Source organism: Mytilus galloprovincialis, chromosome 2, assembly GCF_965363235.1.
Source record: "Mytilus galloprovincialis chromosome 2, xbMytGall1.hap1.1, whole genome shotgun sequence".
NCBI lineage: Eukaryota > Metazoa > Mollusca > Bivalvia > Mytilida > Mytilidae > Mytilus > Mytilus galloprovincialis.
The window spans coordinates 49,816,633-49,888,721 of NC_134839.1; the positions used below are offsets into that span (position 1 = coordinate 49,816,633).

At 32.7% G+C, this 72,089-nt stretch overlaps 2 protein-coding genes and 2 long non-coding RNA genes across 5 annotated transcripts in view; 1 reads left to right on the forward strand and 3 right to left on the reverse strand.

The window, feature by feature from the left end:
- Nucleotides 1-16,813: 16,813 nt before the first annotated feature.
- On the forward strand, nucleotides 16,814-34,616 carry LOC143062053 (monocarboxylate transporter 12-like). Its single transcript, XM_076233901.1, has 7 exons — nucleotides 16,814-17,050; nucleotides 17,918-18,298; nucleotides 19,093-19,209; nucleotides 22,413-22,556; nucleotides 23,220-23,484; nucleotides 24,289-24,944; nucleotides 34,477-34,616. Exons 2-7 carry the CDS (start codon nucleotides 17,974-17,976, stop codon nucleotides 34,614-34,616), a joined length of 1,647 nt encoding a protein of 548 aa, XP_076090016.1. The 5' UTR covers nucleotides 16,814-17,050; nucleotides 17,918-17,973.
- Nucleotides 34,617-49,443: 14,827 nt separating this feature from the next.
- LOC143062275 (uncharacterized) lies at nucleotides 49,444-57,048 on the reverse strand. Its single transcript, XR_012974654.1, has 4 exons — nucleotides 55,795-57,048; nucleotides 55,033-55,136; nucleotides 52,010-52,201; nucleotides 49,444-50,531 (listed from the first exon to the last, which is right to left on the reverse strand). It is a non-coding gene; the product is annotated as an uncharacterized LOC143062275 (long non-coding RNA).
- A 73-nt stretch (nucleotides 57,049-57,121) lies between these two features.
- On the reverse strand, nucleotides 57,122-61,289 carry LOC143062276 (uncharacterized). The gene is made up of 3 exons (XR_012974655.1): nucleotides 60,946-61,289; nucleotides 59,588-59,779; nucleotides 57,122-57,975 (listed from the first exon to the last, which is right to left on the reverse strand). It is a non-coding gene; the product is annotated as an uncharacterized LOC143062276 (long non-coding RNA).
- A 9,056-nt stretch (nucleotides 61,290-70,345) lies between these two features.
- The window catches only part of LOC143063773 (vitelline membrane outer layer protein 1 homolog), a 9,709-nt gene continuing 7,965 nt past the window's right edge, over nucleotides 70,346-72,089 (reverse strand). For both annotated transcript variants that reach the window (XM_076236146.1, XM_076236147.1), the window contains one exon: nucleotides 70,346-71,343. In XM_076236146.1, coding sequence (XP_076092261.1) covers nucleotides 71,098-71,343 — 246 coding nt within the window. In that variant the 3' untranslated portion in view covers nucleotides 70,346-71,097. The remainder of the gene's footprint in view (nucleotides 71,344-72,089) is intronic.

A 72,089-nucleotide genomic window follows, 5' to 3' on the forward strand; every position in this document is an offset into this window, starting at 1 on the left:
ATTAAAAACGCTCCGATTATAGCTTAAATATGACACATTTTATAGGTAAAGAACCACCAATTCAGGCCCTGTCGGAAAGAACATAAAGGTATATTGATTTTTTCAATACTAGTCAGGATAAGGTACAATTTTGACATGAAATAACTGTCCCTTTATTTAAACTTAAGACAAAGTAGCCATTAATGCTTGAAACTGCAGAATTTAGCATAGAAAGCAATGGGGCTATGCATTAGTGGTTTTATATCTATTAAATCTGCCAAAAATTATCACTTGTCAGATGACAAAAATGAAAGTGGCTGCATCCGTGCTCATCCTCAACCTTTATATATGTTATGTATTATAATCAAACACAAATTACATTTCAATATTAAGAATGAACACGAATGCATCCACTTTCATTTAAGACGGGAAATGTCTAAAAATCTAACTAAACTGCTAAAATTTTGAAGATTTTGAAAATTTTAGCATGACTTTATGATGTTAGTACCCGATATATGTGCATTGTATTGTCTAAAACAACACATTTGTATGTAACAGAAGCATTCAACTTTCCGATAAATAACAAAAAGTTAACATTTTATCAATTTTGTAAAACAGCTATATTTTGGGACCAAAAAAGGATCTTACAGGACGTACTCCTTCCCCCTTTGTTAGCCTTTGGACAAGCTTTATCAACCATGTAACCTCATGTTTCCAAAATATTCTATAGAAACCCCAAATAAAAAAAAAATGATGCTTTGAAATTCCCAAGATACATGTTTATGTTTATGACCCAAAAATGTTATGCTACAATAAAATGATGGATTAATTTCCTACAACTGTAAAGCTCAAGGGACCATTTTTTCAACCTAATAAGTAGTATTTTCGTATGCAAGCGGATGTGACGTACCATGATTTGGTTGTATTACATATATTTAATGGCTTCTAGAGGGAAAAATAATGTGGAGCTTCATGGGGTAAAGCTATACACAAAGACAAAAGTTAAGCACCCCCACGTTTTTTTCCAATTGACAAATATTACGATAAGGGACATGGGATCGTTGGACAATTGGGTCCTTAATTAGTAATGCAGTCTGTAAGGAAATGACATTAGCTTTAAGAAATACACAAGTTGCAAAAAAATGACAATTTAATGAATAGATTGTCACAAAACCACAGGTTCAGTTTAAACACTTTAACGTGTCCATTTTAAGTACGGACCTTCTGCGTTCGTTATGCATGATACTAATGTCATTTCACTTAGAACACGTCCATTATAAGTCTGTTAACGTTACCCATAGTTCAATATTCAATATCGGGTAAAACCACCACGTGATTGGATCCAGGTATCCACCCTGCGACTCATCCATCCAGTAAGTCGTCGGATTTCCTGCTGTGATATTTGCCGCCATTCTCGGTACAGGTGGTTCGGTTGCCTGTACCTGACGGCATGACGTGTTCCAAATATGCTCTATGGGATTTAAATCCGAGCTCATGACAGGAAATGGAAGAGCAGTTACTGCTTCGCCTTGCAGAAATGTAGCAACCGCCCTTGAACGATGCGGCCTAGCGTTGTCTTTCATAAGAACAGGTATTGCAGGTAATGGGTGGTTATCAAAATGAGGTACAACTACTGGCCAAAGAACGTCTCTGGCGTATTGATCACCACTAAGGTTTCCCCGTAGAGTGACCAAGTATAATTTGCAGTCAAATAATAAATCCCAATACCATCACAGAGCCTCGACCGTAATCTTCTCAATCTTCCATCTGTTACATTCAGAAGAAACCGGCTCTTGTCTGAACAATGGATCTTGCACCAAATCTTCAAGTTCCAACCACGACGAGCGAAGCACCATAGCAAACGCAGTTGTTAATATCGGTCAGTTAACATTGGACGTCTTAAGCTTATTACCCATCTTGACTTTAGTCCTGATTTTAACCGGTTCCTCACGGATGATAGCTGTCTATGAATTAACCATTCTCTTTTAACAATGTTTAAGAACAGGACTCGTTGCGAATTACATTCGTCTAAATATGCATTGCAGTGCCCTGTCTTCACGATGCGATGTTACCAATTAGTTTGGCAAGTCTTTAACGATTAGTTTGGATGTGTTTCCGCACAATCCTGCTGACTACAGTATAATGGTAGCCCATCTGACATCCAATGCGATAGCTTATATAACCCTGATGACCACCTGTCGATAATCTACCTTCTTTGGGCCTCTGATATTCGTCTTCGTACCATCTTCACAGGGTGTGAATAAAATGTTCAAATCGCCGGACTTACATACTCAAATTTGAAGCACGTGGAAACTGCATTTTATAATTTGAATGGGATGCATTGTTCACGTGTATGATACGTCAATATCTTAATAACCGGTCAAACCTGTATGGTCACATCTTCTGAAGGAACATTGATCTTGTTAAAATCTATGTTTATATTCAAATTGGCATTTTGTTAACAGTTAATTCATAATTATAAACATATCAATGATAACTCAAGTCAACACAGAAGTGCTAACTACTGGGCTGGTGATACCCTCGGGGAAATAAATATCTACCAGCAGTGGCATCGACTCAGTGGTTGCAATTGAACGCATCATAGATACCAGGATTTAAATTTTATATTTACGCCAGACGACGTCTACAATAAACTCATCAGTGAATGTCATGTGAAGGGCAAACAGGCGCATCGTTTGCACAAGGCTTCAGAAGGTGCTATGTTTAATTATGTCGAAAGGAACTAAAATTTAATGAAGAACAAATTCAACTCAACTGTCAGACAAGAACGTGAAAACCTTAAAAAAAACATATCAGAGTCAGCAAAGACTAATTTTGAATTTCATGTCATATAAAGTCATAATTTCCCCATCCGAATAACATGATAAAAGAGATTGTAAAATGTGTAATGTAAGTACTGATAAAGAGAATGTTGAATACTGATTTTTTTCCAAGGGTATGTCGAAAAGAAAACGACGAAGATGAAAGAACTTTAGTGCGAAGGCCAGCTGGTATACAACCTAAAGTTCTATACACTTACAGAATTAATAGACAGTCTACTTTTTATTATTTCAACAGTTTATTCATATCAGAGGTGTTGTACCAGAATAAAACAATATTAGCAAAGAGTACTGCATTGTTAAAAAGTTATGATAGTTAAACTACATACAGACCAGTTTACTTTATCAATGACAATGCAAGCGCCACAACCTTAAAGACGGTATAAGTACCCTCGTCCACGTGCGGGCATTGTCTGATAAAAAGAAATGTATACTAGGCAAAAAAAGAAACGTTACATTGGTTTTTAATTTGAATATATCACATATATTAATTTCAAATATTTTCATGATTAAAACTGGTAACCTGAATGATTTATCTATCAAATTTACTCATTTATAAAAATATCGGAAATGACGTGACGTCATTTTCTGATTTCAAACAAATAACCATTTTTTCAAAAATTTACCTGTATAGAGTTTGAATCGAGTTGTCCTTTTTGTTATTTATTGTGTCGAACACGATTGTTAACAAAAGGTCGCATTAAAAAATTGAAAAAGTTACACGTCTACGCCAAAATGAGAGAGAACAAGCTATTGGGATGTTGGCAGCAGGAATGACTCAAGTGCAGGTTGCAAATCATTTTAATGTCTCTAGAATGACTATTGCAAGGCTTACAGATACTGGCACAACAAATGATCGCCCCCGTAGTGGCAGGCCACGTGAAACGACGTTACGTCAAGACAGACACATCCGCATCATTCATCTCCGGACTCAATTTGTAAACGCGTCACAAACTGCACGACAAACCCACGAAAGATATAACAACATAATATCTGCTCAAACAGTTCGTAACCGATTGCGTCAAGTTGGTCTAAGAGCTCGTCCATTGAAGGGACCTATCCTTACGCATCATCACAGGATGGACAATGGACACGGGTACGGATTCGATGGAATAGGCAAACATGGAAACAGGTTCTTTTTACCGATGAATCTAAATTCAACTTGAAATTTAGCGACGGCAGAGCCAGGGTCTACCGGAGACCCAATATACGATTTTCTGATGCGTACGTGCAAGAAACAGATCGGTTTGGTGGTGGCGGAATTACCTACCAGGAACGCACCGAGCTCAAAATCATCGCTGGTATCCTAAATGCAACAAGGTATAGGGACGAAATTCTGGATCCAGTTGTTCTCCCGTTTCTCCGAAGACATCGTTTTAACCACGTTTTCCAGCAGGACAACGCCCGTTGTCACGTGGCACACATTTCGATGACCTTTTTAGAGAATAACCATATTCGTGTGTTGCCTTGGCCAACAATGTCTCCAGATTTATCACCAATTGAACATCTTTGGGACGAACTTGGACGACGTATCAGAAATAGCCAAAATCCACCGGAAACGCTAGCCCAGCTCCGAACAGCACTTTTCAGGGAATGGAACAACATCCCTCAAGATTTTATTCGAAGTCTTATTGATTCTATGCGTAGGAGGTGTCAGGCGGTCACAAATGCAAGAGGTGGTCATAAAAGGTATTGACATGTTAACCCGAATTCTGTACTCGTCCTGTTTAAATTTTCCGAAAATGTGCAATATTGTTTTCAATAAAAAAAAACCTTGTTATTGTTCTCTTCAAAATTATGTTAGCTAACTATTCCATTAAATTTTTGTTATCAATTTTTTGTTATAAAAAAATTAAATGATCTAAAAAGCATGTAACGTTTCTTTTTTTTCCCTAGTATATATAAAAAAAGAAACATTACTTTGCTTTTTAAGTAAATATATTAATTTGTAATATTTTCAAGATTAAAACTAATGACCTGAATAATTTATTTATGATCGTTTAATAATTTCTTTAAAATTCGAAGATAACGTTACGCCATTTTCCGATTTCAAACAAATACGCATTTTTTAATCATTTACCTTTATAGAGATGGAATTCCGTTGTCCTTTTGATCATTAAAAGTGTCGAGCACTACTGTCGCATTAAAAAATTGAAATCGTTACACGTAAGACAATACTACGTCTACGTCATAGTGAGAGAGAACGATCTATTGGGATTTTAGCAGTAAAAATGACTCTATTGCAGGTTCCAAATCATCTCAATGTCTCTAGAATGACTATTGAAAGGCGCTTTAGACTCGTCTTAGAGATACTGGTACGACATATTTACGTCCCCGAGGTTGCAGACCAAGTGAAACGAAGTTACTTTAAGATGAGCACATCCACATTATCCATCACCGGAATCGATTTGAACAAACTCATGGAAAAAACAAAAATAGGCTATATGTCCAAACAGTTTGTAACCGACTTCATCTAGTCAGCCTCAGAGTTCGACGTTCGTTGAAGTGACCTATCCTTACGCAGCATCGAAGGATGTTGCGAGTTAAATGGATAGGGTATAGATTCGATGAAATAGACTAACATGGAGACAAATACTTTTTACCGATGACTGGAAATTCAACTGGACATTTATCGACGGCAGAGCCATGGTCTTTCGCAGGTGCAAGGCACGATTTTCTGATGCGTGCGTACAGGAAACAGATTGGCTTTAGGGTGGCGAATTTATGGTTTTGGACGGAATAACCTACCAGGAACGAACCGATCTGACAATTATTGAAGGAAACCTAAATGCAAAAAGGTATAGGAACGAAATTCTGGCTCCACTCGTTCTCCCGTTTCTCCGAAGGCATCGTCAAACTACGTTTTTCAGCAGAACAACGCCCGTTGTGAACACATTTTAATGAGTTTTTGGAGAATAATTGCATTCGAGTTTTGCCGTGGCCAGTAATGTCTTCAGATTATCGACAATGGGACATCTTTGGGACGAACTTGGACGACTCATCAGAAAGAGCACAAATCCATCGTAAACGATCGCCCAACTCGAATACTTGTAGCACTTTTCAGGGAATATAACAACACAAAGGGTCATTCAATGATAAAGAGGGATGATCAAGGATAGTTTCTTCAGATACTGGAACATGAATGACAACAATATCACCATCCTGAAAGCTTCGTGGGCCAGTTCGGATGCTGTAATGAAATGTTGGTTCATTAAAAAGCATGTGTGAAACCTCGTGCGACCAGATTTAAACGGATATAAAATGGATGAAGATAGAATATGATGCAGCAATCAAAGAACATGAGAAAAAGTAATGGACAAACTGGACAAGTATAACCACAAACTTAAACATGCAGAACCATTGATTTGTTAACTTCACGAACATAAAACGGCAGAGATCCAGGTCATGAATGTTTGGTAAGCAAAACAAGAAGAACAAGAAACTGAAATTAAATAGATTTACGAAGTAAGATGTATTGAGACAAACTAGAGTAGATATCGAAACCTTAAATATTGAGGGTAATACGTTGCATCATACTCATACCTCTCGTAAATACCACACACGTGGCGTTTACTATGTGCCGCACTCAATGTAATGTCACGCCACTTTGACATCTTTCTATGACTAATACATTTATCACATAGTTAAGAAGTCCTTTTTTTCTATTTTAAGAAAGGAAAAGTAATACAAAGCTGAAAGCCATTTGTTCCGGAAATAAACGAGCACTTACAAGACTTTGGAAGAATTTTGGATACATAACTGGATAGTTCGATATAGAAATTGAGGAAGTCACAGGTATTTTAGATTCCGTGTCACAGAAAAGTGATGTTTAGATAGGTCTTAATGATAAAATTGCAGAACCTTGCTCGGATGAAAAGGTGGTGGAAGAGATTCAGCAAACAGATCAGTATATGTTCGTTAAGATTAAGAAATCCGTCGAATTAGTTTTTTTTATTCAATCCTCACAATCATCTAGTCATAATTTACCCGTCAATACTACCGTTTTTCAAGCTTGCCTCTAATACACCCATACCTATCATAATTTCACCTACAGATAATACTGTACTGACTCCTCTAAATAGCACCCACACGCCAATTCAATTGATGCACGTCGACATCTCTTGTTCAATAGAATGCAGCATAGATTCATACTAGTTACCCTGCTTTATCAGAGAAAACCGCTGAACCATTGGTTACTAGTAGTAACCTTAACATTCTCATAACCTTTACAGTCTTCGAGAATCATCAAGAATATAGACCTTCTAGAGAGGTTAGTTTAAACATAGTTATTTTAAGTGGATTTGTAAACAAGTTATTGTAACTTAAATTAATCATACCCCTCTCTTCTTTTATTGTGCAAGTGCTGCCTTGTAGCGGCATTAGCCTGCTATATTTCGGAAGTTACCAGGTTGTCTTTTACGTGCAAGTGGTATGGCTCTCTTTTAACACGTGGTCAGCCGTTTATCCTTCCGACAGACTATCGTCGTTCCTGAAGACAATACTCGCAAATGGTGTCAAGGAAGAGCCGAAAATTTGGTCATTGAAATTCTCCCAAAAACAGAGATGGAACCATGAACCTTTGTGTTTGAAATTAGAGGTTGTGACTCCATGTCTAATTGTTTGAAATAAATCGAATCGCAAGAAATAAATTACTGAGATTACCTTTCCATTCCTCAAAGAGATCATTTACATCACCCCGATTATACGATTATCGATGCGATACGAGGTATTCAGAAGTTCGGGAATCCTGTATTTCCTCATTGTTGAAATCTTTGGACTTGGTAATCACGCGGAACTGACCCTGCTGTATAGTAATTTTGTCTGCATACAAGTTACACTACACCTTATTTTCTTTCATATTTCTCATGACTTGCGGCCACAGGTCTTAAGTCGATCTCTGTTTGGTGGTGTTTTTGTTGGTTAACGAGATCATCTAAAGTACTAATCACGCATGTGCGCATATATTTGGCTTTAAAGTATTTGATTATCTTCCCCATCATGGTATGGTCTTAGTGGTCGAGAAAAACTCGGGTTTCCTCCATTCGTGCGGGATCGATAGAGTAGACATCAACGTCGTGTTTAATGCATAGTACTTTGATCTCTTTGTTGTTGAATTCGGTAACCTTTTCCGTCCATAGTTTTATGAAAATGCTTGACTTGAACATGGTATAAAAAACAACATGGATCGTCACAACCTCTTGGTCTTTGGCGGCACTTAGTCATATTGGCGATTAAAACATAAATGATGCGAAGAATAAACGTGAATTCTTTATTCTGTTGAAATAGAACTGTAATCAAAGTTTCACTCAAACGAACAACGATCAAGCATCGTTTCTCGAATTTACGTCGAAATGTTTTATCCGTTCAACAAACATTTCTATTGAGACGCTCAGACCGATTTGTACTTTTGTGAAGATGAGGTTTCAAACGATGTCGCGTTCCATCTTCTTTCTCATTGTTGCATTTTATATAGTGCACAGTTAACAATCCATGTTCCTTTAACTCACATAGTTGCGAGTAGCTGTATTCTTATGTTGAGCATCGACTACTCATTTGCAAGGCTTGGGTGACAAATCACAAAAAAATTGGTATACACAGCTTCCGTTGGCACATCCACTGGTGGTACTTATAAAGTGGAATATCCTCGATCCATCCCCTGCGTCGTCGTCCCTCGCTAGTCGTAAATTGGAAACAGCTGAAGTCTTTGTATATTTATTTACACTCCAGACTGCCATAAGCAATAAGCCGACGCTGTTAAAAAATGACTCCTCCGGTCATGTGTTTATGTTACGAAAGTTTGGAAAATCTCTTCACCGACCTATCTATTTACTCCTGCAAAACGCACTGGGGAAGAGGTTCTTACAAATAACTACTTGGCTAACAAGGTTTAGTGGCGATCTAAAAGAGTCTTTTAACCAGTTGTTGTAAACATAGAAATACAAGCATTTCTTATTTATAACTAAACACCATCTTTGTAAAAATAATTAACCTTCATTATTTTTATCTAGAAGCCCTGGAATAGAGCGACTATCCTATTTTTTTGCCATTTTTTTCAAATTTTTAGCTCTAGTTTCAGATTTTTGAACATAGCGCCCTTCAATACCTGGCGCAAAAGACGCGCCTGTTTCTCCTCTACAAGACCTATATAGTCATACCCCGTGACACCCCTCATTATTTTTCTCTAGAAGCCCTGGAATAGGCCGACACCCCTGTTTTTTGCCTTTTTTCAAACTTTGAGCTCTAGTTTCAGATTTTTGAACATAGCGCCCTTTGATACCTTGCGCAAAAGACGCGCCTGTTTCTCCTCTAGAAGACCTATATAGTCATACCCCGTGACACCCCTCATTATTTTTCTCTAGAAGCCCTGGAATAGGCCGACCCCCCTGTTTTTTACCTTTTTTTCAAATTTTGAGCTCTAGTTTCAGATTTTTGAACATAGCGCCCTTCGATACCTTGTGCAAAAGAAGCGCCTGTTTCTCCTCTTCAAGACCTGTATAGTCATACCCCGTGACACCCCTCATTATTTTTCTCTAGAAGCCCTGGAATAGGCCGACCCCCCTGTTTTTTACCATTTTTTTTCTTCAAATTTTGATCTCTAGTTTCAGATTTTTTAACATAGCGCCCTTCGATACCTTGCGCAAAAAAAGCGCCGCCTGTTTCTCCTCTACAAGACCTATATAGTCATACCCCGTGACACCCCTCATTATTTTTCTCTAGAAGCCCTGGAATAGGCCGACCCCCCTGTTTTTTACCATTTTTTTTTCAAATTTTGAGTTCTAGTTTCAGATTTTTGAACATAGCGCCCTTCGATACCTTGTGCAAAAGAAGCGCCTGTTTCTCCTCTACAAGACCTATATAGTCATACCCCGTGACACCCCTCATTATTTTTCTCTAGAAGCCCTGGCAAAGGCCGACCCCCCTGTTTTTTACCATTTTTTTTCAAATTTTAAGTTCTAGTTTCAGATTTTTGAACATGGCGCCCTTCGATACCTTGTGCAAAAGAAGCGCCTGTTTCTCCTCTACAAGACCTATATAGTCATACCCCGTGACACCCCTCATTATTTTTCTCTAGAAGCCCTGGAATAGGCCGACCCCCCTGTTTTTTACCATTTTTTTTCAAATTTTGAGCTCTAGTTTCAGATTTTTGAACATAGCGCCCTTCGATACCTTGCGCAAAAGAAGCGCCTGTTTCTCCTCTACAAGACCTATATAGTCATACCCCGTGACACCCCTCATTATTTTTCTCTAGAAGCCCTGGAATAGGGCGACCCCCCTGTTTTTACCATTTTTTTTCAAATTTCGAGTTCTAGTTTCAGATTTTTGAACATAGCGCCCTTCGATACCTTGTGCAAAAGAAGCGCCTGTTTCTCCTCTACAAGACCTATATAGTCATACCCCGTGACACCCCTCATTATTTTTCTCTAGAAGCCCTGGAATAGGCCGACCCCCCTGTTATTTATAATTTTTTTCAAATTTTGAGCTCTAGTTTCAGATTTTTGAACATAGCGCCCTTCGATACCTTGCACAAAAGAAGCGCCTGTTTCTCCTCTACAAGACCTATATAGTCATACCCCGTGACACCCCTCATTATTTTTCTCTAGGAGCCCTGGAATAGGGCAACCCCCTTTTCTTCAAATGTGTATGTTAGTTTAATTAAACAAAGACATCACAGGTGCGATATTTTACAGGGTAGGACTACTTTTACATACGTTCTAAATTGAAGTGGGTGTATTGGTGACCCTACACCTACAAATAATCCGTTGAAAGATGCAGATTTACTCTGGTACTGAATATTAGCCTTGAAAGAGATGTGACTTGTTTAATCAATAAATGGTATAAAAACCATTTCAAAATTGAGTTGAAATTGCAATATTTGGACTGATTTTCTGCCTTTTTGAATATTTTTTGATTTAACGACCGTTGCTGTCTTATTCATTTTTTTAGTTTCTCGATATATCGCCTTATTGTTCGCTGGCTTATTGTTCGCTAGCTATTGTTCGCTAGCTTCTGCCTGGTCCGTGATACGACCTTACTGCGATCTACACGATCGCACTACGATCATCAAAATTTGCATTTTTTTCACAGATCGTAGTGCGATCGTGGCCTAGTGGGACTGGGGTATTAGCTGATGAAAATTTGTAAATACATGCGTATCGAAATGATAAAAGGATAATATTTAGATATACTGTTTAAAGTAAACTATCATTATATATTCTGTTTTAAATGCAGTTTCAAAATTGAGTTTAAAAAATCAATATCTAAATTTAAAAAAAAACTATATTGACGTCATTTGACCAATGAAGAATGAACAGCTGAATCATTGTATGACGCAGTATCAATATTTTTAGATTATAGGAAAATAGTCTTGTATTCAGCGATATACCAAATTCAGATCGATAATTAAATCCAATAGAATGTATAGCTATTTATATAACAGGCGATGTGAAGAAGAAGAACGAAAGTTAGATATAGAACAGCAGGGGTCTACTTAACTACTTACATTTAGAAATATTATGTAATATTGTCAGCATTCTTCATTTTCTGTGATACTTTTGTCGTCCTGAGTATGCATGAAATATTTGCCACTTGACGTTAAGCAACCCAACAATCAATCAATCAATGTGTGTCTCATATGTCTGTCTGGTATATATCATTGGACTTAAAAAAAACAATTTTATAATTTTGAAAGCTTTATATTTCAGAGGGTAGCAAAAAATACAACAAATAAAGTACATTCATCGACAATGAAACACATATTTTGTTTTTATTTAATATTTCAAAACTGATATGTTATACAAAAAATAAAATATTCGAAAGTGCAACTCGTTAACATACTTTATTTATGAAAACCGACCCTTCTCATTTACGCATTATGTGTTGTACGCACTATTATATATATGAGGAATCAATACACAATTTATTTGCAGGCGCAATTATGTTTAATCATCATGCTTATACTTACATTTCGCTCGTACTTATTTGTTTTAAAGAAGGCAAACAAGAGTTAACAGGAATTCATTTAAAACTGATTGAGAATATGAGAATTACAGGGATATAAGCAGTATACATCAATAAGACGAAATTCCTAACACACGAATAACCAAATGACATATCTAAAGCATTAGTCTACAGTCTTCAGGTAACCTAATTCCATTGATGTCAAACATTGGAAAAGTTGAATTTTTATCAAAGCATGCAACATATATATCATGCTTATACTTACATTTCGCTCGTACTTATTTGTTTTAAAGAAGGCAAACAAATAAATAAATGAAGAGTTAACAGGAATTCATTTAAAACTGATTGAGAATATGCGAATTACAGGGATATAAGCAGTATACATCAATAAGACGAAATATATATATATTTAAAAAGGCGCATGACAATTACAGCATGATAAATAAAACAAATCAAATAAAAAAAACCACAAAATATACAATATACAAATATATCAGATGCTAATACTGAAATTAAAATACAACAATAACGCCTACCATAAAAATGGTCAATACGGAACAACAACTGTCGTCTGAAAATTACGTGCAACAGGTACAAACCATAAGTTGGAGGAGAATTAAGACAACAGAGGAGAACGAGATGCACCCGACCATTTATGTGTTCTAGTTGAACCAGCTATTACACTTCACTTTTTTCAAAATTCCATTTGTGTAGAAATTGACGACCAGAAAAAAACGAATAAAATACCATACATTGTTCTTTTTTTAAGGAATTCTAGATGGTATTAATTTGCAAGTATTAGAGGCATCTGAAGACAGATTGACAAACAAGTTTACTCCAAGACTTCCGGTGTCCATCTCAATCTGAAGAACAAATTGAGGAACATGAGTTTCAAGCTCCTAATTTTTCATTTAAAGAGAAATCCAAGGGTACCTATTGTATAGAAATTTGCAGAATATAAACAATTTGTGAAAGTATGGTAATAGACACCTCTCTCTTTCAAAGTGTTGCGGGAGAGGGAGTCTGCAATATGTGAGGGATGTATGAATACACAATCACGTCCAATCACAAATGCAAGATAACTCAAAGCATTGTCATGGTTTTAAAAGAAACATAGCAACATCAAAATGAGAGGACGTCCTTTGATGATTTGTTCCAAGACAAAAAAATCTACATTACCTACAGACCCTTTCTTTTCAATTGCAGTTTTTTCAATCCTTACATTTAGGTTGACTGATTTTGGAGACATAAGAAATCTCATTGATCAATTTGTAGAACGGATATATTTGTCGACATTTTGTCCCTTGTGGATAGTCGCTGATAGTTGTATTATTGGCAATAATATCCCATGTTCTTAGTATTAAATAATAGATGTCATTGTTGAAGTTGTTCTCATCTTAGATATAACAGCAACATTTGCTGATGTATGTTAAGGATACCAATGGTATAGAAATTTAAAAAATATCAATTTAATGGAAATATGTTAACAGGGACCTCTCCCCATCAAGCGTTAGACTCATGTTGTGGAGAGAGAGGGAGAGAGAGGAGTCCGTTTTAAGTGCTGGATGTATACATACACATCCACGTCCGTCAGAACGAACATATAACATTATTTAATGTAATACAATACACATTGACATACATTCCAATTTATAGATCTATTTCTGCTTTAAAAGTTCAGTATATAGTAAATCGGTAAATGTATTGTACACTCTAATTTTAAATTGCCCTATCTACATGCATACATAGAATATATCCTCTGTATTATGAATTATAATACGACCCAAATAATAGAAGTTGAGAAACAGTAACGGATTTAATCAATGGAACAGAAGAACTGTTTACATTGCGTCTTTATTTTACAAATAATTGCTTTCTATATCAAGGTTAAATTGAAAACATGCAAAACCAGAATGTCATGCTTCGGTTCTCTGTCTGGTGCCAATTCGAGGAACAATCTTAGTCGGAGTAGTGCATAGGAGATATGTTGTAATGTCCACTGCTGATTCAAGAACATTTTGTAAGTAGATGTGACACATCATAACATTGATATCTGGACTTTGACTTTGGCCTGCTCTGCTGAATAAATAAGTATGCGAGCACATTCGCAGTCTGATTAGGAACGTTTAGTTCGAGGCATGCGTGTACATATAAACCGAAGTACATGCATGTGCTTCCATATATCGTTACAAACACGACGAACGTCTCTTTAGAAGATTTCGAAGACGATCTGCTACATCGATAGACATCTTTATTCGCAAAAAAAACCAAATTTGATCTTCAATCTTTAATCGGCGAATGCACTACCATTTTGGAAGATTCAAAACCGTGTAGTACATATTTTCTCTACTGTCCTATGTGAATATCAATTTGAGTACTCTAGTTCTTCTGAACACCAGACTTATCCAAAATGCATGAACAATGGGCAGCAAACGACCGTTGTGGTATTGGAGAGTTGCAACTTTTGCAGTCCATTTTATCTGCAGATAAAATAGTCCCATATATTGAATTAAAATTTGGAGCTCACTTTTTTTTTTTAGAATTTTCTTGTTGCTTTTAGATTGAAAGCCAGCATTTGTTTTGATACTGGTTTTTACTTATTTTTCTTTTTACTTTTTAAGGAGCATTTGGTATTCCTTTTTAGGGTTTTTACCTGTTGCACGTAATTTTCAGACGACAGTTGTTGTTCCGTATTGACCATTTTTATGGTAGGCTTTATTGTTGTATTTTAATTTCAGTATTTGCATCTGATATATTTGTATATTGTATATTTTGTGTTTTTTTTTATTTGATTTTTTTTTATTTCTCATGCTGTAATTGCCAAGCGCCTTATATATATATATATAATTCTTAAAATTCAAGAGTCTATCTTAAAATGAGGGTACTTTTTATATGGCCTTCCAAATACCGTTTCGATCCCTAACATCACTGAAGAGACATTTATTGTCGAAATCCGGATCTGGTGTACTAAAAAAATATCATCGTTTCCACAAGTTATTTTTTTTTCTGTTTAGTATTAAATATTAAGATCCATTTTGTTACATCTTGTGATCAATTTTATTTGGCAATCGCCAATGGCAGTCAACAGGGTTAAAGAACTTCAGTTGTTCGACCTGTTAGTCAAATGCGTTTTGTTTAAATATACTTTTTCACTTTTTTGGTCTTTTGGAAAATGTTGTTTGTGCTGTTTTTAGACCCTTCTACAACGAAATTTGTTTTACATGCACACGTATAAAAATTGCGGTTTTTATCCAACGCAATCATAGGTTTGAACGTACTTTTCAATTTAGACTCGTATATATACATATAGGGCGCTATATAAATTTTCAGAATTATAATTATTAAGAGAAAACAGTAAACCCGACTATATATATTGCATGCTTTGATAAAAATTCAAATTTTCCAATATTTGGTCTGTGTAGATAGTTATACTGCCCAATATTGCCTGTTATCACTTGTTATGTTTTATTTCCCCAATACCTTTTACAGTAGTTCTACTTATAAATCGGTAAATTCCAGATGTAGTTCAATATTTATTTTTAAATGACCTTGTAGTCCTACATAAATAAAGATGATCATCCGCATTAAAAATAAGAATTCGACCTAAATATAACGAGTTGAAAAACAGTAACGGTTTTTAAACAATTGAAATCAACAATCGTTTCAATTTTGCAAACCAGGTATGATGTCAATGTCGCCTTGAAAACGTGTGTTGCCAGAATACTACGGTACAATTCTTTTACCACGCGAGGGTTCTTTCTTCAGAGCGGTGTGTTCCATATGTGAACTGTTGTAATGGCCAAACTGATGATTCAGAAAGAAATTAAGTAGAAGTGAAAAAGACATGTATATCAGTGGCAGATCCAGCCATTTAAAAAAAAGGGGGGGTCCAAACCCAGAGTAAAGGGGGGTGTTCCAACTATATGCTCCCATTCAAATGCATTGATCGTCTAAAGAAAGGGGGGTTCCAACCCCCGGTACCCCCCTTTTGGATCCGCCACTGCATATATAGGTATCTGGATTTCCCGTTTGGGATTAAGTCACGGAAGAGGACGAACGCACTACTTTATCTGAAATTCCTGTTGGCCTTAATTGGGAACATTTTTTAATCAAAACATTTAAACAGTCTCAGTATTTTACTCGATGTTCATCTCTTATACAAGCAAACAGATGCTTTTATTTGCAAATTATATATATAATTATGGCGCTAAAAATAGGCAGAATAATAATAATATAAATTCAAACATGCTATAATCTTTTTTTTTTTTTACAAAGTATAACATGATTTAATAGAGTAGTGATTAACATCTAATATCAAAATAAATGAAATAAGTGATTTATAACAATGTAACTTAAGTTATTGTCACTCTGGACCCGTTTAATACTGGACATCACATCGCCATCATATATGTATACAGGGATTCGTAGCTGACCTTTTTTTAATTTGACTTTTCTTGTGATAGACGATTGTTGCAATACCGTGCATCTCTATATATCAATTTGCAAACACACTTCAGTTATGCTTATTACTCTACTAATGATAAGATGCAAATTTCCCGAGCGGATCTAGGGGAGAGATCCTCTAGTGTATTCATATATATTTGTTACTTGATAAGCATGTAGTAAAGAAAGGATGGTATTGCAAGTTTATGAAGCATCTTGTCCGTGTTACGCAAAACAAATTCCCTTTTTATAAGAGAGTCAAAATAAAGGATATTACTGTTCCTTTTACCATTGATGATCCGTCCTCCAACTTGTCTGTCCTGGTTAATTGCAGCCTCAGATTGCAGCTTGTATTAAAACATGACTGAATGGCATGATTTTATATAATTACATGTATGCAGACATCGCATGGGGAATAATAGAATACAAGAGTTCATAAACTGTATATGAAATCTGAAACGCACTTTAAATTCGACCTATCTTCTGACCGTCTTTTTCTTCTCATTTAAATTTCTCCAACACTTGTTTCTAATGTATTATAAGTCATACCTGACTACTTCAACTTGCATAAGAAGTAGCATTATCCGGTTTACTAGTTACACATACATCACATTTACATGTATAAATACACATATATAGGCAGTATAACTGTATTTATAAAGATTGGCGTAGAGTTAGATGGAATTTAGAGTTCGAAATACAAGGCCTGAAAATTAAAGTTGTATCGAGTTGAAAATATGAGATTGTGTATTGATTTATGCGTCCAACGATCTATGTGATTATTAAAAGTATTGCGTGTAATATCATTTGATTTATTTTCATGTGAGAGAGTAAGTTGTTCATTCATGTTTTTACTACATATATTTTGTGTTGACATTTATTTTATTGTATATGTAAAGTTAACTGATGTTTAATGTTATCAGAATATTATCCATATGGAAAAGCTATCAAGAATTAAGGCAGTGCAATATTATATAATATTTTATCGTAGTTTTCTAGTCAGTCATATTCCTTATATATGCCTGTTTGCGTATATTCAACACTACTAGTACACTTAAACTTTCTCTCTCTATCTTATACGATTATAGCTCTACAAACTGAAATTAATGATTTGTGTGCATATTTTTCAACCTGATAAACAAAGCCATTAATATATGTTACTGTAGATGTAAATGTATACAACAGACTGTAACACTGTATATGAGGATCGATTCAAATATATATTTGATTAACATTTAGAAATGTTAAAGTCGACTGTGACCAGGTTTACCACCTTGAAAATTATCAGATTATGTTTAAGTATTTTGAAATCCCATATATCTGGTAAAATTAATGCAGACGATTACGAAATAGGATGGAGTTGCTGCAATATTTTTCAAACGCTTGATCGGAAAAGCACGATATATGATTTTAACTTTAATTTTTCACAACTGATTTTATTTGATTTGTCTCTAATAGTATATTTAAGGCTTGTATGCAGTATGCAGCCTGCTGTCGAACTGAATATATGTATATTAAATAGACATTTTAATTTACCTGTTACAAAAATATGTTTTATGTAATTTAACAAAACGTTTACTCGTGACTTTATCCAAACGATTTTTTATTATTCGGAAATCTAATTGAAAAGTTGATATCAGTAAAATTTGGAAACAAATAGCCAGAGTGGTATTATTTTGAACTGTTTATTTTGATAGGCCTGTTGATGACTAATCTTTAAGGAATTATGCAGGCAGTGACAATAAGGTAGATAATGTCAACTGCAGACGTTAGTTTGCACGAGAAGATAAGTCTTGTTGAAAAGGTTACCGAAGAAAGCAGTGAGGACGTCAGGTTGCACGAAGAAAGAAGTCTTCTGGATTTAGTAGCAACTAAAGACAAGAAAAAAGATGAGGCAAATTTATACGATGACATAAACATGATAAAGATTGATGACGAAAATAAAGTTTCCACGCCTGACATAAGTAGTAGCCTTGATGACGATGATGATGAAGACAGTGTGAAACAACGACATGAAAATCATGGAAAACGGAAATGGTTCTGTGTCATCGGTTGTGCAATTGCACATTTCGTTTTGGGTATGAACTCTATTTTTTTTTTAAATTAACATATTAACATCACGAACTCTATGTGCTTATTGTCCGAACTGACGAAAAGCATTGCACAGGACATAGCAATACCGGGAGTCCGTCCGTCCGTGTGTCCTTCCGATCGATCTTGTTTGCGCTCTCACATGTACAATTTGTAATAGATTAAAAAAATATTTTTTTCATATATTTATAACAGCAATGTCTTGGACGAGTATTTTTTATAATAGTTCTGCCCCTTGGAAACATTACTTACATGGAAAATTGTATCGTTTGCGCTGTCATGTGTACAAACATTGCCAGATTTCTATGAAACTACAGTTATAATGAAGGTTTATATCAGCAATGTCTAGGCAATAAGCCACAAATCCGAATCCAAAAGAATGCATGTAGAAAGAATGTCCCCGATAAGTTGCATTCTTAAAAAACACACGAAACAAGGAATTTGGTCCGTTTTCATTTTAATTTTTTAATTACATCATAGTTTTCAAATCTTTGTTAACTTCCCTCATACAGCAATCATGTTTTACGTCTTTTTTGGAATCTATAAAGAAAATAAAGGGATAATCTTTTAACGATGTAGTAATACTGATATATACATTGTCTATATTCCTAATGTACATTTTATTTGACCGTGTAAGAAACGTATCGCGAAATGGGACACACAATATATTGTTCTTTCTTTAACCAAAAATACTCCCAAAACATAAAAAAAAAAAAAAACACACACAAAAAAAAAAAAAACAACCAGAAAAAAACCCTCACTTTGCAATTGACTATTTCAGGAGGATTTGAAAGATCGAACGGAGTGCTTTATATACACATTCAAAATAAGTTTGGAAATGGTGCTAGTGATATTGCCTGGGTTTTATCTCTTAGTGTTACCCTGAAGCTGTTATTTGGTATGTATTAAATGATTAGAACAAACGAAGATTTTTGTATAGTAACGTTAAATTTCCTGAAGTAAACAGCTGAAATTTAGAAAGTAGTCCCGGGTATTTCACTTGTACAAATCATAATGAGACTGCAACATATGCTATTCTTGTTAAGACGGTTTTTATTTTTACACAAAAAACAAACCAGAGGCTTTTTCCCTCCCTCCAAAAAAAAAAAAGAGAGATAGTTGATTTGTAGCAGTATTGTGCAATTTAATATTCTACTCGATCGGAGCAAATACCAATATGAATGCAATAATCCTAGAAAATACCTACTGTTAACTGTTTAATATTCGGTCTGACTGCAATCTGATGAAAAAAAAACAGATATAAATTATACATGTAACTCGCGTGCTCATCCATTATACATATAAGGATATACTTCAGGACATATGCCATGTATGAATTCGGAGATTTATATTTTAATTTAGATTTTTATGACTGTATTCAAAAGTGTGGTTATTGACAATATTTTTCAGTTTTATGGATTTGATTTACCAATCTAATTAAAATATAGATCTCGGATTTCATCATACTACATATGAGCTTGTCGATTTTCGGATTTCATTTCCTGTTGTTGATTGAGGCAGTTGCAAATAATGCAGCTAAATTCAGAACGACATCGTTCCGGTAAAAGAAATTTAATATGCATAATGAATTATTCATTGGTTTATGACCTTTTCTTCGAAATACGGTGCATTGTGTCGTTTAGACACTACTTTTGATTTTTTTTACATACCAAACATACAAAATGTGAGGCTTTCAGGTCGAGTCCTTATCAAAGATAGGACAAATCATAAAATATCTTTTAAGTCAAACATACCAAAATCTAGCCTTAGATGCTTGATTTTTTATTAGTTGTTAGTTGCTTTGAACTAACTGTCAGTAACTGCGAGTACTTTCAGATTTTTACTTAGTATCTGTTTGTTGTTGGGATATACAAGTACCCGGCCACGTCCACTCTTTGTTGTTTTTGTATATTTGTATCCATCTAATGAGTTAAGCCTTTTTTCAACTGATTTTTATAGTTCGTTCTTATGTTGTACTATGAAAGCACCACCGTCCTAGGTAAGGGGAGTGTTTGGGATCCCGCTAACATGTTTACAAAATGTAACCCTGCTACATTCTGTATGTATTTGATGTTCAAAGTCAAGAGCCTGTAATTCAGTGGTGGTCGTTTGTTGTTGTGTCCTATATTTGTTTTTCGTTCATTTTGTTGTTGTTTACAGTTTACTTGGAAATGGATAGGATATTTAAAATGCTGTGCAATACGCTTTTGTTTTTTAATGCTCTCAGTTATTTTATGTTTTTGTTTTCCAAAGATTTTGTTTCTAGTCTGTTGACATTAAGGTTTAACAGGTTTTATGGACTTTCCACTTTATTAATTTACGAGTTCGGTTTTTTATTAACTTTAAACTTTATTGAAAAAGCACTTTACGCCCATATGGGCCAATGGCTTAAAACATGATACATAATATATAGTTTACACGTTTAAATATTTCTGGAGACATTCTTCAGAGAAATATGTGTTTCGAAATCAGTGTTTTGTTTTTATTCAATTGAAAAATATAAATTTTGTTTAGGGGACAACCAATTATTTAATATGAAGGGTAAGGATTTCTTTGCAGATTGAATACTATTTACATTTATCATCATAAGTTGTTATACAGATATATAAGAAGATGTGGTATGAGTGCCAATGAGACAACTCTCCATCCCGGCAAGTCACAATTTGTAAAAGTAAACCATTATAGGTCAAAGTACGGTCTTCAACATGGACTAATGTGCTTTTTTTTATTCCCATGCACTTTGTACCCAAATGTTAATTGCATTTTTAGTTTCAAAATATAAATTTTCGTCATTTCGTGAGCAAGGTTTTATTTTCATCTCTTACTGGATTGTCTCATTTCAAGACTATCAAATTTATACATTACAGTTTGAAATTCATGGGCGCGGCATGTAAAATGGCGTATGTTCTACAAACCATCCTTTTGATATACAAGTTACACAAAATGCTATTGACAAAATACCATGTAAATAGAACGAAAATAGTCAACATCGAGATTACATTTATTCACAAAAACATGTTGACATTTAATGTCGGTGAGTTATGCAACAAGATAATTAATGTTTACGTACAGAATGACTTAAACTTTTGTGTTGACATATTAAATTATATTATTTGACTGTATTTATTGTGGGAGAAACTGCGATAATTTGATATCAAAACAAAGAAAAATCTTCTTGTGTTACAAAAATTAAGTCACTGGATTAACTATAGAGTTATAGTTATCTTAAAACCACATAAATATTAATACTTGTATAAAAGGATATTGCGGTGTAAATCAACGAAACCTTAAAAAAAATCTTTTGAGGTTAACCCATACTATGATATCTTCATTAAATTTAGACGTCTTTAAAATAGATTTGTTTTAGTCGCTTTGCTAATGAACTCCCCTTTTTAGCTCACCAGGTTTAAAAGGCAATGTGAGCCTTTATCATCACTTTAATAACATCCGTCGTATGTCGTCCGTTAACTTTTACAAATATCTTATCCTCTGACACTACTGGGCCATATTTAAGAAAAGTTGTCCGCAATCATTATCAAGTTATCTTGTTTAAAACCTTTGAACGATAAGCCTGCCTTCCAACCAACATGGCCGGCATGGCTATTAAAGAGCTGTGCCATGAGAGCATGATACGCCCGTCGCCATTTTAGCTCGTCTTTATGCCTTAAATGAATTTATATGATTGTTCAAAACATATTGTCTGCTTGAGTTGAAATGAAGACCGATCACACACCTTAATTGACAAATAATACAAATTTCATTATAAGAGTGTTTTGTTGTAAGCTATGTCGCGGCTTATTTTGTTCTTTGTATGAAAATATTTGTTTAGTGAATTATTATTAAAATAATTAACCCCCTAATGTCATGGCATACATTGCAAAACAATTAACCCCTAATGTCATGGCATACATTGCAAAACAATTAACCCCTAATGTCATGGCATACATTGCAAAACAATTAACCCCCTTATGTCATGGCAAACATTTCAAAACAAAGCAATAGTAGTTTTCAAAAAAAGAACTTTACATAATACATCTCAGTACTTGCTAAACAATAATATATTCCTAAGACATATACTCATATTTATAACTTTTTTGATAGGTCCAGTAGCCAGTATTCTTTGTACGAAGTTTACTCCGAGATGTGTTGTTGTGAGTGGTGCTATTTTGTTTGGGCTTGGTTTACTGATTTCAGCATTTGTTCCTCATTTTGTTATCCTGTACATTACTATTGGAGTTATAACAGGTAATATAGGAATTTAATAATAAAAAAAATATGATTAATTGTTTGCACATAACGCTTCTTTAAGAACAATGGTTGCATATTTACGATCAGTTTGTATTGTCAGAGGATGGAATCACCTTCGTTAGAAAAAAACTGGCAATTCTAGTTATATGAGATCGAAGGCGAAATCTCCCAGCCACGAGCAGAGTTGAAACTTACAAGTTCAGTGTTGAATGCTTAGTGATATTTAGTATTACATACCGAGCAATAAGAAGAAAGAAAAAGAATAAAAAGGATTATGGACAAACTATCTAACAATAAACCCAATCTTTAAATAAACATTTAGAATTTTGCTTATTGAATATCTTTCATTGACCATAAAATATTTTATTTGGTTTTACATGGATGTATCGCCTTGTTGTATTGCTGTTTGTATATCTTTCTTGTTATTGAAATGCAGGTGGAGTGACTAAAAGAGGTAAAACCAGTAAGAAAGGAACAGTTGTTTCAATAACTTTGACATAGAATATATATATATGAAAATGTCAAAAAACAAGAGTAAGGGTCATTCCAGGGACTCCTATCCGAAAGCACTCAAAACATCGAATTTAGTTATATTCGATACAATAAGATTTGAACAATACAGCCTTTTCGTTCCTATATCAATACCACAATGTGTTTTAGGTATTGGCAAATCACTTGCTTACCAGCCAGGACTAGTGGTAGTTGGTCAGTATTTTAAAAAGAGGCGAGGAGCTGCTGTAGGTTTGGCAACAGCTGGTGGCGGTATCGGCACATTAGTCTTACCACCGTTGTTTGAAACAATGTTGAATTACTATGGGTTTTCTGGCGGACTCATGATAATTTCCGCCGTTGCATTACATATGTGTATCAGTGGAATGTTATATAAATCACCGACAAGGAGAAAGCTACATAGACAGTCACTTATGTAAGTTTTTGTGCATTGCATATGTACTTTATAGATAGACAAAAAAAGCGGAAGATACCAAAAAGGGAGAATTTAACCGACGAGAGACCCATAAAAAAATGTGAAAAAAATAGAAAAAATGGTAACCATGGTAACAGATTTACAAAACACTTCTTTTAAAAAACTAAACATTGAGCAACACGAACTGCACCAAAATCTAATGGTAATATTATTAGGACGGATAATTTTTTTCCAGTTGCAATAGTCAAATGATCACATACATTATAGCTGTCCCCTTAGGACTGTTTGAGCGTAATTTCGAAAAACATGAGTAAACATTGATAAAAGGTATGATACTGATGATGGGTGCTCAATTTCTGAGTAGACTTATAACTTTATAAATTTGAAGTTTCTGGTGAACTCGAAGGTGTATAGGACTGAGACTGATAAGAACGACATAGTTTCAATTGTGTTTTTATGTTAAAAAAATGTTACAATAGTTCATATTCTTTTTTGATACTTGTAACGGGGGAGGGGGATTTCCCCCCTAAGTTATTTTTTTATTTTCATCTGTTGCTACGCATACTTCTATTTTCCACGGCATCACCACAGTAAAATTTACTTTCACTTTTGTACACATTTGAATCGACAGATATGATCATGCATTTCATGTTTCGTATTCATTATCGCCACATCTTGTGTAAAGACATTTATTTTCAGTTATTTTTGGCCAAAATATTCATTTTTTTAAAGATGTATTTTAATGAAATGACTATTGCATACAAATCAGTGCATTTTTATCATTCATAATTTCTTTCGTTGCAGATCACATTCATGCGAACGATTTCACGATAGCAGACTCATTAATAGTAGTGAATTAACGGAATACCAAATGGCGGAAACAGAAGAACAAAATAAAAAGGCGCCAAACAAATACCACAAACTATGGATAGGAAGATGTCTTAAATCTTGTAATACTGTTAAAGACAAAGAGTCTTCCAGTAAAATGTTAGATTTTTCACTTCTTAAAAGACCGGATTTTCTAATGTTCTGTGTCGGAATAAGCTTTCTAGCTTTATCGTTTAACTCTATGCTAATATTTATTCCACCTCTTGTAAAATCAAGAGGTCTGTCTGGTATACAAGGGGCATGTGTAATGTCAGTTGCTGGTATTTTTGACACTATTGGACGAATAGCTTCAGGTTTTATATTAGAAATAAAACGTCTGAGAAATTTCCGAAAACTATTATACAATACTGTTATGTTCATGTTAGCGCTTGTGATTTTTTCCCTTCCTTTTACAGTGACGTTTGTTGAATTTTGTGTTGTTGCCGCCATATTTGGATTGCTTATAGGAACATACACTTCTCAGAAGTCCGTTATATTAGTGGATATTGTTGGTTCCGAAGCTCTTAATAGTTCATTCGGAATACTGATTTTCTTCCAAGGAGTTGGGACTCTGATAGGTCCACCAATAACAGGTAAGCTGACATAGTTGTTGTCAAATTTATTTATGGGTAATCAAGTATAAGGAGATATAGTATGGTTATTATGATTACAAATAAGACAAATATCAACCTAGGTACAAATGACGTGGATGCAATCTATTATTGATAATTATATGGCCTTCAACAATGATCAAAATCCATACCGTTTAGTCACTTATAAAACATCCCTACATCAGTGTACACGAGAAAATGTGAAATATTTCAAAGCTTGATATTTTTATAATCATGATAATACAATGAATGAAAAACAAATATTACCAGACAATTTAAATAGAAGGATATATTATAGGTAATGTGTGCAAAAATAAAACCAATTGAAACTTCATTTGAACTGAAATAAAAATTATTTGAAGAAATCATAAGAAAAAGGATTATACATGAGTTGACATATAATTCTTTAATAAATGGTTATTCCTGATGCGTTTAAGTCAGTTTTAAATAAATAAATGCTGTTGAACCACTAATAAAGTTTATAGAATTGAAGAAAAAAACGTAACAATTTAGTTGTTGATTGTACATGTATTTGGGAGGAATATGTGTGTGTAACACATCAACAAACGACAACCACTGAGTTACAGGAACTTTGCTTTTATAATAATGAACTTTATGGACTCAATATTAATTACATTTAGATGTAATACATTGACTTTTTTCATGAAATCAGGGACTCATCTGAATTAATAAATATTTATAAATTATTTATGAACTGAGCTTGGCGAGTTGTTAATAAACTAAAGATAATGAATTCTTGTCATGAACCCTTTTAATAACATTATTCTCGTAAGATCAAGAAGGAAGGACAAGAACCTGCTTAAGCATACATACATCAATCAGTATTGTGAGAGAGGGGGTCACGATCTTTTCTGCAAAGGTCACTGGTGATATAGGCCTTTTTATTTATACTTCTGCTATTACACTGTTATTTTTAAAATATTATATATATATATATGTCTTCTTTTATTTTTTTAATCACTATAATTTTCTTTTTTCTCATTTAAGGTAATTTAAATTCCTTTTATCGTTTATCAGCATTTTTAATTTACTATCATCTTTTTTCAGCAAAATCAAAAATGGAAAATCCATTAATGGGCCCCTTTTGACATGAGATGAAAAAAACATACTTTCGTATTGATGATAATTTGGATCAGCCTTGATTGTTTTTAAAAAGTATTCCGACATTATTTTTTGATAGATAATAATGTATCATATTTTTATGAGACATGCTCAATTACAATACATGAAGATAATTTCATGTAAAACAAATAAATCTTTCTAATTGCAATTTGCAAAGTAAAGGACATTATTTGTCAGCTAATATTGTGTAGACGACCTGGCTACATACTTTAAGTTTCTAGTGGGGTACATGTACCACAAAATTTTTTGTATGTAATACACATGTCAGAATTAAATCGTACAGAGGACTTCAAAGCAAATCATTCACTTGGAACACTGTAAAAGCATTTTAATATTAAAATACAATATTTTTTTTTAAACTGATAATATAACATTCAGAGAACATGCAACTATGGTCAGTTTTTCCTTTAGTAGCACGAAAACACCGGACTCCAAATGACAACAAGAAGTGAGTGACCGTTAATAAGCCCACTGTTCATTACAAACTATTGTTTAATCAGATATTTGTTCTGTCACTATGCACTTTATATTTTCAGGTGTGTTTAAAGATAAATATAATTCCTATGCTGACGGATTTTTCTTTATTGGATCTACGACATTCATTGGTGCTTTTATTTTATTGCTAAGCAACACTGTAAAATGTAACAATTGTAAACCAGAATTCTCTATCAAATAAACGAGTTTTAATAAACCTTATATTCTTTTGAACCATGAGTGGAAATATTTGAAATACTTTTTTTATGTAAAGGTAACAATGAAAGTGAAAACCTACCTCATCATCATTTTTGTGTGCATAATTATGGTAATGAGTCTATGTTTCGGACCATATGAGTATATGCATATGGTCATAACTCATGACCATACGCGTTGCCGTGTTGTTCAAACACTCATATGGTCCATAACAGCTTGATATATATCATATATTCAAGATTCTGTGTTGACGTTTTCTTTGTTGAAATGTTTCTTGAATTGTTTCATTAAAAAAAAATAAAATAGTTCATCTTCAAAATTTTCAGTCGGAAGATCGATAATTTCATTGGAGTGACAGCCATTCGGCTTTTTTCCTTACCTTCAGTACTTCTTAATAGTACAATGTATTTATTTCGAAATATTCTACGAGAAACAGATAGATGTCTTAAACTTGAACGTTTCTGGTGCAAGAAAAATTGGTACCGTTAATTTTATTACAAAGATTGATGCAAATATGAAAGCCTATAGACTAACTTTTGATATCATAGTAGTTAATTTTGTTTTGAGACCTTTTGAAAACATCAGCACATTAAAAGTATAACAAAATTTAGTAAAGATAGTGGACAGTACAACAGACCAGCCCAACCACCCACATGACTCCCCTCTACATCTCTCTAATAAATTAAGTACACAAAAAATAACACCTTTGAACAACACATGGTCCAGATAGTTTAGCTTAAGTATATATACGAGGCAAGCCATTCCAACAAATTTTACCATTTTCTATAATATTTTGTGCTGTTATACCACTATTCCAGTAAAGCAAGGAGGGTTGAGCGCCCACACACATGTTTAATCCAGCCAAATTCCATGTGCTGATATCCCAAATCACGAGCCTCTTACTTATTCGTTATTGTTGATTGCAATCTGTTATTTTTGTTTTGTCATAAACTATTTTTATTTCGTTTCTGTTTAAATGATACTCATTAAGCATGTCAGGACCTTTTATAGATTTATTGATTTTGCCTATTGTTGAAGGCTGTACTGTACACATTGACTGTCTTTAAAACTATATTACATCTCAAAGTACTATTATATTTATACAGACACAAAAAGCGGTGAGTTTGAGCTTTCATATGCACACAAACCACCTACGTTGACTATCAGAATCATTAGTTTTTAAGTTAACCACACAATACAAAACTGCAGTACCACTAGGATGACCATAATCATGTTACCACTAGGATGACCACAATCGTGGTACTACTTATGGGAAGACCACAAACTTGACCAAGAAGTAAAATACAATTGTTATATCGCTCTTGTTCTATTACAAGTGACAATGTTTATTGATAACATTAACGGTTCCAAATGTATTACAACAGATGAACATTTTGACAATTCATGAATCTCAAGATTTTCGAGACCAAAATATTTGGAAGTATTGGCGAAAGGTCAAAGATTCTGAACTGTGCAAATTTATTGTTTATTTTGCATTAACGTGAATATTCAAAAAAGGATGTAATGATAATTCTACTGATAGAATGATCAATTCTAAAATTTCTAACTTCAATGATCTCAAGTTAGGAAGCGAACACAAAAAGAAAGTTGAGATATTATATGCGTTCTTTAACAATGGATATGAATGTAAAACGTATGTCAAGCTTCCAACCGTCAAGTTTTGAAATCCGCATATAATTCTGTATCCTGTATCGAAAAGAGGATCAATAAAAAGTGATATTTCGTCTTGAAGTTGACGTCATTCGTTCTATGCTTACGGAGATAATAATGTATATTGCGTAAAAGTCAATGAAACAGCAACGTAGAATAAGGAAACAAACTGAAAGATACATATAGGTGAAATTTCAGTATCGTTATCAATAGAAGATTGGAATATTGTTTCTGTGTTTTTAAAATTTAACGTATTTCAACCTTAAATAAAATTCACAGTTAATATCACAACTGAATGTGCGTACTTTGTGTTTCCAAGGGTTATGTGGTTTACTTGTGTAAATAAAGTAATGAAATATGAGTATATTAGAATTTCCACACTTGTATGTAAATATCTTTTTTGCATTAAAATGCTCTTACACCTAAACCGCTTCACCACAGTGAACACATATCTTTTGACTTCGATGTCTGTTATAAAAATCCCTAGCATGGTATGTTTCAATCCTGGCATATTTTAAATTCAAATTGCATTGACAAATTTGAATCCTTGCATTTTTTGAAACCCTATTGAAAACTCGTTAATCGAATTACAAAAAATATTTTTTTGTTTTTAAAATATATTATCCATGTGACTTTTGTACAATTTATTGACAATCTTGTATTTTTCATCTTACCTTTCCGACAGAAAGCAAATATTATGTCAGGATCACAGGATATATTAATTAATAAAACTAATATAATTACATTGCGTGAATGTTTCAATAAAATTCGTTATTTGAAATGACTTCCAACAACTGCGAGGAATTTCAATATCAAATTTTATTTATGTATAAGATACAACAGCTATGACAGCACAAGCAATGCGCGTTATGTTAAAACAATACATAGAAATAAACAAACAAAAACCGGAATATGACTTTTAATTTCATCGTTGTAGTATGACAAAATTAATAATAAGAACCGAATGCTTCCTTTTTATAATTTTATAGGATTGTTAAAGTGTTGATCGTGTGCTCAGAAACAGATTTATAATTGTATCGATCATATAATCTGTAATGTCTGTAAATTAAATTGATCAATTAAAGATTCAATTTAATTTTGCGTACTCGATTTGACAAATCTATCTAGGCCCGGTTGTTCCATTTATCGCTAGTTCTAACGCTGTTGTCAAAATATGGTAAGTTAACACAACGTCGTTGAAATATAATGTGAAGTTAAACCTGTTGCTGATCTCTACTGTAAGTAAAGGATATACGTTGATAATAGTCAATTTTGTAACATATTGGTTCAATATTACACAGAATGGACTATAAGAGCCTTATATCTTATTTAAAACATTGTTTAACACGCCAAAATGGTGAAAAAAGGATTTACAAAATTAAACTTCTGTTAAGATTTATTTTCATCAAGTGTGAAAATTGTTTTGTCAATAAACTTTTTTTTACATACAAATGTATCCGAAATGATGGCTTCTTTAAACCGCAGCTTCACTTAACAATAGACAAGTACAGTTGAAGATAAACACAATGTATTGCTATATGTACCTGAAGTCACAGGGTATACGTATTATGATGTTTGCGTGCGCTAAACAGTTCCTCAATGAAAAAAATGAATAATTTGATAGCTTGATTTATTTCTATAATACAATAAATGAAAACAAGATATGACAAGACAATTTGAATCGAATGCTGTACTTGGTAATGTGTATAAAATAGAAACCCCTACTAATTTAACTTTATTTAAACAATCTTATATAAAAACATTAAAAAAAGAAGAAGAATGAAGGCATGAATTGACATCTATTCCTTCAGCTTAATTGATCATAGATATAAAAAGATGTGGTATGAGTGCCAAAGAGACAACTCTCCATCCATGTCACAATTTAAAAAGTAAACCATTATAGGTCAAAGCAGATTCTTCAACACGGAGTTTGGCTCACACCGAACCATAAATGGTCCCAAAATTGAATAGTGTGAAACCATTCAAACGGGAAAATCAACCATCTAATATGTATAAAAAAAAAACGAAAAACGAGAAACACTTATAAAACACATCAACAAACGACAACTACTGAACAAGAGATTCCTGACTTCGGACAGGTGCAAAAAAGTCATCTTATTATCTTTATATTTTAACTGCGTTCCAAGAGAATGTTTTAGTTTGAAGTCTTCTGTGTGATCTATTTATTATTCCAAAATTTTATTTGCTTACATTAAAAAATCTGTTGTACATGTACACCACTAGAATAGCGAAGTATGTAGCCAAGTCGTTTACACGTTATTAGCTGACAAATAATACCCTTTTCCGTACAAATTCCAATTTCAAAGAAAAAAAAATGTAATTGAGCATGTCTTTATATAAATTTGATACATTATAACCTAGTTATAAATCATGTCTACATACAAATACGAAAAATTATAATCTAACCTAAAACATTTTAGTCTGATCCAAATTATCATCAGCGCAAAAGCTATATTATCCCTATCTTATGTTACAGGATGAGGGTTTAATGGGTAGATATAAAGCTTAAAAGGGGGGGGGGATAAAGAATTATATAGAATAGAGAATAGTTTTGACGGAAATGAATCGATCTCGAAAGTTGTCTATTGAAAAAGATGTAAAACACAAATTGTTTATAAACTCTTAGTACGCTAAACGTGTTGTGATACTGTAGATTTCACTTAAGATTGAAATATTTTACTGAATATTAAGTAGAAATGAGAATTTTAAAAGCTTAACTTACGATTGTATGTTAACTATATGTATCTTTAAGCTTTTGTCCTTATTTCAGGCCGCAGTCTCCCTTACATTTACGCAACAAATATCCTTATGCGCATAAACATGAATGATTGACGTCAAGTTCTATATTTAATATAAAATAGGATAGTGTATAGATCCTCTTTTCGATACAGGCTTCTTTGTTTCTTGTATACTATGCGTGAATGTTAAATAATGTAGCTCCATGTTATGCATAAGTCCCTATCATATTTCAGTTTTTGGGGTTAGCTTTCTTGCGATATAGCTGTATCATTTATTTATGATCATAATCTTGATCTTGATATGCATTATAAATATCTATCCGTTGATAAAGAACGTGTATAATATCTCAAGACGTCTTTTTCTGTTCACTTTCTGTTACAAAAGAGGGACGAAAGATACCAAAGGGACAGTCAAACTCGTAAATCTAAAACAAACTGATAACGCCATGGCTAAAAATGAAAAAGACAAACAGAAAAACAATAGTACACATGACACAACATAGAAAACTAAAGAATAAACAACACGAACCCCACTAAAAACTAGGGGTGATCTCAGGTGCTCCGGAAGGGTAAGCAGATCCTGCTCCACATGTGGCACCCGTCGTGTTGCTTATGTGATTACAAATCCGGTAAATAGTCTAATTCGGTAGGTGACATGCATGAAAGGGAAGGGGATTGTAGTTACGACGTAAGGAACATATCCGATATCATTTGTGAAATGGTTATTCCATAACGGTCAACCAACTCGTGATGGCGTCCGTAAAATTTACGAAGGGATGATTTCAACTTCACCATTTGGAACTCTTGGTTTATTAGCTTCCTTGTAAGCAGTAACCCTCTATCAAGAAAATCATGATAGGAAATGCAAGCACGGGAATATCGTATCAATTGGGAGATATATATCCCATATGCAGGTGCTGCTTGAATGTTGCTACTTAGAAATGGAAAGTTCACAATTGGAAAGCTGAAATCATCTCATACAAAATAATATGTCGAAACGTGAGACTCACACATTCTTCCAGTAGAAATATATCCTTTAATTGTTCTTTTAGATAATAACGTTATTACAAAGTAAATAATGTTTTTTTTGCAGTATAGAGTCTTTGACATGTCGACTACGAAAATGTCATATGTTGCTTTTTCAGTTTTACAAATTTGCTTTACGTTTGTTAGCTTTTGATATAGGTATATAGAATTTAGTTTTATAAGCTCTTCAACTTTTGAGTAAGATATGCATGTTTAATCATTTTGGCCTCCAGTATCACTTAAGGAACATAAATTGTCGAAGAATACATCTGGTGCAGTGAATTTGATACCGTTATTGTTATTATTACCACTGAGTCGATACTTCTGCTAGTGGAGAAAAACTCTCTGGAGGTATAATCAGAGCAATAGTCATAACTTCAATATTGGAATGAAAATACGGATACACGATTCTAGAATGCATGTTCGTAACGCAAGTGCGTCACTGTGTGTAGTTTCCTGTGGTGTCTATCGTTGATAGAAGATGTTTGTTGTTGTTCTGCAGTTTGCATATTGTATCGACTATTATATTATTTGTTTATGCATTTCTCTATGATTAGTGTTTTTGCGTGTGATTGAGCAGTTTTTCTGTCTCATAGTGTTATCCTTATAGCGATATTTGTTAACATTGTTGCATAAGCGGGAAGTTGGGCTAGCTAAAATACCAGTTTCAAGCCACCACTATTTCTCAAAATGTCCTGTACCAGGTTCGGAAAAAAATATGCAGTTGTTATCAAAAAGTTCGTTTCTATATATGTTGGCGTTTGTTTTTGTTGCACTTAGTGTTCCGTTTTTTCCTTTGTTTTCCATATATATATGTGTTGTGTTTCCCTTAGTTTTAGTTTGTAACCTTGATTTTGTTCTCGCAATCAACTTATGACGTTTGGACACCGGTATACTACTCTTGCCTTTATTTATGTAAACACACATGTCTTATTGGGTTTATTTGAATTTACAAGAACATATAGTATGTTACTGCTAACATAAATGAGTTTAGTTCAATCTGAAAGACAATGTATTAAATTTACTTATGCAAATAAACACTTTTTCTTTAAAACATTCAATTATCTGTTGCATTATTTATCAATTTAATGTATCTAAAAGCTGGTCACATTTCCAGAAAAAGATTTACGGCACAAATGTTTTATAAACTCTAGGTACGCCAAATGTGTTGTGAAACTTTGAATTTCATTAAAGATCGAAATATTTTACTGAATAAGTAGACATGAGATTTGTAAATGCTTAACTATACGCAGTCTACTTTACATTTACGCAACAGAAATTTTAACTTGACTGATTGACGTCAATTCATAGATGTAATCTACATATGATATTTTATAGATCCTCTTTTCGATGCAGGCTTAGTGTATTGTATTCCATGTGTGAATGGTGAATAATGTAGCTTCGTTTTTATACATATGTTCCTATAATATTTCAGTTTCTGGGGTTAGCTTTCTTACCAAATAGCTGCGTAATTTATTTACGCCTTTCAGATTCTTTGTCTCGATATGCATTACAGATATCAATACGTTGATAAAAACGTACATACTATCTCAAGATGTCTTTATGTTTTCGCTTCATAAGTTTCAAAATATAAAATGCGGAAATGTTATACTCCAACATTCTTCCAGTAGAAATATCCTTACATTCTAATTTTTTTTTCAATAATTTTTATGCAAAGTAAATAGTATTTTTTTGTAGTATAGAGTCTTTGAAATGGCGTCCATAAAAATATGATAACGCGTGTTTCTTTTATAATTTTACAGATTTGCCTTACGTTTGTTAGCTTTTAATACAGTTATAGATTATTTGGTTTTATAAGCCCTTCAACTTTGGTGTAAGATATGCATTTTCTTTTATTTTATTATTTGTAAACTGATAATGAAACATTCAGAAAATTTGCAACTTTGGGCAGTTTATACAGTTAGAAATGTCAAAAATATTGCGTTAGAAAATTTTCTACCCTTAATCGTACTTTATTTGGCATTTTTAACTTTTTTGGATTCGAGCGTCACTGATGAGTCTTTTGTAGACGAAACGCGCGTCTGGCGTATATATTAAATTTAGTCCTGGTATATATGATGAGTTTATTTAATAGTATGATTACACCGGACTTCTCTTACTCCGAATGAACTCAAGTAGTGAGTGACCTTCAATAAATCAACTGTCCATTACAAGGTCTACTTAATTAGATATTTGTTCTGTCACTATACACTTTATATTTTCAGGTGTGTTTAAAGATGAATATAATGCATATGCTGACGGATTTTTATTTATTGGATCAACGAGATTCATTGGTGCTTTTATCTTATTGCTAAACAACACTGTAAAATGTAACAATTGTAAACCAGAATTCTCTATAAAATAAATGAGTTTTAATTTAGTGTACATTCTTCTGACCTTTGATCTGGAAATAAGTAAACTACTTATTTATGTTTAGATGACAATTACAGTGATTATCTAACTCAGAATAAGATTATTGTGTAAAATCATGGTGACAGAGAATATGTTCAGGACCCTATGAGTATATTCATATGGTCACGACCATATGCGTATGGTCCAAACACTCGTATTGTCCGGAATAGCTTGATATATCATATAATCCAGATTCTTTGTTAAGTTTCCGTTGTAAAACATTTTCTTGAATTCTTCATAATTTTTAAAATTTTATTTCCAAGATTTAAAAATCTTAAAATCTTGAACAGAAAAAGACATCTTGAGATATTATACACGTTCTGTATCAACGGATAGATATTTAGAATGCATATCAAGATCAAGATTCTGAATGCCATAAATAAATTATGCAGCTATATCGCAAAAAAGCTAACCCCAAAAACTGAAATATGATAGGGACATATGCATGACATGGAGCTACATTTTTTTACATTCACGCATAGTATACAAGAAACAAAGAAGCCTGTATCGAAAAGAGGATCTATAAAATATCATATTTTATATTAAATATAGAACTTGACGTCAATCATTCATGTTTATGCACATAAGAATATTTGTTGCGTAAATGTAAAGGAGACTGCGGCCTGAAATAAGGACAAAAGCCTAAAGATACATATAGTTAACATACAATCGTATGTTAAGCTTTTAAAATTCTCATGTCTACTTAATATTTAGAAAAATATTTCGATCTTAAGTGAAATTCACACTATCACAACACATTTAGCGTACTAAGAGTTTATAAACAATTTGTGTCTTACATCTTTTTCTGAAAATGTGACTAGCTTCTAGATACATAAAAAGGTTAATAATGAAACAGATTATATTTGTTTTATTGATGTTTATAAACCTCATTGGTTGATATCTTTGGTGGAAGTACATGTGATACATCCTCATTCTTTCAATATCCAAGCTGTGGGATGGTCGTGCTCCACGTGTTGAGGGCAGAGTAATTATATTCTTTAACTTTTACAAGACTTTTAACAATACAGCCTTGGTGGCTTTAAGACCTTGGTGGTCATTCATATATGCCTTGGTGGCAATAGACCTAGGTGTTCATTTATATATGCCTCGGTGGCAATAGACCTAGGTGGTCATTCATATATGCCTTGGTGGCAATAGATCTAGGTGGTCATTTATTTATGCCTTGGTGGCAATATACCTAGGTGGTCATTTTTTCATAATTTTTTACATTTGCCTTGGTGGCAACATTAAATCAAAAATACTAGCCTTGGGGGCTTTAAGACCTTGGCGGTCATTTATATTCGCCTTGGTGGCTTCTTAATTCATAGAACTAGGTGGTAATGTTTGACCTTGGTTGCAAAATGTATTGGGATATAGACCTTGGGTAGTTATTATCAACACAGGCGGTCAGATAATTGTTAAACTGTGCGCCGGTTAAACTCAGGGCAAAGTGCTGTCACTATATATTTTTTTTATGTGGAAGTGGGGGCTCTGGCCATTTTGGAGACCTGTAGATTTTTTTGAAAGGAGAATAATAAATTGTTTATATGGTTAACAATTTCTTTTGTAACTTTTGAGTGTTGTGAACGTTTCACTGATTATTACATCGTACATACTGATAGAAAATGCTCTTTAAAGATGTTGTTAGAAAAGAATAGAAATATTGCGAAAGTGGAATAATTAAGTGTGACATGTCACTAGGTATTGTTGTTGCTTACCGGAGTGATGTGTATTGAATTATAAGGTGTTTTCGTCGAGGTCCGCGTTCTGCGGTCTGTTTGATTGTACACAGAATTGAATAGAATGTTTTTGTTTTCTGATGGTGTTACCAACAGCTTAGACAAGCTGATTAATGATGACATCGCACGATAATTCATGTCAATGAGTTCGAACAACCTTTTTCTTTTTTTTAAATGAATGGTAAAAATATTGAAATAACACTAAATCATGTTTGCCTGTGTTGAGAAAGGTAGAAGATGCCAATATGGGGCAAGGTACTGTGTTGAAATAAAATCTGTGATGGAAGCAGCTTTATGTTCAAATGAACATATTGAAAAGTATTTCTAATAATTTGTCCGTAATTTTATGATGTTTACCATTGGATGTGTATATAATTCCATTGATGTGTTCAAATATGTTTCAGTAATCTGTTTGTCATGGGAGATTAAATAATGGTTGCAATATTTTTGTTTTGTTTTATTTAATAAATATGATGTCGAATGATTTTGTATACTAAAATTCTATGTATGGTTAAATTTTTTACTTTAAATTTCTTTGTCTACAGTTCGAGGGACACTGATTCCCTAGTGGTTTTCCTCGTAGATTGTAGGTAAAGGGATGTTTTCCTTTTCAAAGTATGACTAATGCTGTCTTAAGTACAAATGAACAAGTTGTTATTGATTAATATCTTTTCAGCAGAGTTGTGAAGAACCAAGTGGACAATTGTTGATGCTCTTGATTAGGACGCAAAGAGTGTGTTTGAAAGAAAGAGACAAGTCAGCATAGTTTACACTTGGAGGTGAAGTCCCTTTGCTTACAACAAGCTTTCCAAATACTGAAGATTTTATTCAAAGAATGACAATGTTCATTTTGAAATGAGTTCATTGCCTTAACGCAACTTTTAAAAGTTTGTATGTGGTCAAAATCATGAAAATTTATTGAATTATGAAACTATTTATAAAGAACTGTGTACACGTATCTTGACATGTTTAGTAGCGTTGTAAAGTAATTTAAAAGGAATAATACTTAATAAAAGTGTTGAAGATAGTTTTGTTTTGAGTATTGGGAATACTATTCCTTTAGGGAAAGCCTTGCTAGTTACAATTTGAGATTGGCCTGCAAATATGCTGTATGGACTATAGAGTTTGCTATGCCCATAACTTAACATGAACTGGATACAAGATTATATCAATCATGGGATATAACCTCATTGGTTGATATCTTTTGCGGAAGTACATGTAATATATCCTCATTCTTCCAATATCAAAGTGGTGGTTGGTTTAAGGGCCATGTTTGGTCAGGCAATACATATGGACTGTTTGGGTTTATGAGTTTCTCCCTCGCCCACCCATAAGTAACAAAATGTGGGTATGTTTTTATATTTATATTTTGATATTGGTATTACATAAAATTGTGAATGGAAATGTATGCATTTTGGTTTGATGAACATGAGACAACATTAGAAAAACACAAGAATTACCATGGGATCATGTTCACGAAACACACTTGGCTACACAGATGACAATAATTGTGATTATAATGCTTCTTTATGAGCTCCAGAGTAGTTATATAAGCAACAATTGGACACTATATCCAGTGATCTCTTGTGCATAGTAGTCCATATTTTGTTTTCTGAAACGTATTGATATTATCTTTTATTCCGTTCTCTCCTCTAGAGTTTTCTATGCTCATAACTTAACATGAACTGCATGCAAGATTATATCAATCACTAAGGATATGGGTATTTTAAAGTATAGTTAATACATTGCCTATCAGCTTAAACTAAACTCATTTATGTTAACATTAACATACTATTTTTTCTTGCATATTCCAAATAAGACATGTTTGTTTACATAAACGAATGCAACAGTAGTCTACCGGTGTTCAAAAGTCATAAAAAGATTGAAAAAAAATCCAGGTTACAAACTTAAACCGAGGGGAAAACATCGACTTTAAGAGCAAAAAAACCCAACTGGAACATTGAAGCGCAACAAGAACAAACGCCAACATACATAGAAACGAACTATTTGATATGAACTGCAATATTTCTTTCCTGGCCGGGTCTTGAACATTTTAAGAAAAATGGTGGGTTGAACTGGTTTTTATTACTAGCCAAACTTACCGCTTTTATGAAAATATTAGAATATATCGCTAAAAGGACAAAACTTTGTGACATAAATACAATAACACGCAAGAACAACGAACTTAACGACAGACACCCCAGGAGATCACAAACTGTGTCGCACTCACGCAACGAACATGCAATTTCGAACTGTATTTTATAATTTTCCCAATAATAATTCAAACATCTTTCATGACAATAATAGTTTTGAAAAGCTTTTTTTTATGATTATTTGGCCTTAAAACGATAAGACGTTACACATTATCCAACCGAATCCATAACAGAAACATCAAAAATGAATATATAAATATTGGATGTACAAAATATCGTTAAACGTCTAATAGCAATGCCGATTCATACTCAGTATAACCTCGGTCACGTACGGTACTTACCAGAGATACGACTTCGATGTAAAATGTCTCACATTAATCGGCAAAAGAAATTTAGGGTATGGCATGAAGATATGAGATATAACTTTTTCTTCTACTTTTCTCTCATTTTTGTGATCTGCAGTTTGCCTTTGGATTGGATTGTTAAATGTTTCTTATCTTGCAATGTCTGCTACTTGAATAATAAAATAACAGTCAAACTTACAATAAGTAGTTATTTTATGTTTAATATTCTATCACTACATCGAGTGTGATACGAAATTTCTCAACTCGAGGCTTTTTAATTTTCAAATCTAAAACACGAAGCTCGATAGTGGGGAAATATCGTAATGCAAGATATTTGGTGGTAGAATATGTTTCTTTGATAATGCTAAAACAATTTGCATTTTTCCCCATTTAATCCGGAAATCATCCGTGTTCTTTCTATTTCTAAAACACTATGAAGCATGGTAGCCCTTGTTTTGTGATGTAACAATAGGAAATTCAGAAAAAAGCAAGAAAATTTGATATCATCATTTAAATTTGACAAATGAAGAACTTAGATAAAATTAACCACACACGCTGAGAAAAATAAAAATATTAACTGTTAGGTAAGGGATGAATCTGCTAAAAGTAGAATGAGAAACAAATATAAAAAATGATGACAGCACTAACTTTAGAGCGTATTGTAAAAATAATACATAATTCATTATATAATTCATTTTTGAAAATAATTACAATAATCAACATACAATCACTTATTTCATTATTAATCAATACATATATTAACATTATAACATGTCACACTATTTGTGAAGATCATTTTTCATATTCGGTTGAAACTTTCTCAAAATAAAATAAAAAATCCTGAAAAGAATACATGTTTTTACTTGTTGAATACTAAGGTTCATGATTTTATATTTAATTGAATCTATCAGTCTATCCATATTCAAACAGTTCATAATAACAAAATAACATATAAACCAACAGAGAAAACGTATGCAATACAAATATGTACTCACGAGAGACCAGATACACGAAACGTTAACAGATATAATTTACACAACAAAATCAATTATAAAACATTTTGTTCTTTTAAACTTGATTATATGTGATAATACTTACCAAAGGTACAAAGCTTATAATTTGTTACGTCAGACGCGCCTTTCGTCTTCGTAAAACTCAATAGTGACGCTCAGAAAAAAAAAGTCAGAAAGCCAAACAAGTATAACGTTTAAGGACATTGAGGACCCAACATGCCCCAATAAATTGAGCCAAATACGGATAAGGTAATCTATTCTTGTGGAATGAAAATCCGTAGTATTTCGAATAATTTATATTTTTGCAAACAGTTATTTATATGAAGGACCATATAATTGATATTCAAGTGCTGACTACTAGGCTGGTGAAACCCTCGGGTACGAAACGTTTACCAGCAGTGGCATAGACCCAGTGGTGTAAATAGTTATCAAAGATAAGTTGCAGGATTTGGTAACTAACGTACTAACATGTTCATTATTGGATAATGAAATAAATGTTATTGTATAATAATATGTTACTGAATATTGAAATCCCCAGCATAATTCAAAGACCTATTATCAATAGCGAGAGTTACGATTTTGCAGTGTTATTAAACACATTTTAAGAATATCGAAGTTCTGATAAGTGTTTTTCAAATTTTTGACTAATAATAATACAAGTGCATGTTTTATTTTTTACCGAGAACAATTTAACGAATGCATAATATCTTTACATAATATATTTTACATAGACAAATATAATCGTATAATATAATCAAAATGAGGATGTTAATTTGATGTATGCCTTTTTGTGCTTCTTCGTTACATTTGTTGTTTTTATAGTGATTAAGATGATAACACAATGTTGACTGCTGTACCCCTATTTTTGACATTTTTACCTATTATGTCTGTTTGTTTTGTTCACGCATCGGTGACTATATAATGGAATTTGATGCGACTGTCATACAAGTGAGAGGTTTAGCTAGCTATAAAACCAGGTTCAATCCACCATTTTCTACATTTGAAAATGCCTGTACCAAGTCAGGAATATGACAGTTCTTGTCCATTCGTTTTTGATTTTGCCATGTGATTATGGACTTTCCGAATTGATTTTCCTCTGAGTTCAGTATTTTTGTGATTTTACCTTTTATCTTTAATGACTATTGTGACACTGACTTTATCTCAAATCTTTTAATTTGTAACACGTAATATTAAATAAGAGGTGTATCTAGCCTAGTATGTGATTGATTCTTTCATTATAATGCAACCAATAGTATTGCAAATAGTTGACATAATTATTTATTGATGAAGAATCAGTTTCAACTTGGGAAAAATCATTTTGTTAAAGTATTCAATTATTATCGTGTTGTCTTTTTCAAATCTGTTGATTATTGAAAATAAGTAAATTTTCTGGTAAATGATAAAGATACATTAGATACAACACAAGCATTATCATACAGGATAGTAATTCCTTTTGAAAGGACAAAATATTTAGACTTAAAGTAGAAAATGTCGAGAGAGTTTCGACCTCTAAAATTTTTGCAATGTTATTTTCACTAATTACTTCATATACCTGATACATATGTATAAATTTAGAATACACCGATCCTTTGAACGCTCCGCGAAAGCAGTATTTAACAAAAGTATGTATAAAGATTACATGTTCATTTTTTTTCTCACTTACATGTAAGGGTAAATAATAAAAAAAAACAACCTTACATTACGTACGGAACGATACAGAAAAATTCTTTCCCTATGAAGTCTGGAACCTTTCTATTAATAACCTGACAAATATTTGATACACAATAGTTATTGCTGCAAAATATTTCCTATTTGCATGCGTTGTGCCTCATTGCTATTTTAATAAATTTTCCATAAGCTCTAATTTTTATTAGATTTGAATTCAAATTGATTCAGATTTGAAAAGACATACATATTTAATAAAAATGTAATGTGTTTTCAAGATGTGTCATTAAATAATATCCTCTAATTAGATACATGTTGACTTCCCTTTTAATATTCAAAGTCAATGTGCTTTAAAATGAAAGCGCATCATTCTTTTACAAATATCTGCGAAATTGACCATCCGTTGTATCATGACCGTTATAGAATGTAAAGTTCTTATCAAACATAAAGATGCAGCATTCGTCACAACTCGGCCGATTTCGTACCTTAGTAGCGAATTCACCCGATGATTGCCGATATTGACAGATGCACATGCAGATGTTATTCGTTAATTCAACCTTTTAAAACGTATAATTGAAATGCATTCTATACTACTTTGTGGGAATTTTGGGTCATCAATGCTCTTCAACTTTGTATTTGTTTGGCTTTTTAAATATTTTGTTCTGAGCGTCACTGATGAGTCTTATGTTGACTTAACGCGCGTCTGGCGTATAAAATTATAATCCTGGTACTTTTGATAACTATTTACACCACTGGGTCGATGCCACTGCTGGTGGACGTTTCGTCCCCGATGGTATCACCAGCCCAGTAGTCAGCACTTCGGTGTTGACATGAATATCAATTATATGGTCATTTTTATAAATTTTCTGTTTACAAGACTTTTGAATTTTTCGAAAAACTAAGGATTTTCTTACCCCAGGAGTAGATTACCTTAACCGTATTTGGCACAACTTTGTGGGAATTTTGGGTCCTCAATGCTCTTCAACTTTGTATTTGTTTGGCTTTTTAACTATTTTGATCTGAGCGTCACTGATGAGTCTTATGTTGACGAAATGCGCGTCTGGCGTATAAAATTATAATCCTAGTACTTTTGATAACTAACTATACCTTAAAATTGGAAATGGTGAATGTGTCAAAGCGACAACAACCCGACAATAGAGTAAACAACAATCGAAGGTCACCAATGGGTCCTCAATGTAGCGCGAAACTCCCGCACCCGGAGGCGTCCTTCAGCTGGCCCCTTAAAAATATGTATACTAGTATAGTGATAATGGACGTCATACTAAACTCCGAAGTATACACAAGAAACCAAAATTAAAAATCATACAAGTCTAACAAAGGCCAGAGGCTCCTGACTTGGGAAAGACGCAAAATTGCGGCGGGGTTTAACATGTTTATGAGATATCAATCCTCCTCTTATACCTCTTTCCAATGTAGAAAAGTAAACGCATAACAATACGCACATTAAAATTCAGTTCAAGAGAAATCCGAGTCCGATGTCAGAAGATGTAACAAAGGAAAATATTTAAAATGACAATAATACATAAATAACAGCAGACTACTAGCAGTTAACTGACATGCCAGCTCCAGACCTCAATTAAACTGATTGAAAGATTGTGTCTTCATCATATGAATATCAGGCACAATCCCTCCCGTTAGGGGTTTAGTATCATACTATCATGAAATATATGAGTAGAACATAACCCGTGTCATGCCAACAACTGTTCTTAAAATAAATGTGTTTAGTTCCGATGCAAAGACCATATAGGTGAATCAATATTAAAGCAAAAATATGCAATCTTTAATGACCTGACAACAGTCGTTTGTTTATTTTAAAAACACAGAACGAAACTTGATGCATAAAAAGGGACGAAAGATACCAAAGGGACAGTCAAACTCATAGATCGAAAAAACATTGACAACGCCATGGCTAAAAATGAAAAAGACAAACAAACAAACAATAGTACTCATGACAAAACATAGAAAACTAAAGAAAAGCAACACGAACCCCAATCAAAAACTAGGGTTCATCTCAGTTGCTCCGGAATGGTTAGCAGATCCTGCTCCAAATGTGGCACCCGTCGTGTTGCTGATTTTTGATGCATAAACTGTTTTTTAGTTTGACTAAAGAAGGCTTATTTTTGTAAGTACTATTATGTTATGTTTCAAGGACACTAAAAACGTTGCACATATATTTTAAATTTCATTCCAGAAGGAACAATACCTTCATGCATAAATTTTTAATATAAATGTTTACTGTCATTATTTGAAGCATATTGACTTGGAACATGAAACGGAAAGGAAGTAGATCTTATTTTGAGAAATGAAAACATAAATAATAAATATCAAATATGTATGTCTCTTCAAATCTGAATCATTGTGAATTCAAAATTAGGACAAATTAAAGATTATGGAAAATTCGTAAAAATAACAATAAATATTTTACAGCAATATATATATACACTGAACACAACACATATTTTGTTTATTTATATTTTTTATCAAAACCATGACTTATATTCATTTTTTATCATGCTTCCCGTACTCTTTTTGAATAGGAAAATCAGTACCTGAATTTCCTCAGATAATCAAACATCGCGGAATTTTGACGTCGCACGAATTACTGGAAGCGATATTATAAGTCCATACATGAATTTTTTTATATTTTTTTCTTCGTAAAATATTTCCTTAAATCCATTGCCAAGTTTAAATCGGTAAAAAGATTTTCCTTTTAATCACGACTTATGAATGTAAACAGAAATTTAGTGAAAGAAATTTACAGACAGAATTTAGTGCAAGTTCTTCTAAGAACAATTTCGCGCTATAAAATTACATGTAACATCAGAGCAGGTAGTGCTAACTTGTAAATGACCACTTATGGACCCGGTCAACCTGTAGTTTAAAGTTACGTCATTAGCTATATAGTATAACTGATACAACGTCCGTATTTTACCAAGACGTTGGACGTCATAGCAGGCAGATTTACATCAGCAATGTTTCTCATATGCTGAAATGCCACACAATCCAATTTAATTTTGTTTATAAAGATTCCCGTGTACGCCACATTACTGAAGGGGTAAAAGAAGAGAAAAGAGAGAGGGACGAAAGATACCAAAGGGACAGTCAAACTCATAAATCTAAAATAAACTGACAACGCCATGGCTAAAAATGTAAAAGACAAACAGAAAAAACAATAGTACACATGACACAACATAGAAAACTAAAGAATAAACAACACGAACCCCACCAAAAACTAGGGGTGATCTCAGGTGCTCCGGACGGGTAAGCAGATCCTGCTCCACATGTGGCAACTTGACTAAAAATGTGGTAACTTGACTAAAACATTCCCAACAGTACTAGTTAACCTCTCTGTCAATCATTTCGGGATTTTTTTAACAGCTTTCTTTGCCTTTGACAATTGACACGACCAATAATAAAGAAAAAAATGAATGTTCGTGCGTACCACACGATTTAAATGTTAAGCGTGACGTAATCAATTCAAATTGCGAATTATGAACTTACCTTGGAGGATAAAGAAATGAATCAACTTTATATTCAATCTACTATTGCATGCGTTATGTGTATTTGAAAATGAAAAATGAAAACAACTGATCGAGTGTTGCGTTTCTCAAGTCCGTCAGAATATAATAAATATAAGTCAGGTTGTTTAAAGAAAAGTTCCTGGCTTGGTAGTGATTCAATGAATCTGTATCGTTCTGGCTTGTGATATTGTGTGTTTTTTTTAATTAAATAACCTCAAAGTGAAAATCAAATAATGAACGTGTAATTTTGTTACATATTTTTGTTCAAAGATGGATGTGTCCTACATTTATATATGTATATGTATATGTATACATAAAAATTTGTCAAAGTAATATTATAGCGGTCGAAACGCTTTCCATTTTCTTCTTTAAATCTAAAAATTTTGTCATTTCAAAAGAAAATACTATCCTGTAGGATAATACTTTTGTTGTATCCATTGCATCTTAATCATTTACCAGAAGATTTACTTATTTTTCAATAAACATTTTTTTTAAAAGACAACATGTTGATAAATGAATAGTTTAACAAACGGATTTTCCATATTTAAAAAAAACATGATTCTTTATCGATAAACAATGTTGTCAACTATGTGTAATACTATTAGTGTCGTTATAAAGAAAGAATCCACGTAACTTCAAATGAATAATTACACCTCTTATTTATTACTTGTTACAAATGAAAAGAACGATAAATGTTTTTAAATTGAAACTTGACCAATTGGGATTAAATGTAAGGATTTCTGGATCAATCGTTTTTGTAAAAAAATAAAATGAGAATTGAAGGGTTTAACTATTTTCATTATAATGAGCTAATATAATTGATATATTCCAAAACTCGTTTTTACCGAAATGGGCAAAGAAAATCTGCAAAAAGATTTCACATTGAAAGTCATCTGTAATAGCATCTTTTTTCAAAGAATCATTTTGTCTTGTAACACTTTGGGATTGATCATTACCAATGAGAGCAAATATTGATTAACTTAACTTTTTTAATATTCTGAAACTTAAAATGCATTTAAATTTTATTCATCTAGGTTCAGCCATGCTCTAAAACTTTTCAAGATGAACAGGTTTGTCTGTACTCAGAGTTAAATTTGTAGTGTAAGTCCATATTTTCGAAAAGGTTATGATGAACCTTGAACCCGCTGCATTTGTTTGCATCTGTCCTAAATCAGGAACCTGTTGTTAATTGGTTGTCATTTGTTTTTTTGTGGTTCATTGATGTGTTTCGTTTTTATATGACTTAGACCACTGGTTTGTGTGGATGCTTTTACATTCGTCATTTTAGGACCCGTTATAGCTTAATGTTCGGTGTTAGCCAAAACTTCGTGTTGAAGACCATACTTTGACCTATAATTAGTATTATGAAATCACAACAGTTTCTTTTCTTTTGTTTGATAGGTCGAAAGTACAGAAAACGTATGTACCAGCTATGTCAAATTTCAAAGAGAGCGTGAGTGAATTCAATTTAAGCTATCCTCCTGGGTATGGAGCATATGGTTCTTATGGCGAGTGGAATGACGCCTGTCAAATTAACAGTGTAATATGTGGTATACAAACCATAATCCAACCACATTAAACAGAAGGAGACGATATCGCACTTAATGATGTTAAATTCTTTTGTTGTGAATAAAGCGTAACCGTCACTATAGAAATATGTGCAATAATTTAATATTTTTATCTTGTCGGACTTCAGAGTGTTTATACATATTTTCTATATTTTTAAAATGATTATTGTCTTCTTAAGATTGCTGCTGTTACTTGTTTAAAATACTAGATACATTGAACATTAAGTGATTAAGTCAATATGACAAAGTACTTAAGGGGGCTCGCGGGTCTAAATCAAATATTTTTTCATATATAGGATTTCGCTTTATTTTTCTATAAATGAACTTTATCTTATACTTAAAATAAAAATAAGATAAAAAATGGGGTCACCGTTCATTTACGCTCACAATTTGCCTTCGAAAGAAGCATACATTTGTTTAAATGTACTTTTTTCTGTTGAACTAATAGGAGAAATAGAGGTAATATCGAAATAAAAAAAATAACTTTATTACAAAAATCGCTTAAATTTTACAATTATTTTGTTTATGTGTAGCTTATTTGAAAACAATAATAAAAAATATAGGTCACCGATGTGTTGAAAAAGATATTTCAATTTTAATGCCAAAAAGGGCATTTTTGAACCAAAGGGAGATAATTTGGAGCTTTTTCAATGATGTTGACATAAACATTTCAAAAGTCATCTGGGGGGCAAACATAATCGAATTTTTGGTTGATATTTGTACCATATCATAAAGTAATAATTAATAGTGTAATAAATAAAATTTGTAATGAAAAAACAAATGTTTATTTTTTTTTTATGAAAATTTTGTACCCGCGAGCCTCCTAAATAATGTTGAATTCTTCTTTTGTGTAATAGAGTGATTAGGTCAATTAACAAAGTACTTAAAAGGATAAATGGTTAAATTCGAAAATTAAAAGATAACTTTTATAAATTGTACAACTCTGAACAGAATAGCAATATTTACACATGATGAATTGCATTTTTGTTTATGTAGCACAATGCATTTTGTATTCTTTAAAGTTACTATTTTGGTGTTCTTCTGAATGTTAACAGAAATACACTTATTATATAAATATGACTTTGCCTTTTGCAAAATCACGAGCAGTACCGAATATTGTTTTGCGGTAAACAATATTTTATCATTTCTAGACATTTACCTCAAATATGTAGACAGCGTTCATCTCAATACTAGAATCTATGACAAACGAGATAATTTCAATTTTGAAATTATATATTTTTCTCACCATAGCAGCACTATTCCAACTGCAACCGTGTATGGAGTATACACTTCTCATTTATACTATATGCCAGAGCTTGTAGCTGATACTTTATAAAATGTCAACGGTAGCCAAAAAAAAAACACCCCATGAGTGAAGGTTTTGTTAAGGAAGGTCTCGTCTTTTTCCCCAAATATTTTATCGGAAAGACCAAATAGACAAATATTCAGGCACAAATAAACAAGATGGTCTCGAGTTTAAAATTCTATGTTCTGAAATTTTGAATCTATTTATTTTACTTAAGTTAACCTGTTACTTGTATTCGTGTTATTATGTTCTTTTTGGTTTATGACTTATGGTGGTACTCGGTATTTATGCATACCGCAATCGGAATGATATATTTTTTAACTTTGTGCATCCCTTAGCGCAGGTGTGTGCTGAGATGCGATTTAGGTTTGTACTTACAAGTTTTGAGCAGGATCTGGTTACCCATCCGGAACACCTTATAACAGCCTCGGTATTAGGATGGCTTGCATTACTTAGTCTTTATGTTGTGTTTAGTGTAATGTTGTTTGTCGTTTGTTTGATGCAGTCTTTTTCTGACAAGGAATTGTATGTTTATATTCGACTTTTGAATTTGAATGTCAACTAGGAATCATAGGTCTCTCTGGTGTTGTGACAGTCAAGTTCTATGTTCAAAGGCACCACGAAAATAACACTTCGATTTTTTGAAAATATTGCTAACCTTTTAAAAGAGGGACGAAAGATACCAGAGGGATAGTCAAAATCATAGATTGAAAATGAACTGACAACTCCATGGCTAAAAATAAAAAGACAAACAGATAAATAATAGTAAAAAATACACAACAAATAAAACTGAAGACTAAGCAACACGATCCCCACCAAAAACGGGGGGGGGGGGGGGGGGGGGGGGAGGGGTTCTCAGGTGCTCAGGTGCTCTCAGATCCTGCTTCACATGTGTCATCTGTTGTGTTGCTTATGTTATAACAAATCCGGTAAATAGTCTAATTCGTAGTTCACATTCGTGAAAAGGGAAGTTATTGTAATTTATGTCAGATCAAAATCGATGTTTTGTACGGAAAACCAAAAATATCAATTAAATAAAACCATTTCTAAAGAATTTCGACATATATGATATAGTACTAAATGAAAATGCTACTTTATAAATTTTGTGAATTATAAGTATTACTAAGTATTGAAATCAACTCATCTGATAAGAAGAAGTGTTGGTTCAATAGAGAGGACCTTCGGAACAGCTCGAAAGAGTTATATATGAGTGATTGGTTCTAAAATATGGTTTAAAAAAGTATAACAAAATACTGAAACGAAAAAAATAAAGGGTTGGACCTTGTTTTATAGCTAGATAAAGATTCCAATTGTATGAGTTGTCTATAATTATTATAACAAATTAGGGAACCACAAACAAAAGTTTAATGTGATCAATTGTACATTCATAATTGTGTAAAATCATACATTACAGACATACAACACAACCATCTAAAACATACTAGTTATTCTGAAATAGACGTCAAAAAGGTGTAATAATAGAAATAACTGATCAAAGATGCCAAGACCAAAATTTGGTACGCCAGACGCGCAATTCGTCTACAAAAGAATAATTTCTGACGAAAATAACTCAATGTCGTCACTAACAAACAAAAAAAAAAAAACAGTGCGTTTCATTGGTAGTGTATACATGTACCGTTTGTGCAAAAGACAGTGTAGAAATTATGAGATAAGTGTATTTCTGTTAACATAAAAAACCAAACATAAACTTTAAAAAATACAAAATGCATTGTGCTACATAAAACAAAAATGTAAGTCATCAGGTGTAAAGATTGTTTCAAAAAGTTATCTTTTAATTTCAGAATTTTATTTTTTATAAACTGAAAGTGCCAAATTGTTGAAATTTACAACAGAAAAATTTAACATCATTAAGTACGGTATCGTCTTCATCCTGTCCTTTGTAAACAGTTTGAGACAAATTAGAGAACCCGTTGTTTGGTTGTTGCCTCTGAATTTGTGATGTTAAGGAAATTATGTAGTTTTTGGTTAGTATCTTGATTATTAATATTATGTATAGTGATAGACTGTACAAAGCAAAAATATACAGCAAAGAAAGCTCTATAAATAATTCAACATGATTAAAATTATCAATTGACCCCTTTAGGAGTTATTGCCCTTTAAAGTAACTTTTTCACAATTGTTCGTACATTTTTATGTTATATTTTAATTTGAAAATAAAGCAATCTTTTAATTTTAAAATACAGCAATCTTTAAACATTCTGAATTTTGTCACAGCTACAAAAGATTACAAATCTTTAATTATGGTACATGTTGTTATAGTGACAGTAGCGCTTAATCACAACAAAAGAATTTAACATCATTAAGTGCGGTATCGTCTTCAAATTCTTGGAATGATTGGATCTTGGTTTTTATACCACATATGGCACTGTTCACTGGACAGGCATCACTCCACTCGCCGTAAGAGCCATATGGTCCATACCCAGGTGGATAGCTTAGGTCGAAGTCGCTCCCACTGTCTTTGAAATTTCTGCATTTGAATTTGACATGGTTGGCACCTGTGTTATCCCTACTTTCGTCCTATCAAACAAAATAAAAGACGCTGTTTTGATTTCATCCACTTAGCAAGAGTATGATTTTAAATAGACTATGTATATGGAACTTTTCTGTCACTATTCGTTAAATCAATAAGGTAGAATAGTTTGTCAGTATCACATCGTTTGGATTAGTACTATAATGATTTGATTTCTGTTTGAAGAGGTTCACTAGTAAAATAACTCAATCAATTTGGAACAGTATGGGATGATTTAATTGTTAGTAGGTGTATCTTTGTTTTCGTTTGTAAAATTTTATCTCGATCTTTGGACCAACAAAAAGCCATCACGAGTTGGTTGACCGTTATGGAATAACCGTTTCACAGATGATATCGGACATGTTCCTTACGCCGTAACAACAATCCCCTTCCCATTCATGAATGTGACATATCGATTTAGACTATTTACCGGATTTGTTATAACTTGAGCAACACGACGGGTGTCATATATGGAGCAGAATCTGCTTACCCTTCCTGAGCACCTGAGATCACCCCCACTTTTGGTGGGGTTCGTGTTGTTTATTCTTAAATTTTCTATGTTGTGTTATGTGTACTATTGTTTGTCTTTTTGTCTTTTTTTAATTTTTAGCCATGGTGTTGTCAGTTTATTTTCGGTTTATGAGTTTGATTGTCCCTCTGGTATCTTTCGCCCTCTTTTTTAAGCAACAAGACTGACTTTAAATATAACATTGTAAAAAAGAAAAAAAATGTGGTAAATACGGAGATAAAGCATGTATATTTGGTGAGTGAATATATTTCCCTCCTGTTCATTCAAAAAATTGTCAGTCGACTTCAACATAAGCAGATAATAAAATTATTGATCTCTGAAATGTGGTGGCTCTTCTTTGGAAGTCCATTTGATTTGTAATGAAATAACGAAGAATTTTGTAAATAAATGAATTTGATTCAAATTTTGCGTAACTATAAATCTGACATAGCAACGAATGATAAGATATATTGTCTTATGATATCATTTCTAAATTTCGGAACATATAAGTAATATTTTATTGAAGATATACAAGAACAAAAAAAAAATATATATACATCATATCTCATCGCCAAGCTTATAATTACATGACTTAGTGTAGGTACATACCATATTTGATATATTTTATTAGCTTTACTACATGGAATAAACTCAAGATATCAGGATTAAATTTTTTATTTGCGCCTGACGCGCGTTTCGTCTACAAAAGACTAATTAGAGACGCTAAAAAAAAAAAATGCCAAATATAGTATGGAGTTGAAGAGCAAACATAAACATGCTTGACACGGACTTATTCAATTTGGAAAATGAAGCTAAGGAAAAAGATTGGTTGTTTTGCAATGATTTCGTGTGTAATTCAACTACAATAAATCCTTTTAGATATCTTAGTTTTAGGTTTGTAAATTATTCATAAGAATATTTGAAAAGACATCAGATATCTTAAGATGTCGAACACACATTTAAACCTAGTCTACTTACACTGTATTTCTGTACTTGTAGAGAGAAAGAGGTCAGAAAGGTGTTAGCTGGACAAAGTGCTTCCCAAGTCCAATCTCCCCATTGTTGCTGACCAGAACTTGCTTTATCACCACAGCGATCACTTCCTCTACTGCCACATATTATTTCAATAGCGTTCAATTCGGTATTATCTGTTTCATGCGGCCCTTCAATCTGTAAGTCAAAGAAAAAGTAAGCAGTTAAAATTATATATATATATATATATATATATATATATATATATATATATATATATATATATATATATATATATGATAATCTCAATTTACGTAAGGCTACATACGTTTGTTCTATCATCCATATGTGGCTAATCCATATTTAAGACGAAATAAACAATTTCAAACATGTATTATATGATATCTTGATTTGACGTACTAATTAAGATTCATTTATGGATGCTTCCGATCTATTTCGCTTGATATATTTCTTCTGGCCTGTGTTGATGGACTTCATGAATATGAGCGTCTAATTTGTTGACAACACGTACCTTTACTTTATTTTACTTAGTGATTGTGTTTTTATTAACTACAAATCTAGCGTGTCTAAATATTTGGTTTAATCAAGAATATCCAAGGGTATTAATAGTCACATGCCTAGTGAATTTGAACTTGCATTGGATCAATAATTTACATGTAAAATTAAAAAAAAATCTAAAATTTCCTTTTGTTTGTATGTAATCATATTGGCCATTTCTTCTGTTTGTTTACAGAACCTACGCTTTTGATCATTTTAGACATCTAAGTTTTAGGTTTGTAAATTATTCATAAGAATATTTAAGGAGACATCAGGTTTCTTTAGATATCGCAAACACATTTAAACCTTGTCAGCTTATAGTTTCACGTCAGGCGTATTTAAATCTAATCCTGGTACCTTCGATAACTGTTTACACCACTGGATAGATGCCATTGCTGGCGAAAGTTTCGTCCCCGAGGGTATCATCTAGTAGTCAGCACTTCGGTGTTGACATGCATATCAATTATATGGTCATTTTAATGAATTTCTTATTGACAAAACTTTAAATGTTTCGAATAACTAAGGATTTTCTTATCCCAGGAATAGATTACCTTAGCCGTATGTGGCACACCTTTTTCAAATTTCGGGTACTCAATGCTTTTCAACTTTGTACTTGTTCGGCTTTATAACTATTTTGTACTGAGCGTTACTGATGAGTCTTATGTAGACGAAACTGGCGTTTGGCTATTAAATTATAATCCTGGTACCTTTGATAACTATCTAGATATTCAATAATTAGTTTCGAACACTTGTTACCAACTGTGATGATCACTATAAGCCCATATCTTTCATCAAATGGTACCGTCGTTTATAATTTGAATTATTCAGTTATAAACCCCAAAAAAATATTATACAATTACTGTCTTTTGATGAGGTAAATATGCGGTTTTATTGAAAATTTTATTCAAAATCCAATTCGTATAGAGAAACCTACTGAAATAATACCAATATGGAATAAATCTATTTATTTTTTGTACAAACGTGAAAAAAACATGTAATTCACTACAGAGAACACAAATACTTTCTGAATTGAAAAGTACATGTTCCGTAGGGTAATACAAATAAAAAAAGTCCGTTTTTTTAGACACAAAAGGAGCAATCATTAAAATTTCCATAGTCTTTTTTCATTTTGTCAGATAATATCTTTGCATTATTCTTGTCAATGAGACATACCAAATGAATTCTTTCAGGTCGAGAGAAAAAATATACAGAAATGGTTATTTCACAATAAACAAAGACATATGATATACATGTTTTTTCCCCGATTATCGTTGTTAGCACATAAAGAGATTCATCGGTTAGATTGTGGATGATGCGAATGTAGCGGGTGTATTGGATATGATGGCAAACCTGATTATCGATGCAAAAATTTATTCACCTCGATTCATTAATTGATTTAAAAAAAAACGTTCACAACTTCATGTAAATGAATCTGTGAAAAACCCGTTTTCAATGAATTGTTGATTTATATAATTAGTAACGTAGGCGAAGCAGATAGTCGTTTTCTATTGAAATATGAGAAGAAACGCTATTAGAATTTGGGAACACATATACATTTTTTATTTGCAATTAACAACCGGAATGAACACGCAAGATCAAATTCAAATATATTATATATTCCAAACTGATACATAAATGACGGAAAGTTTATGTATTTGAGTGTCGACACCATGCTATATAACATATAACAGCAAGTCACCCCTTGTGTACCATGCAACTTATAACTTTAATTAAACAATCTACAGTTCGCTATTAAAGGGTAAAAAAAAAGAGGGACGAAAGATACCAAAGGGACAGTCAAACTCATAAATCCAAAACAAACTGACAACGCCATGTCTAAAAATGAAAAAGACAAACAGAAAAACAATAGTACACACGACACAACATAGAAAACTAAAGAATAAACAACACGAACCCCACCAAAAACTAGGGGTGATCTCAGGTGCTCCGGAAGGGTAAGCAGATCCTGCTCCACATGTGGCACCCGTTGTGTTGCTTATGTGATTACAAATCCGGTAAATAGTCTAATTCGGTAGGTCATATTCATGAAAGGGAAGGGGATTGTAGTTACGACGTAAGGAACATATCCGATATCATTTGTGAAACGGTTATTCCATAACGGTCAACCAACTCGTGATGGCGTCCGTAAAATTTACGAAGGGATGATTTCAACTTCACCATTTGGAACTCTTGGTTTAATAGCTTCCTTGTGAGCAGCAAACCTCTATCAAGAAAATCATGATAGGAAATGCAAGCACGGGAATATCGTATCAATTGGGAGATATATACCCCGTATGCAGGTGCTGCTGGAATGTTGCTACTTAGAAATGGAAAGTTCACAATTGGAAAGCTGAAATCATCTCTTTTGTCGTAAAGTTTTGTTTTCAACCGACCCTCATTGTCAATTTCTAGATGTAAGTCAAGATATGAAGCCGACTTAACATGCATATACTTAATCATACTAATCATACCTTCATTTTGTAACCAATTGCGTAATGACCTTTTGTACAATACTCTTCATCTGCCCATTCACCCAAAACTCCGCCATTCGAAACAAACAAGATCTTAGTATATTCTAAAATACAAAAAAATGTAACGCGTAGCATAAGAGTCTTACTTTATTAGCTATTACTTACAATGTGATAAAATGTGTTACAAAATAGTGAGATTCTAGTTATTTATATGACCACTACGCATGATTAAGCGCACGTGCATTAGGGTATGTATTTCTGAACTTGTTGTCTTACAAATGCTAAAAGACGAGTCAAAAATGTAATTTGTAGGTCCATTTTTTTAAACTAACCGGAATCTAGCTAAACCACTTTTTTCACCATTTGGAAATTTGGAAATGCTTCATACATATCGATTTTGAGGACATTTAAGCGAAAAATATCGGCCTCATAACTAATTTTGACACTTGGTTTGTAACTCATGTAAAGGAAAACTACAATTATAAATGCCAACACTAAGTCGGATAAATTAAAATTTAGACGGAAACGGTCTTATGATCTAGGCAGCTCTAAAATAATTAAAAAATAAGAGAATAAGCAATTTTCAGTTTATGTTCAATTTTGTTGAAAATATTTTGAAATGTTTGATACGAAAATGATGGCTGCTTACTGAAATTGCAGCGTCCATGATCTCATTCAGGGAACGAGTATGAATATTTTAAACCTCTCGTATCATAAACAGTTAGACGATTGAAAAACAACACTAGCAATGGTTTAACTTACCGCCATATTTGCGGCTGGTGTGTAGGAGGTTTGAACCAGACATGTCATCAAAAATCGTATGACAACAACCAGACTGTCCGAGTTTACATTCTCGAGTCGAGGAAGCATAAGTTATCTCACAGCAGTTGTCACTGTTTTGCAAACAGACGTTTGCACACTGGCTTTGCGACATTCTCCCTACTGACGTTAGATTCACTAACCGTATTTTCTTATTGCTCTCTATTATAAAGTTTTCCGCTCTTTTCTGATACTTCCCAACAGTTAAACTTGCGTTTTGTAAAATTAATTTTGATATCAAAAAGATTGTATATAATTTCATTTTTGAGAAGAATGAAAATTAATATAAAAAAAGATTAAAATCAGAGAATATTCCACTGCATTTGAAGTTCACTAAAATATGTTTTTAATAAGATGAATGTTCGCGCTTTTAACGAGTCGATATTGACTGGCGTGTCAATCATGATGGAAGGGCGGTTGAAACAAGTGGTATTAATACTAGGAGGAAGTCAGCTGTATTAATAATAATGACATGTGTTCTACGTTCTATAAAGTGTTCTTGAACTCTAAATAACTATAATACCATTCATTCGACGCAGAAATCTGTGTTTTCTAAATTTTGTATGTCAGTGAACTGCTGATAGCCATCTGTTTTAAGCGAATTCTTATTACGATCATATTGTTGAACCATTTTGACAGACTTTTTCATTCTGTTTCAAATATTTTTTCATTTATTTAAAAAAAATTGGATCTAGGAACATTCACGTTCTGATCGCAATACATGAACACCGTAAACTATACTTTTTCTATTGTTTTTTCCCTCAATATACCGATTGGCAGTTGTAAAATAAAAAAGGAATACCCAAGCAGTCTGCATTACATGGGATGCCAAGCTTATTGTTTCCATCTGTGATTAGATCTGTTGAAGCCATTAATTATATGCAAAGATAATGCAGTTGGTCATCAGCAAAATTTCAGACCATAAATAAAATTTATCTATATTGATTGATTTTCTATTCTATTTGTATTACCCTTCACACGTTTGGTATGACAAATGACAATTTCTTTTAATTTTGCAGCAAAGTAAGCTCTATAAATAAGTCAACATGATTAAAATTGTCAATTGACCCCTTCAGGAGTTATTGCCATTTAAAGTAATTTTTTCACAATTGTTCGCAAATTTTATATTATCTTCAATTTGAAAATAAAGCATACACAAGAATAATGTCTGACGAAAATAACTCAATGACGTCACAAAAAAAAATGAGTTCGTTTCATTCATAGTAGATATCTTTTATTTGCAATAGACAATGTTGAAATTATGAAATAAGTGTATTTCTGTAAACATAAACAACAAAAAACAGAAACTTGAAAGAATACAATATGCAGTGTGCTACCTAAAACAAAAATGTAACTCATCATGTGTTAAGATTGTTTCAAAAAGTTATCTTTCAATTTCAGAATTTCATTTTTTATAAACTGAAAGTGCTAAATTGTTGAAATTTACAACATGAGCATTTAACATAATTAAGTGCAGTATCGTCTTCATTCTGTCCTTTGTAAACAGTTTGAGACACATTAGACATCCCGTTGTTTGGTTGCTGCCTCTGAATTGGTGATTTTAAGGACATTTTGTAGTTTTTGGTTACTATCTTGATTAAATATTATAATCGATAAAGATAAACTGTACAGCAAAAATGTTCAGCAAAGTAAACTCTATTAATAAGTCAACAGATTAAAATTTTCAATTTATCCCTTTAGGAGTTATTGTCCTTTGAAGTAAAATTTTAAAAGTTTTGATATCTTTTAATTTGAAAATATACCAAACTTTTAATCTGAAAACATAACAATCTTTAAACATTCTGAATTTTTCAAAACTCCAAAAGATTTAAAATATGTAATTATTGTACATATTTCTATAATGACAGTAGCGCTTTATTCACAACAAAAGAATTTAACACCATTAAGCGCGGTATCGTCCCCTTCTTCTCCTTGGTATGAATGGATTTTGGTTTTTATACCACATATGGCACTGTTTACTGGACAGTCTTCACTCCACTCGCCGTAAGAGCCATGTGTTCCATACCCAGGCGGATAGCTCAGGTCGAAATTATTCATGCTGTCTTTGAAATTTCTGCATTTGAATTTGACATGGTTGGCGCCCGTGTTATCTCTACTTTCGTTCTGTTAAACAAAAGAAAAGAAAATGTTTTGATTTCATACCACTAGTTATATATAAGCATGAACATTTCCAACACATTTATTTCAAAGCATCAGAAGCACTTCTATGATAATTTTTGGTATAATTAACAATAGAACATTTTAAATTGATGTAAAAACCTTAATTTCGTATAAACTGGAGAAGGCTGAAGAAGGCTCTATGGACAGATAGTACTGATAAAATTCCTTAAATATTTTTTTTTCTGTTTGAAAAGAGACGCAAAAGATACCAGAGGAACAGTCAAACTCATAAATCAAAATAATCTGACAACGCCTATGCTAAAAATGAAAAAGACAATCAGACAAATAATTTGTTCACAAGAAACAACATAGAAAACTAAAGACTGAGCAACACTAAAAACTGGGTGTTATCTCAGGTGCTCCAGAAAGGTAAGCAGATCCTGCTTCACATGTGAAGAGGTTCACTAGTAAGATAACTCAATCAATTGAGAACAGAATGGGATGATTTACTGTGGATTCATTTATTTTTGTGGGTATCAATTTTCGTGGATCGAGAAAAACTTAATTGGATATTTGATGACGTGGTTTTGCAAATATATGTACATAAAGCCATAACCGATTTTTAATTCGTTGAGCATTTGAATTCGTAGTATACTTGTACCTACGAAACTCACGAAAATTGGTATCCAACGAATAATAACGAATCCACAGTAATCGTTAGTTTGTGTCTCTTCGTTTTAGTTTGTAAAATTTTGTTTCGTTCTAAGAACCATCAAGACTGACTTTAAATTTAACCTACTGGTCATATTAAAAAAGAATATAATTGTGTAACATTTAAAAATTGTAGTAAATACGAAAAATATAGCATGTATATTTGGTGAGTGACCATCTTTCCTGTACATCCATTAAATTATCAGTCAACTCCAACACTAACTAATATAGCCATTAAAAGTTCATTGGTTTCTGATATTGTGTTGGATCTTCATTGGAGGTTCATTTGTCATGAAATAGGGGAGTATTTTGTAAATAAATAAACTTGATTTATTGCGTAACTATGAATCTGCTAAAACAATGAATGATAAGAAATAAGAAATATGTTCACATGATCTCATTTCTAATAATCGGAACACATAAGTAGTATTTTTTCATGAATATACATGAACAAAAAATATTTATATAAATAAAACAAGTCGCCAAGCTAAGAATTGCAAGTGTAGGAACATTGCATATTTCATACATTTTAGTATCGTTATCACATGGAAAAAACTCATCAAAGATAATAGGATTGAAATTTTGAAATTGTGTCAGACGCGCGTTTAGTCTACATAAGACTAATCGGTAACGCTAAAAAAGAGTAAAAAGGCTCAATAAAGTACGATGTCGAAGAGCAAAGGCAAACGTCTTTGACACGGACTTATTAAATTTGGAAAGTAAAATGAAGCTAATGATGGTTTGTTTTGCCATGATTTCGTGTGTATTTTAACTACAAAGAATCCATTTAGACATCAAATAGTTTTAGATTTTGTAAATTATTCATAACGATATCTGAGAAGACATTGGGTAGCTTCAGGTGACGAACAAAAATTCATTGCAGATTAAAACCTAGTCGACTTACATTGTATTTCTGTACTTGTAGAGAGAATGAGGTCATAAAGGTGTTTTGTGGACAAAGTGCTTCCCCAGTCCAATCTCCCCATTCATGTTGACCAGAACTTGCTTTATCACCACATCGATCACTTCCTCTACTGCCACATATAATTTCTATATCATTCAGTTAGGAATTATCTATGTCATGATGCCCTTCAATCTTTCAGTCAAAGAAAACATTAGCAGTAAAAATAATGGCATATATGATATTCTCAAATTAAAGTAAGGTTATACATTTATAGAATCATCCAAATATGGCTCTTTAAGATGAAAAGATCAATTTCAAACTTGTGTTATACGATATCTTGATTTGACGTACTGATTAACATTAAAAAAAAAATATTTATGCTCCTGGTCGTTTTTGCTCGAAACCTTTCGTTTGGCTTGTGTTGGTGGACTTAGGAATTTTGAGCTTGGAATATGTTAACAACACTTACCTTTTGTTAATTTTACTTCGTGATCGTGTTTTTATTTACTTTCAAATCTAGTGTATCCAAAACTTTTGTTTAATCAAGAATACCCAACGGTATTAATAGACATATGCATAGTGAACTCGACCTTGCATTGGACCAATAATATACATGTACAAATACAAAATAAATTAAACCTTTCTTTTGTTGGTTTGTAGTCATGTTTGTGATTTCTTCCGTTTGTTAACTGAACCTACGCATTTGATCATTTTTGATATCCAATAATTGGTTTCGAACACTTGCTACCTGCTGTGATGAGTAATATACACGCATATCTTTCATCAAATTATACCTTCGTTCTTTCAAATTTGAATTTTAAAATGATAAACAAGAATAATATATATATATATATATATATATATATATATTGTACATACGTGAAAAAAACCCACGTAATTCACTGTAGAGAACACAAATAATTTCTGATTGAACAAAAACTGGTATTGAAACGTACATTTGCCGTATGGTAATAAAACTTAATAAAAAAAACCCGTCATTTTCTTAGCCACGAAAAAATTGTCGATTAACACTTGGCGTATTGCCAGCGATGCAGACAGTCGCTTTCTATCGAAATATGAGGAGAAAAGATACATTTGTACCTGAATTTGAGAACACATATAAACCTTTTATTTTCAATTAAAAACCGGGGTGAAAATGCAACATCAATTTTTAAAAATGAATGACTCAATAGAATAATCATATATTGATACATATAAGACCGTAGTTTATGTATTTGAGTGTCAATACCACGTTATATAACATAATAACAGCTAGTCACTTCTTGTGTACCATGCAAGTTATGACGTTAGTTCTACAGTTTCATATCAAAAGGTAACGTCCATATATTAAAGCATACCTTCATTTTGAAACCAATAGCATAATGACCTTTGGTACAAAATTCTTCATCTGACCAATCACCCAAAACTTCTCCATTCGAAACAAACAATATCTTAATGAAGTCTAAAATATACAAAAAATTACCGCATAACATAAAAGTTTTACCATTTTATCTATACTAACAATGTGATCAACTTTGTTACAAAATTGTGAGATGCTTCTTATTTATATGATCCATTAGCATGTTTAAGCGCTTTAATTAAAAAAGAGGGACGAAAGATAACAAAGGGACAATCAAACAAATATGATGTATTTTTGACCATGTTAGCAACTTATAAATGCTAAAAGATTAGTCAAACCTGTAGTTTGTAGGTCCAAACTTTGTATTTATCTACATAATGCATGCATATTAAATATTATCTTACCTCCTGTACATTTCTAGGATTATGATTGGTTAAGCAACCGCGTGGATACCGTGTATATTCCATATTAGGTTAGTAGGCGTGGCTTATTTCAATACACGGTTAGTAGTTGCGTTATATCTCCCTTTTACAAACAACATTGTGTTGAGGAAAAATCTTAAACGTTTCAACAGACGATGTAATTGATAAAGAACGATTGAAAAAAAAAATGTAAATAAACTCATCATAGATACCAGGATTAAATTTTGTATTTACGCCAGACGCGTGTTTCGTCTACAAAAGACTCATCAGTGACGCTCGGATCCAAAAGAGTGAAAAGGCTAAATAAAGTACAAAGTTGAAAAGCATTGAGGACCAAAATTCCTAAAAGTTTTGCCAAATAAATATACAATATTAGTTCAATGACAGAAAAATATAAACTCTTTTGTATGAGGCTGAGAAACTGGGGAAGGGCTAGGTTCTACAGAGCCTTTCCCCAGTTTTGCGCCGAGTACAAAAAGATGATATTTTCTGACATTGACCTAATATTGTTTTTATACTGCAACTTAAATAAAAAAATTCATAGCTATTGAAATTGTAACACAAATTAAAACTTATTTTGCATCCCTTAATGAACCCCTAACTATGGAAAAAGTGTTCCATGATGAAATTAACATTGCACAAAATATAGCATGTTACTATATTTAGGAAATAAACACAACTAGTTGCAGTATAAAACTAAGGTTATCTATTCCTGAGGTAGAAAAACCTTAGTATTTGAAAAATTCAAGAGTTTTGTAAACAGTTAATTTATAAATATGACCCTATCAATGATAATTCATGTCAGCCCACTAAAGTGCTGACTACTGGGCTGGTGATACATATTTAAAACACGTTGTTATTGTTGGCATTATTTTTTAGGATAGACCAAAGGAGGTAGGTTCCTAATACTAACGGCATTGAGGACTTGATCACTTTTATATGCCACTAGTCTAAATACAACATGTTAAGATAGTTGGTAAGATAACTGCTTTACATAATGTGCTAGTGACCTAATACGATATATGGGGTCAGTATATTCCATATGAAAACTGACCCCATATATATCGTATTAGGTCACTAGCCCACTATTTTACTAATAATACTACTTGTGTACTGTCTCTGAAATACAAACTGAATGAATTTTTACTTCTAAATCGTTTTACGAGATTTTAACATCGTTTTTAAATACAACAACATTCTTATAAAACTATCTCCAACAGAATATTTGAACCGGATGAAAGATGAAGAAATTATGACAAATAGATTAAAGTATGTATACATAAGAGTAAAATTTTTCCAACATTAGCGAAACGAACTTGACAGAAACAAGCCAAACCGTTGTTTTTACCTTTTACAAATTTGGAAATGCCTCATGCATGCAACCAACTTTGATGACATTTTAGCAAAAATATCGGACATATTACTAATTTTAACGCTGAATTTTCAACCCCTTTTAAGAAAAACTAAAATTATCAATGTTTACATTATGTCTGGAAAAGAAAAGTTTCCCAGAAACGGTCTTAAGATTAGAAAAGCTCTATAAATAACTGTGGAAATAAGTGATTTAGTCATTTTCAGTTTATATTCAATGTTGTTGATAATATTTTGTTACGAAAATGATGGCTGCTAACTGAAAATGTGCAGCTTTCATGATCTCATTCAGGGGATTAGGTCTTGATATTCTGAACTTCTTGCATCCTAAGCAGTTTCACGATTTAAAGAAGAAAAATTCCAACAATAACAATAGTTTGACTTACCGCCATATTTACGACTGCTGTGTAGGACGTTTGAACCAGACACGTCATCAAAAATCGTATGACAACAGCCAGACTGTCCGAGTTTACACTCTCGAGTCGAGGTAGCATAAGTTATCTCACAGCAATTGTCAATGTTTTGCAAACAGACGTTTGCACACTGGCTTTCCGACATTCTCCCTACAGACGTAAGATTCACCGTCCGTATTTTCTTATTTCTCTCTATTATAAAATTGTCCTTTCTTTTCTGATATTTCCCGGTAGTTAAACTTGCGTTTTATAGAATTAAATTTAAGATCAAAACGATTGTGTATATTTTCATTGTTGAAAAGAAAGTAAATTAATAATAAAAAAATAAATATCAGAGAATACTTCGAAACCTAAAACTACATACATGTAGTATTTAAGTGAAGTTTACTAAATATGTTTTTAAAAATGAGTGTTCGTGCTTTTATTGAAAAGGTATTAACTGGGTTGTCAATCACGATGGAAGGGCGGCGAAAACAAGTGGTATTAATACTAGAAATTAGCTGTATTAATAATAATGACATGTTCTACGTTCTATAAAGTGTTGTTGTTATCAATCATGGAATATAATGATAAAATGATATTTTGCCGAATATATTGGGTTTTTTTTTCTATTCATATCAATATAAAATATTTAATCATTCGGTGTCATCTGCTTGTCTCGCATTTTGTTTTATCAGCACTGAAAATTAAATATGATAAGGGATATTGATTTTTGTTAAAAATTTATTCTTTGTCAGTGAAATATTGCAAAATGAAAAATTCTGAGCAAAACCACACTTAAGGAGAAAATTGCCTTGAAGTAGGACTCTACCATGAATATAAGTAGACATTTCAAGCCATACTAAGTGTTTTTTGGTAGCTTTTTCGTACCTTTTCTACTTATTTCTTATATTTTGCTATAATAGAAAACCTTTTTTAAAAGTAATATTTTAATAAATATACAGTTGTAAGTAATAAATTATTTTTGAAGCAGTTCCAATAAATTATTCACTAAAAGGGAAGCATTTATGTCCCGCTCATGACTGTTTCTTTAATTTCTAGTTCTTGAGGATATACAATGTAGTAATGGAACCCAATCAGAAATGATTGGATTGTTAATTGAAAGAACTTCATCAATATATCTGTATGTGAAATCAATTGATCTGGCTTATTTGATCTTCTTGTTTTTGACAAGTGTTTGAAGGAACTCCGACTCACATGAAAACAAGAAGATGACGACAAGAAGAGGCGCACTGTTATAGGCATTCTGACGATTTAAAATAAAAGTGTACCTACAAATTCAACAAATATGTTGTCAATAAGAAACTCGAGCATACTGATCACTTGTTCCTCTGTGTAGCATGTTTTTCTTGTTTGTTCACTATTAACACAAAATGCCGTATGGTATCCCAAAGTAATAAATGTATGGCGTATGCTTTCATTTTTATGTTGATTATTTATTTTTGACGATTTGTAAATTTCCCTTTGGGAATGATAGTATACAGGGTTGAAACATCAAAAGATTTGATAAAACTAATTTCAGAGAAAGATCGATATTTGAGATTATAGAGAAGTTTTTTTTAATATTTTGTTTAGATTTCACATGTGTAATACCACTACGCGAGTAAACAGTTTCACAGTATTTCTTTAGACACTCTTACACTTACTCTTTTATCAATCTAATGGACAATTATTTCGTCAAACATACAGATGAGCCGGCAATACACCTTTGTGTGTACGGTATTATGGGAAGCTTATGTATCCATTATAGTCAAGATAAGTCCTCCAAATTGCTGTTCAATGTAAAGTTCATTGAAGCCATGAAGGACTTAATTATGATTCGCCAAAATCTCATATTTGTCAAATGATATGTTTTTGTAATTGTGATAACCTGAGTGCTCATTTGATTCTTATTCGTTATCGAGACACCCGTAGTAGTACAATTTACATTCAAAGACAATGTTATTTGAAATTTGTCCGCAGAACAACAACATACTTATAGTGAAGAGATGCTAGACATTTTAAAGCCTCTTCATCTTTGAAAACTTACTTTGATCTATCATTCTTACAGTTTTTCAACTTATGAATGCGATGTTCTATAAGATACCTGGTTGTTTTGACCCATTCTGACAAAGTATCGAGTTCAACTTATTCTCCTTTAGCCCGTGCTATAGCGTAGTCCTAGGCCTCAATGGAATCCATAATTATTTTGAAGGTATGGTACTCCAAACTAAGAACCATGATATATCACTTTTTGGATATGTTCATGCTGAATTATGTTGAGATCCCCAGTAATATTATGGCCAGAGGGGCTGTAAATGTAAAGCGAGTGGGAACAGTCACACTTTTTTTTTTAGGTTTTGTTCTAAAACAAGGTCATGTCATGCTTGCTTTAGATACTTTAGATACAACGATTTTGGTGTAACTGTATGTATGATACAATAGGAACAGGCTGAATTTGAAAATAAACAAGTGGAATTTTAGATATGACCTCCTTGTGATGTAGAAACTTCCTTATGTTGATTGTATCAATTCAGTTATTTGTTAACTGAACAGGACGGAATTTCCTATTTCCTCATGGAAAGGTTCAAATCTTACTGCTTTAAAAAGACGAAAAAGAGCTAAATCACAAATTATACTGACCAATCTGTATACTGGAGAAAATTAATTGAAGCATCCATTGTCAAGTGCTTAAAAAATATATCTAATGTTACCCGAGCGGATGATGAAGATGTGAACGAAGGTCATCAAAGCTCCTGGACGAAGATCTAGATTTGGAAGACTTATTTTACATTAGGCCGATTTTAATCAACGGTTGTGTCTTAAAGTTATTTCAAATAAGCTCATTTCATTCACATCACTCCAGGCTGGATTTTGAAATGTCCTACTCCTTTGATGTTATCACTACAACCACATGGCATTGCAGTACCTAGTTCCCTTATCCAGAAAATGTCTATCTTTTAGAAAAAAGGAGTACGTAGTAAAAGGCTATTGGTGTGGTGATAAATTTTCTCAATGATGCATACTTTCATAGATTAAGAAGGTTCATGGTCCGGTTTATTTATATAGTTATAAAAACTCTAAATTGTGGATCTTTATTATCAGACCGGTGTTGATACATCCTACTATGCCATGTTTTTCGAGGTTCACTAACATAAAGTAGTCCACACCAATTACATTCATTTCCTTAAACGACATTGTCCGTGGAACAGTCCAGACGCTCAAAAGATTTAGAACAATAAGTTTCCCTGTTGTGTTAATAGTTAAATCATTATAATACTGGTTATTTCAAACATTACTGTCAAGTTTTGTCATATTCAGTTAGTATTGGACTGTTGGTGTGGTGATAAATGTTCTCAACGATGCGTACTTTCATAGATAAAGAAGAATCAAGGTCCGATTATTTAAATTGTTTTAACGTATTTATACTATCACTAATTAAATATGAAGAACACTTGAGAGTAATGCACATGATAACCAGTATTACAAAGGAAAACAATCACATTCATTTTTATTCAACAAAAACGTCTTCTTTATGTGTTATACCACCAAATCATAGTACGCCACATCCGGTTGCATATGAAAAAGGGTCGCAAAGATATTCCCTTTAATTTGACAGGTGTAGGAGAGTAATCCTACATTTCATTGCAGAAAAACATTTCTGAGTGATAAACACATATCTTAGATATTTCAAGACACCATATTTTTTTTATTTGGTGTTTCTATAGAATATTTAGAAAACTTGAGGTAACATGGTTACTAAAGCTTGTACACAAGGAAAAAATGAACTTTGATTGGCCTACTCCTAGTGATAGTTATTTTCTTATATATATGCAATAAAATGTTTTGTAAAATATTATCTGTAATACTGGACAGGATAAAACTTTACTGATGTCTAGTATTTATTATTTGAAATAAAGATGAATTCTGGGCAATTTTTTGAAAAGTGTATTGTTTGTTTTTGTTATAAATTAATTTTATGTTATCCAAGCTACTATGTATATCATACTTTTTTGTATTTTAAATAAGTGGCGTTGCCTGTTCTGACTTTGTACAGAATTTTTATTTTTTTGTATTTATCTATAATTAATATTACAGATGCAGAAAGTAGGAGTGTAAGATCTTATTAAAACATAGCTAAGTCCCGTCAAATGTTGATGTACTTGTCCAAAGCAAAGAACCTATTCCGCATTCGTTGAATGACATAACTTAGTGGTTTGTATTATTTGGAGAATTGGATGTTGATGGATAATTTTTGATTTCCTTTGTAAAACTTCTTTAGAACTTTTATAGATCTTGGTACAATTGTGAGCATGCTATAGACATCTGTATATTATTGAGGACCCAATCTATTTATTCCTATCAATATGGTTTTTTAAATTTTTGTCTTTGTGTTTCTGTCTCAATGATTTCTACCCCACTTCTTTATTTATTCATACCTAAATGAAATAAAGTTGTTGAGGTATTCTAAGTTAAAGTTAATATAAAAATAGATGTATTTGTCAAAGGTTATGAAATGATACTTAGTTAGTCGTTGTGAAATCTATTGTAAGTAAAGCTATAAGATACCCACATGATTGGAGCAAGATATAAATAAAACCGTTCGCGTGTTACATTGACCCTCCCTCTGGTATCTTTTGCCCCTCTTTTACATAGTTTGCCATCTTGGTGTGTTGTTTTATTAATAATAAGAAAAATAAAATATAGAACCTGATTCAACGATATCCTAGCATCGTAGCCTTAATCCCCAAACAAACGGAAAAAGCTAAAGTTATTTTGGGCTTTTTAACTTTAGGTATTCTTGCGCAGGTGGGACGATTTTGACAGAAATGATTATCACAGTGTTGTTTCCCTTGTATTTATGTTGACTAAAGTTTTGATTATCGAGAAAATGTACTATGTTCGGTATGTACCGTCAACGACAGAAACTTTTTTTGCTGACGTCTTTATCAAATTTACTGTCTATTACACCTATTTTATTGACGTCTTTGTGTAATTTATTTGAATGTTTGACTTTTTAGTCAGTTGTGTTTATAGCTATGATGTATGTTTAACATTGAATTTTTATATATGTATATATATATAAAACTGTTTCCAATTTTTTGCACATACGTTACATTCTTATTGCTTACACAGAGAAAAAATTATACCAAACAGTACATTCTACATGACATAAAAAAACACCAAACGACACACTATAATTAACAGATTACCTTTAGTTTAAATAGACATTTGGTAAATCATACTGTGTCGGTCATTGATTTTGATAGTTGCCTTGCTCGACGTTGTTAATTCATTTATACTATAATTCTGTTGGTTGATATGAAATGTTGCAAATAGGAAAAGAATGCAAGTACAAAATAATAAGAAATTCATTTAAGGTATAAAATTTTCAATACTTTTTATTTTAACTGTAGACAAAGACAAACATTTGAACATAAACTAAATACAGTCAGGTATGAACACGCAACTGTGCATGTTGTATTTAAAAGGAACTAAAGTTGGAAATCTATACAATAAAAAAACTGTCCACTTAGTTTTTACTGTCTGAAACCTACTGTTCGCAAGATTTCCTGTTAGTTGCAATGTCATATTTACGTCCAAAAATTACGACAACATGTAATATGAATTTCATGTTTTGGAAGCGTTTTACTAGATTTACCTCACCAGGAACGCTTATTAGACTAAGCCAAATATTTGAAAACCACTGATTTATAAGAACCGAAACAATGGAAGAGCTATATGACAAAAAATGACCTTATAAAATAGCCAAATCAATCTAAGGCCAACTTTGCCCAAGGGAGTCGAAATCTTAGGTTTTTTTAATTTCAAAATCTATAAACAGACAATTTTAGAAAGGGTTGTAATAAAAATGCACTTTCATGCACATGGTGTAACAAAAAAACTAAAAAAAAAAACTAAAAAAAAACTGGATATCAAATGGTCACATGTTGGATCCCCCGACGGGTCAGATTGAAGGCTTATTTATTGTGATTTACTGTTTCTCATCTTAGAGCGTAACATTTAGCTATTTTTGTCTTTGTCAGTCAAGTAGGGTCCATTTTCGTATGTCCATATCACATTTAAATCTTCTCATCCTAAGTATGCATTTCATTTGCATCTGAACGTACAAATAAAACCGCCATCGATCATCATCGTCATTAACTATTACTCGATTGATAATGACTTCTAATGTTTGTGTTTATAATCCTTGTTTAATAATTTCATCATATCATATTTCATATGTAACTTAAAGATGGATATGATTCTAAAACATGAGATGTACCGCTATTCATATCGTCACTTAGAAACCTGGCAAATTTCACCCCTCCTGATGGCGGATATGAACGGTTTTCATAAGAAACTATACTGCCTCGGATTTCGTCAGGATAAAATATAACAGAAAATGTTTGTCTCATTTGGCTAAGGACAAAATAGCAAAACATATGTTCATCACAGCATGGGACGATCTACATTTTGTCTTCCGAACTTAAAAGATTATTTTTTAAGAACGGTATGTGTTTGGCGATTTGTTAGTAGGTGTACATATGTTTTCATGGACCAATCATTCGGATTGTGTCAATAAGTATTCTTATGTTTATGAGGCGAAAGCGAGTTGTTTTGTATCTTCTTTGTGTTTAACAATCATTCTAACCGCAGACATTCAACACTGTCAGACACTCAGACGTCAAAAATCCAACTGATGATTTCCGAATAATACGTCCTCAAACGAAAGAGCAGTTCAAGGTCAAAACAAAAATTATCTACAAGATGAAAGAGACCAAAAGTCTACTAACAGAAACGTAAGACAACAATAAAAACACAGCGGATGCAATGAGGAACATTGATGAAGGTTTGAACATTCTTGCTCATCGACAAACAAATCATATGGGTCACGGATCAGTCTGAAACGGATGGAAAACAGTTACCGAGTATGGAACGCACAGTCTAGCAGATGATTCTGATGACGATAAACACAGAATATCAGTAAAAACAACGCGTCGAGGAAAGAAAGAACGAAACAAAATATTCAGACACGTACAACTCCTCACAGTGACCCATAATCTACTCTATTAAGCTCAGTCAATCAACATATTACAGTTATCATTCCAGTGGTAAATCGACACGGAAATTGTCGTGTGGTTTATCGAGACATTTAAGGTCAGACCATTATAAACAGGGTTGGTAATTGCAGAAAGAAAAGTCTGATAAGATAATTACTAAATTATTTACTAATGATTTATCTCTTAACGTTTGTAAAGAAAACGTTATAGCTTTATGTCATTTACCTGTAAGAAGTTCAGTTCATTATCGGTGAAAAATTATATGCGCTAATGAGTTAGTTATTGAAATCATAGTACATGGATATATAATATCTTTTCAAATTAAGATTTGATTAAGATTGTAGACACATTAATCCATATCTTCACAAATTCAGATTTAAATATTTAAAGATGCTAGCGTAGCCAGTCAAATGTTTTTTTTAAGAAGCGAGATCACTTGTTAATGAAAGATGTAGAAGTGAGTGATTGCTCTATGTTTCTTTTCTGAAACTTCTAGAATAATTCTAATCCCATTTTGACATGATTACCCCGTAGTTTTTTGTAAATTCATATACCAATCTATCATTTGATTTGGATATTTAGAACCTGTGTGAAAATGTCAATCCGTGGAAAGTCGCATTAAGATATGTCAAATAATGTGCCTCTCCTTTCGTGGATCTTAAGGAGCTTCTGCGTGTTGTGACGATTTAGTTACGAATTCTTGCGATCGACTCCGAGTTGGCAATCCGTATGTTCTCGGAAGTTATATCCGTGCATGAAAAGCGGGTAGTATTCCAATATTACTAGTATGTTTGAAGTTTCATAATCAAATAGTCATATTAATCATTCTGATTTTTTTACGACATTCCAAGAGGTTAAAAATATTTAATTATTGTACAATTGCTAAAGTGACGGTAGTGCTTTATTCACAACAAAAGAATTTAACATCATTAAGTGCAGTATCGTCGGCTCCTCCTCCTTGGTAAGATTGGATTTTGGTTTGAATCCCACATATTGCACTGTTATCTGGACATGCGTCACTCCATTCACCATAAGTACCATATGGTCCATATCCAGGAGTATAGCTCAGGTCGGAGTCGCTGCCACCATCTTTAAAAAACCTGCATTTAAATTTGACGTAATTGGCACCTGTGTTATCACTTTCACCCTAAAAAAATTAAAAAAATAATAAGCTAGTTATGATTTAAAGCTGATTTTTATTAACAACAAAAACACATATCGATGAATCCATCCTGTAAAATGAAGTATCGAAGGTACTAAATATAAATATCAGAAGATGTATGAGTGCCAATGAGACAACTATCTCCCAGTGTTCAAATGACGAAGCTATAAGCAATTAGACAGTAGGGTCTGTTTAATACACTGAAAATCGTGGTTTTTCCTGATTGAACTGTTTTACACTTGTAATTTTGGGGCCCTTTTAAGCTTGCTGTTCGGTAGGAGCCGAGGCTTTACTTTGGAATTAGATGGTCACAAGTTTTAGGGTACAGAAATTGGTAATTTTCATAAAAAAATACTGCTTACTGAAAGGCCTCGACTTACTTTCTGGCACATTGATAATCTACCTAACAGTGACGAAATAAGCTAGACTATTGTTAGATCCATACGAATTTGATGCTATGATGACCGAGACTAAGTGCAAAAATACTTTATTTTCCAATCCTTCAAATTTATCGATTAATACTAATCATTTTCAAATTATATAGACAATTCCCCAAGCTATATAGTTCATTGCACCCCTCTACAACCCCTGAGGAAATCTTTGGACCCAAATTTCTAGACAATTTGGACCCAAATTTCTAGACAATTTGAAATTAAATTTATTATTCAATTAATAATATTACAATGCTATCTGAATCAGTTGTATAAATCTTTGATAAGCAACACATATTC

Bases quoted from the DNA above. Each gene is read 5' to 3' on its own strand.
- LOC143062053 (XM_076233901.1), top strand. From the start codon at position 17,974: ATGTCAACTGCAGACGTTAGTTTGCACGAGAAGATAAGTCTTGTTGAA. The intron at 18,299-19,092 runs GTATGAACTCTA...TGACTATTTCAG, and splicing joins AATTGCACATTTCGTTTTGG to GAGGATTTGAAAGATCGAAC. The intron at 19,210-22,412 runs GTATGTATTAAA...CTTTTTTGATAG, and splicing joins TACCCTGAAGCTGTTATTTG to GTCCAGTAGCCAGTATTCTT.